The sequence below is a fragment of the Panicum virgatum genome, chromosome 5N, assembly GCF_016808335.1.
Source record: "Panicum virgatum strain AP13 chromosome 5N, P.virgatum_v5, whole genome shotgun sequence".
Lineage (NCBI taxonomy): Eukaryota > Viridiplantae > Streptophyta > Magnoliopsida > Poales > Poaceae > Panicum > Panicum virgatum.
This window is the reverse complement of record NC_053149.1, coordinates 40,456,980-40,528,041: the sequence shown is the minus strand read 5'-3', so window position 1 is coordinate 40,528,041 and position 71,062 is coordinate 40,456,980. Positions and strand designations below refer to the sequence as shown.

The window sequence follows — 71,062 nt, the reverse complement described above, 5'->3', positions numbered from 1 at the left end:
AAGATTAAGGATTGGTAAGATAAAGTAAATGTTATTATAACATAATATTATAAAATATTTATTATTTTAGTATTAATTTTGGCACTTTTGTATTTGTTACGTGTACTCGTACAGGTAAACAAACATCATCTCAACTCATCCAGGCTACGCACATCCAAGTAACCAAACATGGACCCCTTGCATGCGCCCAGCCTGACTTGGCTAGTTGGTGCGAGCCCGGCTCGCCTGGGAAGAGAACCAAACAGCCCCCTAATGTACCACTTGCTCGATCTTCCATTAGATATGATAGATTCGATTGGTGGAGACTCGGCGTTGACAATCCAGACTTCTAATCTGCAATGGGCCCGGAACCAAGCAAACAAATGGGGTGGGCCTGATTGGGCCAGCCTTGATGCATACATCTGGTTATCGATCGCGATCATCAGACTCCAACGCGCACTGCAGTACTACCAGCTAGCAAAAGCATCGTCGCTGTTCATCTATTCATCCGATCCTCATACAATTGAAGACGGAACTTTAGCGCAATTAATAAAGGCACGATTTTGATTAGGAGCATGTAAATAAAGCTATAGCAGCAGCAGCACTGTACGTCGATCTGTACCTGCTTGGCATCTCTGGTACGGTGCTGGATGGATGGATCGATCATCGATGTGATGAGATCGAGATCGGACGAGGCGAGACCACCCAATCTAGCACGTCAGGGACCAAAACAGCTTTTCTCTCTTTCCGTTTGGAAGTTGGACGCGTGCAACAGATTGAGAGCAGGTTTTATAGTCCCAGCCGGAGCCGGCTGGGAGCATGCGTCGCAGGCCCGCATTGATTGCGTTGCAGTGAGAGAGGGAGCGCTTGCAGCCGGTGCCAGCGGGCGATTCAGCGGCAGCCCGTTCCCGCTCTCTCTCCTCGGCGATTCAGCGGCAGCCCGTTCCCGCTCTCTCTCCTCTCCACGTCAGATCTCAGCCGGTTCTCAGTCCGTTATAATACCTGCTCTGATGACCACACAGTCCGGGGTGCCGCCAGCCATTCATGGCGGGGCGATCCGTACACTGTCCGCCCGGCTCCGGCCCCTGTTCGATTTTCGATCTGATGCATGTGGATTTCAGCATCATACCCCAGCAGGCTGCTGTAACTTCAGCGTCTGATGAACATGCTGGAGCCCATGCACTTGCCAGTTGGACTCGCTCCGTCTCTGTATGCTCAGCTCAGCTCGACGATGCGTTGCTCTCGAGCCTTGGGTTCCATTGCCGTCGCCATCGGCTAATCCATGTCAGATGCTCGAGTGCTCCACCAGATCGATGATTTGTCTTTGAATTGCCGTCGCCGTCGATCGCTTACCCCGACGCAGTAAGCAGAAGGGTTGTTTTCGGTTATATATTTTTTTTTAAAAAAAGATAAAAACAGTTGAGGTTTAATTGCGCTGTCCATTCCATCTTATTGTAGCTTCTTTCACAGCCCAGACAGAGCCAGCAGTGCTTGATCATCAGACTGTCTGCACTGGATTCGGGATGCCGCCCGCTAAAGAGTCCTGCAGTTGATTTTACCGTTCCGATTTGCTGCAGCGGGGACGGTAAATGCATACGGTGAGAAAGCGTATGGTCGCGCGTCCGCCAAATTAAGGGGCTTTCCAGGAGCCCGCTAAATGCGAACGTGGCGCGGGGCCTGCCTGGTCGTTGCTGCCTCGCGCTTCGCCTCGAGCTCCACCGTCGGCCACCCGTGCCGGCGCTCGAGAGGAGGCGCCCCCACGACCGCCGCAGGGGCCAGGGGAGGGCCGCTCGCCCACGGCCGCCGCCCGGGGAGGAGGCGCTCCGCGCTCGCCCACCGCCGCGGAGAGGGACGGATGGGGCAGAGTGCCGGCGGCGCCAGGATCCGGCGTGGGTGGCCGCCGGAGCCCCCGCCCGTGCCGGCCGTCCGCCGCCGCCGGTGACGCTCTGGCCGGTGAGGATGGAGAGAAGGGGGCCAAGGAGGAGAGGGAGGCCCGTTGCTGCCGCTGCTCCGCCGCGCACGTCGACCTTCCACGTAGGAGAGAGAATCAAGGGTCGCTAGCTAGGCCCGGCGAGAGTCGATAGCACGCGTCCAGATGCTGAGCAGCTCCCACGATGATGCAGGCGAGGCGGACGGGCCGGGCACGGTGGCCAGGCGCCGTGACTGAGGCGATCGAGAGCTCGGTCCGGCTGCGGATCGGACGGCGCGCGCTTGAGGCCGGCGACCAACACCTGCGCGCGCGAGGTCGGCTTGACCACCGGTGCCGGCGGCGCGTGAGGACGTTGGCACGGCGGGTTGAAAACGGTCGGAAACGGTAATTATTCGGTAATCAGTTTTTTGGTCGTTTTTCTTTGATTGCGAATAAATAGGATATAGAATTTTGTATACAAATTTGTATTCTTGTTTTGAGCATTGAGCTTGTAAAGATTCATAAAAGGTAAACCTCAAATTCATCCTATATTTTCTCAAATGATAGATATAAAATTCGGTATGGATTCGGAAACAAATTCGGTATTTTTTTCACTTTTTTTTGTTATAGGGAGCAAATAATGCATAAAATAATTTATGCAAAATTTTATTCTTATTTGTAATAATGTGCTTGATAATATAAGAAATGATCACCATCCAATTTTATACATATCTATTTTAAAATATTAAATTTGTTCTAACAGTTCAGATTACCACTTTCATCCCTAGGCACGGGTTGCCTCGCGCAGGTGCCCACCGCTCTCTGTTACTACGATCCGGTGGATGAGCTAGCTGCCAGTAGTACCGCGCCCGACCCCGGCCCGCCGGCCGGCTAGCCGTCTTCCATTAATTATTCCCAGAGCAGAGTCACCCCACCTGATCTATCTTGCATTGCTTGGCGGCCGCCCTTTCGTTCTTAATTTGCTCCGATATATATGCATGTATGATCCGCCGGTAGATATATTGGAAAGGAATTAAGGCCGCCGCCGATAGGTGGTACGCCGGGCCGACGACATGGCTGTACGTTCCGGCAGGGCTGATAAATGGAATAATGCGACACGACACGCAAGTTTGCTAGCTGATCGATAGAGCATCGAGTCTGCAGCGGCTGGGCATGCACTACAGCTGGACCGGAAGAGTAGAACTGTAAGCCTACGATGATCGAGATCAGTCTGCTGCTTATTAGTACAATTAGTTCGCTGCTCTCTCGCCCAACCCAACCAAACACACGGATGGAACAGGGGTTTTTTTTTTTGCATTGGAACGGCCGGCGGTCTCATCCCCAGCGCGGTTGGTTTGGTTGACGCGTCTCAATCTACTATCCACCATCCAGCAGGGTCAAAAACAAGATAAGATTCGCAATAGTATTAACTAGACACACAGCGCGGCGTTGCCGCGCCTTACATTGGATCGGGCCAGTGTAGAATTTGGTGTTTGCCTCTCGGCGGAAGTGCAACACATGGAAGGTTGCAGCATTGACGGTGAGAAAATATCAGTGCACAAGCATTGGAATTGCTAATATGAATAAACAGGAAATCACAATTAATAATATCTGTAATTTGTTTAAAACTTTTGTATCAAAATATTATTGAGCCCACTGATCTTGTTCATAAACATGCGCATTTACACCGTATTGCATTTGGTAAGACAATAATAAAAATTTCTAGTGGACCAATTTGGATTATGTTAGGCATATAAGATTGTGGCCTATGTATGAGTGGCAAATATAGTAAAAGGTTGTATATGTTTTCAAAGAAAGAGAATGACAACTAATTTACCTCAGTGTAACTTTTACATAGTTGGATAAGTTTGAATGGTCTATCAAAAAACACATCTATTGCTTATAGGAAATACAAAGCAGGTATGAGCTGCACATCATTACTTTAGATGCCATTAATTTCGTAGAAAACAAATATAAGAACCTAAATGTTGTAAACACAACTGCTTAAAAGGACTGTCTTATGTGATCCTGCAGGAACAAAGAGGGTAGGCCACAATCTAAATTTATTTTGACTGAAGAAATAGTAATAATACAAATCAATGAAAGAAAGTGAGATAACCATGTATATGTTACAGCTCTAACGCAGATAGCTCAAATAAAATAATTAGAGGGATTAAATAAACAAGGTATATTGGAACAGATAAGAACAAAGTGGAAGATAAAGAAATAAAGAAAAGAAATGGCAACAAGCTGATTACAGAAGAGGTTCAGCCATCAACATTATGGTGTCCCCTTGCACAGAAAGTACATCAGCTTGATTGCTACCATTATCTTAAATTGAATGTAATCATATATCATCAATGGGAGATGGTGTGCAGAGGCGAACAGTCCTAAGCTTTATAATACGTCACAAATGCATATGGTTAGCTTAATCACAGAGTATAAAAAAAATATTGCCCAGTATGTGGTTTGCTATGAACTTTAGTGTTGTTTGACTATGTTCAAGTACCATCTGCTTGAAAAATTCGAAACTTAAATTCATATCTAAGCACTGCTACCTTAGGCAATGATAGTAGTCTGAATTTCCCTGCTTCATATTTGTTTCTTTCATCAGGAAGAACTCAGTAGCAATTGAAAGCGCTGCAGAGGCAAATCATCGAGCACATGGTGTGCATCGCCCATGAGTGAGGCCTTGATGAAAAGCAGAAGATTGAATTGCAGCGGGAGCAACCACCATTGTCTCCACGGGACTGCACGCCGAGCCCAAGCTTGAACAGCTCCAAATCAACACTTCCCTTGGTGGTGCGCCGCAGACTCCACTGGCATGGTGGCAGTTTTGGACAATAATGCTATCAGCATGGCTAAAGACACCGAATTGGGATCCGATGGCAGAGGATGGCGTGGGCGCCGTCGTTGTGGAGGCAGTGACGGGCTGATGGAGGGGGATGGGGGAACCAGGCTTGGCAACTCTGGGTGGGGAAAAGCTCAAGCTATGTGAATGGGGAATTTTATTTGGTCTAGGAAAAAGTTGTGGTGAGACTGCGGCCGACAAATCTGTTTCTGGTGGGAAGAGAGAGCGACGGGGAGGGAAGGGAAGGGTAGAGGTAGTGACGGAGGTCCGTCGGGCGAGCGGTGGTTGGTGGTGGCGACCTATCCGAAGAGATCGATTTGAGTGCCGAGCCAGCACACCGGACGGCACAGGTGATGTAAGAGCTCTGCTCAAGCTCTAGCGGCCAAAGCTGGCAGGTTCGAGCAAATATGGCTTCTGCCTAGGATGGGCAACCAGATCGTCGGCGAGCGCGGGTAACGTCGAAGTAGAGGGAGATGAGAGGGACTGAGAGGCAGGGAGAAGCCGGAGGTGGCGAGCAGCTACGGCCATGGCGGCAGCAACCGGCGAATTGGAGACCGCGTGAGGCAAGGTGCGGAACCAGGCAAGCAGTGGTTGCGGCAAGGATATGGGAGCCGATGCCGAGCAGACGAAATCGGTGGCCGGCGGTCGGGCTGCAGGCGGAGGGAGGAAGGAGCAGGTGGTGCGGTGCCGGGGCAGAGAGACGGATGGATAAGCGGGTTCACGAGGATTCGCTAGCCGCCCAGGTTCGTGGCTTAACAGGCGAGAGGCCCGCACCGACCCGTATTGGACGGACCAGATCGCATGACGACCGGATCCAACGGCAAGAGGGTTAACGGGCGACGTGGCCCTATCAGGCGCCCGCGGTTTGGTCCAGGATTTGTATATAGAGATTCTTCCCTCGTCGACTGTTGCCAAAGAAGATGGGAGGGGGGAAAGAAGCATGCGTACTCCGAGCTTACCCTAGCGTACGAGCTGATTACGACTGAAATCGTTTTGGTCCTTTAGGTTACTTTCTTGTTGCTACAAATTGAATCTCGTTTCCGTTGGAGTAGCCAGGCCATCCTGGAAACGTGTACTGCTAATTAATCACTGACCGACGTAGCTAGCTGGCTTGTAGCTATCGTCAGGACCCTTGCAGGCTGCAGACGCGCGCGCATACGAGTGGACGACGACGGAGATAGATGCCACGCGTGCGATTCCCACAGAACAGCAACAACGAACCTAGTTAGTACTACTCCTTCCGTTCTAAAATATAGGGCATTTTAGAATTTTTAGAACATATTATGATTGTGTAGAAAAGACTCTCCTACTCCTAATTATTATGCATTGGGACTCTATTTATGTCAATAAATATGTGCTAATTAAAGTAGAATGCACTTTCCCCATGCACCTTTTCCACATGCATGCATGCACGTCTTTTTATTGAAAAAAACCTAAAAACAATGCACAATTAAAATAGTTGGATCCACTTTCAATCTAGAATGTTTTATATTTGAAGACAAATTTTAAATTCTAAAATGTCTTATATTTCAGGACGGAGGGAGTAGAGAGCAAGCAGACCGAGCATGTAAAGATCCAAACGTAATTATCATATCAAACATTGTATCATGAATATTTTTTTTAGTATTTACAAAAATGTTATAAGTATAGCCACACCTTCCAAGTTTAGCCATATATATTTCCATTCCGTGCAAACACTCTATTCATTTAATATCCAGATCACATGAGGCTGACAGGAGAGCAACAACATTGCACATATTCTATTTTTTTATATATATTGTAGTCTAGTAGCTTGGAATTGTATACATATAATTTGCTAATATCTTAACCATTGATCCAAACAAGCAGACAACAGAGTCTATGACATGCTATCTCAGCAGCACATGAAGAAACTTCACCATTAGATTGAAAGTAATCGGGTACTCTAGCCTAAGAAGGTGAGGGGTGAATTAGACAACTTAAAACCTTAACCTACGGCTCCAATTAGTTTGCACAAAACTTAAACTAAAACGTGCTATCTCAATGTGCAACTACGATTCTTCTAGTGTGAAACTCTCATCCCAAAAGAGTTTAGCAACTTATAGCCAATCATATCAAGAAACTACTCTATGAAAGTAAAGGCACACAAAGATTGCAATACGTAAATGCGGAAGTTTAAAGGAGGGATGAGAGGAAGCAAACTCTTTGACACAAGGATTTATCCCGTGGTTCGGTTAGCCACAAAGACACACCTACATCCACGTTATTGAAGCACTCACAAAGAGTATTGCTTCTCGACAATCAAGTCTCTCCCGGAGACACCGAGTCACCACAGTCACCTTGATCCCGATTTCCACTAAGGATCTTCACCAAGAAGGTTGGGGGTCTCCACGTCCCCCGCACAAGGGTGTCGACGCCGCTCCACACCAAGTCGGAGGGTCGTTGACGTGACGGCGAGCCACCAATGCTCGAAGGGGCCGGCACACTGAGATACAATATTGGTTCACTCTAGAACCACAACACAAGGCACAACACCTTTCTCTCTCACTCACTTAAGAGCTAACCTAGCACTAACACTCACAAAATTGTGCTAAGGACTAAAGATTTGATCACTATGCTCTTGGATGGCTTGGAGGTGTTATTGGGTGTGAATGTGACTTCTAGTAACTCCAGCAACTCCAAAATGGCCGGGGGAAGCCATATATATAGCCCACAAACTTAAAGTAACTGTTTGTAGCTGTTGAGGGCATTTCTGCGCAAGCACTGGTTAGACCGGTGCCTTGTCACCGGTCTAACCGGTCACTAATAGCTTGAACTAGTCATTGGCCCTTTCTGACAAATTCTGCAGCTGGAATATGGTACCACCGGTGTATCCTGTGATAGCGTCGGTCTATCCGGTGCTAAAGGAACTTTCTGGACCCAAAAACATGCTCTCTGATCAATACTACAGTGATTGCACCGGTGCTTTTTTTGTTAGCACCGGTCTATCCGGTGCTAAAGGAATCAGCTTCACAGTGCTTCATATTTTGGCCATATATAACTCTTTACTCCGAACTCCGTTTTCGACGATCTTATACTCTATGGAAAGCTTGTGAAATTCTCTACAAGATTTTGTTGAAGATCATCTCATTTGACCAAAGTTTGAGCACCGGTGTAACCGGTGATCACTGGATGAACCGGTGCTTCCAGAAATCAGCTTTCATAGTAATTCGTATTTTGGTCATAACTCTTTACTCCAAACTCCGATTTTGTTGATCTTGTACTCAATGGAAAGCTTGTGAAATTCTCTACAAGATTCTGCTGAAGATCAACTCATTTGACCAAAGTTTGAGCACCGGAGTAACCGGTGCCACACAGAAATCAGTTTTCTCATGTTTTGGTCATAACGTTTTGCTCCGAACTCCAATTTTGATGATCTTGGACTCTATGGAAAGCTTATGAAAATATCTACAAGGATATCCAGAAGTCCATGTCATTAGATCCATTTTTGGGCACCAATTTAATGTATCAGTTTAACCAGTGCTACTATTTCATGTAAAACTTCAACCAATTCAGCATTTCTTTGATTCTTGTTTTGCTAGGACTTTGTATTCATCCTTGGGACCTAATAATGTTTACTTTACAAACTCATTAGTCTCATTGATTGCGTTGTTATTCAATCAACAAAATCACAAAACAATGGCCTAATTGGGCCATTTTCCTTACACAGATGACTTCGACATGCCCTCGTTTTCTCGCTCGTGTCTTTCAATAAATTAACTCCCGCCCGACTGAACCTAGCTAGCAAACTCATCCATCCGCCAGCAGCAATGCCGTCCTTGGGCAATCATTGAAACCCCGAGGTTATCGGCTCTACAACCACCCTAGCATCTGCAACTACCTGTTTATGCATATTAGTGTCTTTGCATATTATATGACGGGGCAAAGGGAATAACTATTCTTTATAGATAGCTATGTGCTGCCAGACGGACATATATACCAACATTAGTTGCCAAAATGTTAATATTCTTTGTGGATTGCGAACTTTAGCAAAAAGCACATACCTACATTAGTTGGAAAAATGATAATATTCATGCGACTTTTACTTGCAGCCAGTGGCGGAGCTTGGGGGGAGAGGGGCGGGGGGCATAGACCACCCCCCAAAAAAAACTTTTTTGTACCCCTTATCTTTTGATCACTAGGGAAAAAAGAAATAGCCCATGTGCTATGTGTGCAAGCCGATAGGGAGAAAAGAAGCCAAGAAGGCCTATCCGACCAGCCCAAAGGGCAAAGGCCCATGCGTTCACTAGCATCCTTGCGGGCGACACTTCATTTCATTTATATCGCTTCTTGTCGTGATGTTTCTATTCCGCTCACCTTGACGCCTCCTCACCTGCCCTTTGGTACGCCATTGAACCTAATTGCTATAGTATGCCACCTCGTATGCAACCAAATGTTTTTGTATGCCTCAAATTTTTCTGTAGTGTTAGCACCGCCATGCTTACTAGTGAGTTGATAGTGACAAGACTTGCTGAGGCGCCGGCTGGGCTGCGCACATGCCCATGAATCAAATATCCTATAGAGTCCTTCACCTCGGAATCAATATCTTCTAGTCCTATAGAGTCCTACACCTCGGAATCAAAATCTTCTAGGTACCAATTCCGGTCAGAGCCTCCTGTATAAATTCTGGTCAGAGCCCGCAGCTCGTAGCAGAGCCCGCAGCCCTCAGCCAAAGCAGACAGGAGCCGCTCGCCATGACGAACCCGGAGGTAATTGGTTACATTTGCAGCATCTCTTTTGCCGTGTCTGCCCTGGTCGTCCTCGTCCCTCTTCGAATCTTCCTCCATGGAAAACAATCCAACCCGGCGATCTAGATATGTGGGTTCCTGCTAAAGGAATCAGCTTCACAGTGCTTCATATTTTGGCCATATAAAGCTCTTTACTCCGAACTCCGTTTTTGACAATCTTGTACTCTATGGAAAGCTTGTGAAATTCCCTACAATATTTTGTTGAAGATCATCTCATTTGACCAAAGTTTGAGCACCGGTGTAACCTGTGATCACCGGTGCTTACAGAAATCAGCTTTCATAGTACTTCGTATTTTGGTCATAACTCTTTACTCCGAACTCCGATTTTGATGATCTTGTACTCAATGGAAAGCTTGTGAAATGCTCTACAAGATTCTACTGAAGATCTACTCATTTGACCAAAGTTTGAGCACCGGTGTAACCGGTGCCACACAGAAATCAGTTTTCTCATGTTTTGGTCATAACGTTTTGCTCCGAACTCCAATTTTGATGATCTTGGACTCTATGGAAAGCTTATGAAAATCTCTACAAGGATATCCAGAAGTCCATGTCATTAGATCCATTTTTGGGCACCAATTTAATGTATCAGTTTAACCGGTGCTACTATTTCATGTAGAACTTCAACCAATTCAGCATTTCTTTGAGTTCTTTCTTTGATTCTTATTTTGCTAGGGCTTTGTATTCATCCTTGGGACCTAATAATGTTTACTTGACAAACTCATTAGTCCCATTGATTGCGTTGTTATTCAATCACCAAAATCACAAAACAATGGCCTAATTGGGCCATTTTCCTTACACAGATGACTTCGACATGCCCTCGTTTTCTCGATCGTGTCTTTCAATAGATTAACTCCCGCCCGACTGAACCTAGCTAACAAACTCATCCATCAGCCAGCAGCAATGCCGTCCTTGGGAAATCATTGAAACCCCGAGGTTATCGGCTCTACAACCACCCTAGCATTTGCAACTACCTGTTTATGCATATTAGTGTCTTTGCATATTATATGACGGGGCAAAGGGAATTACTGTTCTTTGTAGATAGCTATGTGCTGCCAGACGGACATATATACCAGCATTAGTTGCCAAAATGATAATGTTCTTTGTGGATTGCGAACTTTAGCAGAAAGCACATACCTACATTAGTTGGAAAAATGATAATGTTCATGCGACTTTTACTTGCAGCCAGTGGCGGAGCTTGGGTGGAGGGGGGCTGGGGGCATAGACCCCCCCCCCCAAAAAAAAACTTTTTTGTACCCCTTATCTTTTGATCACTAGGGAAAAAAGAAATAGCCCACGTGCTATGTGTGCAAGCCGATAGGGAGAAAAGAAGCCAAGAAGGCCTATCCGACCAGCCCAAAGGACAAAGGCCCATGTGTTCACTAGCATCCTTGCGGGCGACACTTCATTTCATTCTATAGTATATCGCTTCTTGTCGTAATGTTTCTTTTCCGCTCGCCTTGACGCCTCCTCACCTGCCCTTTGGTACGCCATTGAACCTAATTGCTATAGTACGCCACCTCGTATGCAACCAAATGTTTTTGTATGCCTCAAATTTTTCTGTAGTGTTAGCACCGCCATGCTTACTAGTGAGTTGATAGTGACAAGACTTGCTGAGGCGCTGGCTGGGCTGTGCACATGCCCATGAATCAAATATCCTATAGAGTCCTACACCTCGGAATCAATATCTTCTAGTCCTATAGAGTCCTACACCTCGGAATCAAAATCTTCTAGGTACCAATTCCGGTCAGAGCCTCCTGTATAAATTCTGGTCAAAGCCCGCAGCCCTCAGCCAAAGCAGACAGCAGCCGCTCGCCATGACGAACCCGGAGGTAATTGGTTACATTTGCAGCATCTCTTTTGCCGTGTCTTCCCTGGTCGTCCTCGTCCCTCTGCGAATCTTCCTCCATGGAAAACAATCCAACCCGGCGATCTGGATCTGTGGGTTCGTGCTAAAAGGATCAGCTTCACAGTGCTTCATGTTTTGGCCATATAAAGCTCTTTACTCCGAACTCCGTTTTCGACGATCTTGTACTCTATGGAAATCTTGTGAAATTCTCTACAATATTTTGTTGAAGATCATCTCATTTGACCAAAGTTTGAGCACCGGTGTAACCGGTGATCACCGGATGAACCGGTGCTTCCAGAAATCAGCTTTCATAGTACTTCGTATTTTGGTCATAACTCTTTACTCCGAACTCCAATTTTGATGATCTTGTACTCAATGGAAACCTTGTGAAATGCTCTACAAGATTCTACTGAAGATCAACTCATTTGACCAAAGTTTGAGCACCGGTGTAACCGGTGCCACACAGAAATCAGTTTTCTCATGTTTTGGTCATAACGTTTTGCTCCGAACTCCAATTTTGATGATCTTGGACTCTATGGAAAGCTTATGAAAATCTATACAAGGATATCCAGAAGTCCATGTCATTAGATCCATTTTTGGGCACCAATTTAATGTATCAGTTTAACCGGTGCTACTATTTCATGTAAAACTTCAACAAATTCAGCATTTCTTTGAGTTCTTTCTTTAATTCTTGTTTTGCTAGGGATTTGTATTCATCCTTGGGACCTAATAATGTTTACTTGACAAACTCATTAGTCCCATTGATTGCGTTGTTATTCAATCACCAAAATCACAAAACAATGGCCTAATTGGGCCATTTTCCTTACACAGATGACTTCGACAGGCCCTCATTTTCTCGCTCGTGTCTTTCAATAAATTAACTCCCGCCCGACTGAACCTAGCTAGCAAACTCATCCATCAGCCAGCAGCAATGCCATCCTTGGGCAATCATTGAAACCCCGAGGTTATCGGATCTACAACCACCCTAGCATTTGCAACTACCTGTTTATGCATATTAGTGTCTTTGCATATTATATGACGGGGCAAAGGGGATTATTGTTCTTTGTAGATAGCTATGTGCTGCCAGACGGACATATATACCAACATTAGTTGCCAAAATGATAATGTTCTTTGTGGATTGCGAACTTTAGCAGGAAGCACATACCTACATTAGTTGGAAAAATGATAATGTTCATGTGACTTTTACTTGCAGCCAGTGGCGGAGCTTGGGGGAGGGGGCGGGGGGCATAGACCCCCCCCCCCCCAAAAAAAAAAACTTTTTTGTACCCCTTATCTTTTGATCACTAGGGAAAAAAGAAATAGCCCATGTGCTATGTGTGCAAGCCGATAGGGAGAAAAGAAGCCAAGAAGGCCTATCCGACCAGCCCAAAGGCCAAAGGCCCATGTGTTCACTAGCATCCTTGCGGGCGACACTTCATTTCATTCTACAGTATATCGCTTCTTGTCGTGATGTTTCTTTTCTGCTCGCCTTGACGCCTCCTCTCCTGCCCTTTGGTACGCCATTGAACCTAATTGTTATAGTACGCCACCTCGTATGCAACCAAATGTTTTTGACAATGCAACCAAATGTTTTTGTATGTCTCAAATTTTTCTGTAGTGTTAGCACCGCCATGCTTACTAGTGAGTTGATAGTGACAAGACTTGCTGAGGCGCCGGCTGGACTGCGCACATGCCCATGAATCAAATATCCTATAGAGTCCTACACCTCGGAATCAATATCTTCTAGGTACCAATTCCGGTCAGAGCCTCCTATATAAATTCTGGTCAGAGCCCGCAGCTCGCAGCAGAGCCCGCAGCCCTCAGCCAAAGCAGACAGGAGCCGCCCGCCATGACGAACCCGGAGGTAATTGGTTACATTTGCAGCATCTCTTTTGCCGTGTCTGCCCTGGTCGTCCTCGTCCCTCTTCGAATCTTCCTCCATGGAAAACAATCCAACCCGGCGATCTGGATCTGTGGGTTCGTGCTAAAGGAATCAGCTTCACAGTGCTTCATATTTTGGCCATATATAACTCTTTACTCCGAACTCCATTTTCGACGATCATGTACTCTATGGAAAGCTTGTGAAATTCTCTACAAGATTTTTTTGAAGATCATCTCATTTGACCAAAGTTTGAGCACCGGTGTAACCGGTGATCACCGGATGAACCGTTGCTTCCAGAAATCAGCTTTCATAGTACTTCGTATTTTGGTCATAACTCTTTACTCCAAAATGATAATGTTCTTTGTGGATTGCGAACTTTAGCAGAAAGCACATACCTACATTAGTTGGAAAAATGATAATGGTCATGCGACTTTTACTTGCAGCCAGTGGCGGAGCTTGGGGGGAGGGGGGCTGGGGGCATAGACCCCCCCCCCCCAAAAAAACTTTTTTGTACCCCTTATCTTTTGATCACTAGGGAAAAAAGAAATAGCCCATGTGCTATGTGTGCAAGCCGATAGGGAGAAAAGAAGCCAAGAAGGCCTATCCGACCAGCCCAAAGGGCAAAGGCCCATGCGTTCACTAGCATCCTTGCGGGCGACACTTCATTTCATTCTACAGTATATCGCTTCTTGTCGTGATGTTTCTTTTCTTCTCGCCTTGACGCCTCCTCACCTGCCTGCCCCGACGCCGCCTTGCCTGCCTGCCACGATGGAAGCCGATAGCAAGCAGGCCACAGACTGCACGGCGATGGCGGCCGCTGACGCTGGTGAGGTACTTGAGCATGTTCGTGTTCCTCCAACTCAATCCAATGTAAGCAAGTCTGCATTCTGCAAGTTCTATTTTCTTGAGACATATCCCCTGAACTATTTTTTGTCTTATATTAGCATAGGATTTTTAATGAAATTAAAGTAAATTCCTGTAGGCAAAACCTAAAAGAAACCTTCACTCCTTTCTTTCTACAAGAGGGCATCTGTGGAAGTGGAAGGCCAAAATGATAATGACAAAGTTGATCAAAATCCTCAATTAGAATAAAATGAATTAGAAGAAGATCTAGCTTCTGCTCCACTCAAAGTTCAGAGATTAAATTCAAATGCTAGTGTTCTGATTGTAGAATGTGATCCTGGTTTACGCTGTCAAATTTGGAACTATCCTAGTGATGAACAAGATCAAGCTCGCAGAATATACATCATGCATGGCCCATTCCAATTTATGATGGATAAATATCCATATTCCTACCCCTTGGTTTGGGTGAGGCGAACTCTTCCTTCCGGGGGTCGAGCGAGGCGAGCTTAACGTCCTAATCACCATCCTGATTAGAACATATGGCACCTTTTCCCGTCTACTCCTGGGTTCCCTAATGTTGATACCCGATAAATGGTTCTACGCCAACCGAATCGTTGTAGTCACCTGGGCCAACTGTTTCAATGTGTTTCTCATCAAATTGTTCCTTATGAGTAAAACGAATGCTTCTTGTGGAAGGATATCAAGTTTCCACAGGCGACAAATGAATTAAATATGTTGTCCACGATGAACTTGTCCATTTTATCTTAGTTTTTATGGGGCATTTGCTTGTTCCTTATTTTGTGCTGTCGAGAGGTGGAGAGGTACGTGGAGAACGACTTACTGATTCCTTGTTTAACTTCTCATCCAAAGCTTTTCAATTTTTTGCAAAGTAAATAAATTTCCTCAAATGGCACTCTCAAATTGCACAATATGTATGACAAGGCATATTTGTCAGACCCAGGTCCACAGAGTACCTGATGTGGCACGGATTTATAGAATGGAGCATACCTTCCACTCGTGTGTCATGTAACTAGTCGTGTAGGCCTAGAACTAGTGGGAGTGGTTGGAAACCACCCAAGTAGCTCCGTACCATATCACCCTTCACCGAGCAGATTCGGCGCGGTTTGTGATGGGATGTAGTTGACGGTTCCGTTGCACCTGTCCATCACGGACGTTCGTCTCAGCGTTGGAGATGGATGCGAACGTTGACACGTGAATCATTGCTTACGGACAGACGGATAGTATGGCTTGTGGTCTCGTGTCATGTGGAAAAATTTGTACACCCCTGCAGGGCATTAACCTATTGCAATAGCCACGCTCTAGGTCATTGAGCACGCTCTTTGAGGTTCGCTCCAATGTAGAGTCTCATGACGGAGTTCATGAAAGATTGAGCTCATGATTACATGATCACTTTACTTATGCAATTGTATTGGTGCTTGACATAGAAATATAGATGTCATATATTTTGCTTATTCACTTGATGATCTATGCTGACACTTTTATATATCATTGTTAAAACTTGACTAGTCTCATGCATCCACCAAATGTATTTTATTATGGATAAGTCCTGTAAGTTCAAAATTTATTTACGGTGTTGCCTTTAAGTTGTTTTGTAGGTTTTCTTCTAGGGAGTGATGGACATGGTCAACCCGCCGAAACCGGCAATGCGATGTATGGTGGAAGTCACTCAAACTTTATGCAAATGGTGTCTTGGGCAAGGACATCGTTATTACTTCTTAATACTCTCTAACTTTCCGCTGCCTTTTAGCTCTGAACCTAAGAAAAACATTATAGATATCCACCTAGACCGACAATACATCTTAGCTATAAAGAACCATTTTAATTGCAGAAAACCCGAATGATTAGTTGCTAATGTTATAGTTTGAATTCATGAGTTTTTGTAAGATGTTTAAGACTTTACTTGTAATCAAAAGTTTAAAATTTTTCACTCATATGTATTCTTGTGATGGTTGCTATGGTATGTACAAACGGTATGCGAGTTGATCATGGACGATGCTTAAGGCGTATACCGGGAGTACTGGAATTATTTCACTTAAACTAGGTTGATCGATGAATGATAATTCAGTTTAGTCGAAATAATTTATACGATTTCTCACACAGCAGCTAGTCTCTCTTCGCAAAATTAAGCTTGTGGCGGCCTTGTGGGCAGCCATGTATACACACGCCGTGAAGTGGACCCGACACGACCCAACCCACCAAAAGGCAGAACGCACGCACTAGCAGAGTGTACTGGCGACCAACAAGCGGTAATCACTTCCAGGAAATTGCTAGAATGCCGTGTGCCTCTCTGTTTGTCGTGTGCTTTTTGTCGGACACACGGCAAAGAGTCAATTTGCCGTGTGCCACGGTGAAAACACACGGTAAAGACTTTGCCATGTGCTTTTTTTTGCACACGGCAAAGTAAATAGTTTGCTGTGTGTTATTTTCGGCACATGGCAAAGTTATAATTTTTTTTCTCTTCTCACCTCGAAACTTTCTCTACCCACCACATACAACATGTAGTATCCCAAGTTAAAATTGGGTACATTTTTAAATTTTTTTTGCTATATATAACTAATTAATTGCATTTCGAGCAATTTTTTGAATCAAGTCATATTTGAACTGCAAGTTATTCAAATAATAGAATAAAATGAGTGAAAAAATAATATTCATGTTATTTAGCTCAGTTTGAGGCCTTACACGTGAAATGAAAAAAAATTATCAACATCTTGTCTAGAAAACACGGTCACGAAAATTATGTTATTTGTCAATACCTCGTTATATCATATGTGGAGGCAGTGGTAAAAAATTGAGTAGGTTTTGTAATTTTTTCACGTACGATACTTACAAATGGAAACATCTCTGGAGAAGACTCGGAGATTTGAGAAGGATGCAGTTAAGTTTGGAGTAAAAGTGACGGTCGAATTTGAGTTCGACTTCGAAAGTTTTTCTACTCTTCACATACAACATGTGGTACTCCATATTAAAATTTGGAATTTTTTGTATTTATTTGCTATATTTAATTAAATAAATACATTTCAAACAATTTTAGAAAAATAAAACTTTGCCGTGGGCTGGAATTGGGCACACGGCAAAGATGCCATGTCATCAATCCATCCCTTCAAATGGGGCTCTACTATTGGTCCCCTCCTCCACCACCGGATCAGCCCCCTCTCATTTCTCTCCCACCCCTCACATTTCTCTCCCATCCATCTCTGCCGACAGTTGCAGCGGCGCAGCCCCGAGTGGTGGCCGGCGCGGCCCCGGACGGCGTGGCCCCGAACGGCGGCGCGGCCCCGGACGGCGCGGCCCCGAACGGCGACGTGGCCATGGGCGGCGGGGACGCCCACGGGAGGTGGCGGCCCGGCCACGGCCGGCGGGGGCGCCCGCGGGCGGCGGCGGCACAGCCCCAAACGGCGGCCGGCGGAGGCGCCCGCGGGGCGGCGGCAGCGCGGCCATGGGCGGCGGACCGGCCACGGCCAGCTGGGGCGCTCGCGGGAGGCGACGGCCCGGCCCCGAATGCCGACTGGCGGGGGTGCCCGTGGGCGTCGGCGGCCCAGCCACGGCCGGCTGGGGCGCCCGTGGGAGGCGGCGGCCGGCAGGGGCAGCGGCGGCGGGGGCGCGGCCACGAGCGGTGGCGCCTCCTCTCCTGGCTGGCCGGCGGGGGCATCCGCGGGCGGCGGCGGCGGCGAGACCACGAGCGGCGGCGCCTCCTCTCCTGGCGGGCCGGCGTGGTGGTGGTGACGGTGGCCGGCGGCGTGGTTGTGGTGGCCGGCACTGCCACTGCAGCGGCTGCCGATGTTTTTTTTATTTTTTTGGAAAATTGTTTGCCGAGTGTCAGTTTTGGCACACGGCAAAGGCTTTGCCGTTTGCCCGATAAATGGCACACGGCAAACGATGCCTTTGCCGACGTCTGAATGTCGTGTGCTCTTTGTCGTGTGCGGCACACGGCAAAGCCTTTTGCCGTGTGCATATAGGGCTTTGCCGTGTGCTTTGAAGTCTCCCGTAGTGAATACGACGGTAGAAGGCGGACGTCCGATCCATTATTATATTATAAATTCTGTTGCCAACGATACAATGTTGAAAACTAAGGTTAGTCTCAATTAAAAAATTTATGTAGAATTTTATAGTATTAAATATCGACAATTTTGCTGACATGATAAAGCGAAAAAAAAATAAGGTTTTATGAGATGTGAGGAGAGTTTCATCACTATATAACTTATCTGACATAATTACCATGAAACTTTACATTAAAACTGCCATAATAAGTCGTCCTCAACCCTCACGCATTCGATTCCTCGCTGCCACCCACAACCTGGGATACCATACCATCCATCACGTGTTAGTTGCTGCTACCGTAACATTATTAACACCTTAATTACCTAATCAGTTGACGGCGGCTATCTATCTGATGCCAGCACTAAGCTGATCGAGTGGCACCCGCAGACGCAAAAATAAAATATACTATTAGCAGCAATATATATTAAACTGAAGGAACTACTTGCCGACTGCTAGCCACCAGCAGCAGCTGACAGGAGTAAAAAAAAAATCGCTTTTTTTACTCCATATTGGTGGAACACAATCAGGCTGTCGTGGTCGCCCCTGACCTGGTCAACGAGGGCGTCCATGTTACTCCAATGGTGGTAGACCTGCATGTCCTCTGTTGGACTTGGGATTTGGGAAACGATGGATGCAGGAGGAAGGCCGCGAGGACTCTTGTCTGGCCCCGCCACGCTGTCCCTGTCTCTGTCTACCCGCCCAGCCGAAATGATTATGCGCGCTAATCTAACGGGGCGAGCATTATCGGCTTATCGCCTCGCCTCATCTCAGCTCGTCTCGCCTGCCGCCAGTCCCATTAACGGCGCCGCCGTGAGATCCTCTGCGCCCAAGCCTGCAGAATGCCTGCATACGGAAAGGACGTTGTCTTTTTAAGCGGCCGGCAGCGAACATTGCCCTGCGTACGTGTATCGGTGTATGGATGTACAAGGGAGGAAGAACGATTTGTGCGATGAGGGCTTAGGATGCAAGTGGTGGGAAGCACTCTATTTTTTTCACACACATTGCTAGGATGGAACTGAGACCGTTGATTTCACTAAGGCTAGCAAGTTTATGGTCAAGGTCCTAGCCACGAATTTATTTTTTTTATTATTAGGTAGGGCTAATCGTGCTAATTTATTTAAAAATTTGATCAAATTTTCAATACAAATTTCGGAACCATAGGGGGGCCAGGCCCCTGGGTGCTCCCTATGGCTACACCCCTGCTTATGGTGATCCTTACTTTAAGGAAATGGAAACAGTTTCGGCTTATGTATAATTGCCACGTACTAGTTAATAAGCCTTCATTTATTATGATAACATCACAAAACTTGCTTGGCAGATTCAAACTAGATATGGAGGGCCGTGATGTAGATAATAATCAAAGGTCGATTGATATCAAGTTGATAAATCTGTACACGTTTTTGCAAAGAAATTCACCCCCGGCCGCCACTGTGTAATGCTTGGCTTGCCATGCCTATGTCCTAATTAATGTGTTGGGTTGTCATGGATATATTTAACAAAAAGAAGTAACATCGTGTAATTGTTCAATATGAACCGGTCAACCCAACTAGATCTTTTTTTTCTTTATGTTTAGATCCCCTTATGACATTAAGGCAGCCACATTGTATGAGCTGATGTGTATTTAGTTTTTCATTATGCCTAAAGAAAGTTACCACCTCGATGACCTTGCAAAATCACATCAGACTACATTGTAATTCTAGTTAAAAAAGCTGCATCTGATTGAGGCTTATGCTCCAGTTACATTTGTTTATGCGAGTCAAACAGTGGCGGATCCAAGAATTGAACATTGGAGGGCTTATTTCTCTTTCTTCTTCCTCCATCTCTTTTTCTTCTTTTTCTTCCTCATATTCTTCTTCCTCTACCTCATCCCGGGGGGGCTCCATGTGATGCATGGGGGAGGGGGGCTCGAGCCCCCCCCCCCCCCCTGCCCCCACGCTGGATCCGCCCCTGGAGTCAAAAGAAGATCACGTACTATAGTGAAATGCTCCCCTTATCCTTCTTTTCACGTCCTGACGGGAGAGCACCTTTGCTTTTACCGTTGGGGGGAGGGGGGGCGTCGTTATAGCTTTCGTCATTGCCTATCTTGAAGCACATCATTTGATTAGGTATGTCCCTTTCTCTGTGTGTCCCTTTTGTTTACTTATTATATATTATAAATAACTGTAGCTCATTTTCCGGGGGGAGATGTAACGGCTGATGAAGAAGACTCTGAAGACGGAGTGTGAGTCTACACGTTCTGTTAGAGATTAAGAAGTTTGATTTTGGTATCATTGTAATGAATAATTCCAGGAATGCAAGTCAGGGTTGTGAACTCATATGATGTAGCTTCAGAGTGTGTCCCGGTCAACATAGTTAAAAGAGTTGACTTTCCAATACTGCAAAATATATCCCGCTGGTCAAAACACGCAAGACATATTGACATTATAATATGAGAGGTTGACTGAATTGACCATTTTATGCTTTGCATCACCAAAAATAATTAAACTTCAGCTTATGTTAGTAAGACTTACATGAAAGAAAGGGACACAGTAGTATTAAGCAAAGGAACGTCCGGCATAAAATACGAATCGGATCAGTTCATCATTATTCACATTTCTAATTTATAGATATACAAGGCAATAGTTATGAGAGTTAGTTTCACAAACATAAATGCATCGAAAGTACAAGGCTCACAGACATAAATGCCTCGAAAGTACAAGGCAGCAGATGATGTATGTCAAATACACTGTACTACAATTAAACACAACAGAGTACATATGTCACAGATCCAATTGTAGAAACTGAGGATTGAAACACAACATTCTACAGTACTCAAGTCACAGGCAAAAGGTGGTAGACCTGGGAAATCCAATCAGTGCAACACGACCAGGACCAAACTTTGTGACTTCAAAACCATCTCCTCCTCCACTGGAACCCTGTATGCCCAAAATAAGAAAAGTCAGGTGTGACGAAGCAAATGCAAGGAACTCCCATGTAAATACGACTTAGCCTTTTTGTTTTTGTACTATATTACCACTTAGAAAGTTTTGAAGGAATGAAGAAATATCAACCTAACAGCTTTACTTGATGATCTAATGAGTTACTCAAATTACAATGCAAAAATATTATAAACGAAAATTCAAGATGCTGATGTAGTTTCTCGATCCATCGATTACCTTCGGAGGCTCCAATAGTTGTGTCCCCAGCTTTTGCTAACTTTGCCTTCATTTGTCCAAGATGATATTCTGTATGAAAACAAAGAAAAAAATTAATAGATACAAAACGCAAGACAAACTCCACACAAGATTACCAACTATATTATAATGCTGCAGAATCTGGGGGGAATGAAACAAACATTAAGCTGCGCTTACTCGAGCCTCGAGGGCTCGAGGCGACGGCCCAGGCACACAGCAGGCCTCGGAGTCACGCGGCAGGGACGACCGGACGACGGCCGATCGAGCTCACGCGTGTCTTCATCAGACAACGAAAAAACCCACTCGCCTATCCGTTGAGTTGAGACTCGGACACTCCAAAACTCCCCACCAGTCCGGCCGGCCGCCACCTCGTGTTGCGCCGCCGCCGCGGCATGGCATACGATCCCGGGCTCCCCGCGCCGCCCCATCGCCGCCGTCCGCCGCGCGCGCCCGCGCCGGCGCACATGCGCGGGGGCGCTGGGGGCCCCCGTCTCCATGTGCGGGCGCCGCGCGCGGCACCCCCACCGGCTACTCGACCGCGCCCCGTATAAACCAGCTGGCTCCCCGTACACGTACGCATACCTACTACCTGCTGTGCGGTGGGCCCGGCCGGCCCGGAAATCATGCGGCGCGCGCGTATTCATGAGCCGGGCCCGGGCGCGCATACGTACAAAAGACGGCGGCAGTACACGGCCTCCGGTTTTCGATCCGGACTCGCGAATGCTTGTACGCGACCGATGGGTGCGAGCCTGGAGCTTTGGACGGACCTATACGCGCGTACAGCTAGGGTAGTGGTGGTGGTACTGGTACTGCGCGCCGTCTAGATACGGCTGGAGTACTGTACGCCTGCTTGTACCGGGGGGCTTTGGTTTAATGGCCTGACACTCTCTAATGGCGATGCTAAATCATCATTGCTAAAGCTAATGAACAGTATGGTACTCCATGGCGCGCCTGGGCTCGACACGTAGCTATAATTAGTTAGCAACCGAAGCCTTTCGGGTAAGTTTCATACTTTCATGAGGTAAATAATGGTGGAGTCATGAGCCTGGCTCCAAGAAGTGCCGGTTTTCAGATGATGCGGAATGGTATTTAAATGTTTCAGATGTGTACAAGCAATTCGATGGACGTAGGATTTCTTCCCCTTTTCATCTTGAACAAGGTTTGTGCGGGGGTGGATGGAGATCTTGCTTTTATTCCGTTAGTAGAAAAGGTTCAAATCATCTCGCACAATATATTATTAATGTAACTAAAAAAGAACATGTCATATTCCGTCCTCTTCTCCACTAAAATGGTTTTATATTTTCATGTTACTTTCAGTCACCACCCACATCATGACCCCACTTGTTTACCATCATCGTGGTGATTACGAACCTAAATCGAGCATCTCCAGCAGACTACCATCTCTCTCCCCAATACCAAAAGCCTATCCTTTAGATAATGGAAGGTGCTCTAGCAGACTAACAATTCCATCGCTAATACTAAAAAAATTTGGTAATCGCCAAAACACACCTCCCTCTCCCTTAAATATAGGGGGTTTCTCTCTCCACCCTATCCTTTGAGTAATCTGCTACAGCAGTTGCTATAAAAAATATAAAAAGTGTTATTGATAATGGAGAGAGAGAAAATATAGGATATGAGGAATAAGTAGTGTACTGGAGATGCTCTAATCTTTGCATCTTAATGTATCATTTTATCTTGAAGTAAGAGGACAATCCCATCAGCGTCACTAAAGAAAGCTTAGCCTTAGCAATATTGCTACGAGGACAATTGCTTCCAACAGAAAACATCAAGTTTCTAATCTACTAGAAGACAATAAATAAACATAAAAGACTCGCAAAATTTTTGTTAAAGGGTCGCTAAAGATCCATCTTCTGGAAATGCGTAGTACATAATGGTGTGTTTCACTTTGCTATATTCAGGGGTAGAGATAGAATAAAAGTTCGCAGGGGTCATGTATATCAAATGATGGGGTTATCAAGCATTATTAACAACTACTATCAGTGATTATCATTGCTTTTTCCAAAATTCAACGTGGTCGGTTGACCCCACTGGAAAGCTGGCTATATGGCATTTGTAGGTTAGCTATGCCGGCACGGTTTTGCTATCTCTTATGTCATCATCACATCCGTAATATGTAACGTCTTTGTTATTATTAGACAGACATAAGTCACATAGTCTTTATATCTCCTTTTCGCATCTGTTATCCTTAAATAGAAGCTACAACTTCAATGCAAAGCATCCACAGAGTATGTCTTAATTTAATAATTTTATTATTTTGTCGCTTTAGTAATACTGTTTGCAAGCATATTTGACATTATATTGTTAAATACAATATGGCCTACAAATATTATCGGTACGTACCCATCTCTATGACACGGTCAAAAAACAACATAAATCTCATGATATGCATGTTTATAGAGTTTTGTTAGGAATTCTAATCATGATATGCTCCTCGATTTACCACACTAAACCCAGACAAGATCAAGCATTCCAGCATATCTTGAGACGGAGAAAAGAAAAAAAAGTCCCTCCATGATCTCTTAATAAGAACCCAAAATCACATTTTACATTTTTGTGTTAAACAAAAGTAAATCACACAACCCTTATATCCATAATAAATAAAAGGTAGGTCAACATCTTCAGCATAAAAGTATCCACAAAGTACTTCTTACTTTACTTATTTTGTCTATCATTACTTATTTTGTGGCCGTACCATCACTCTTTGCAAAACTTATGGTATCAATATTAAATACGACGGCGCGCTATAAAATTACCACTCTACTTATCATTGTGGTATGATCAAAAACATCAACATAAACCTTATATATTTATAAAAATATGTGAGAACTATGAGAAATCTAATTTTAGCATAATTAATTAATAGCATCTACTCCTTGATTGTTATATCACTAAATCTAAACAAGTTTAAGCATACGAGTATTTCTCACCACTTGCTCGAGACAAAAAGATAACCGGGAAACCAATAAAGAAAGACCAGAAAAACCGTCCCTTCCTCGCTCATCTACAAGGAGGCCGGGTGACCCGTAGCAGCAGCAGGGGATGAGTGAAAGAAAAGAAAAAGAAGGGAAAAGAAGGAAGCACACAAAAATATATACAGTGTATATATAAATGGCCACAGTCCTAGCTAGCAGCTCCTTTACTCCTCACCCCTTTCTGGACTTGTGCTCCATCTCCATCCCTTCCCCCCAGCAGCAGCGGCAGCCAAGAAGCGAGGCCGCCGCGAGGGCCGGAGGCTGAAGCAATGGGCGACCGCGCGTACGCGCCGGCCTCGAAGCCGGTCCCCGTGCGCGCCACCAACGGCACGGCGAACGGCGGCGCCGGGGGGCCGCCCCGGCCAGCGCCGCCGTCCGTGCTGCCCGGCGGCCGCGTTCCTCCCCCGCCGATGTACCGGCCGAAGCCCGCGCAGTCGCGGCCCCCTCCCCGGCGCCCCCGGCGGAGCGCGCGCGGGTGGTGCTGCGCGTGCTGCCTGTGGCTGACGCTGGTGCTGGTGGGCCTGGTGCTCCTGGGCGCCATCGCCGCGGGGGTGTTCTACGTGGTGTACCGCCCGCAGCCGCCCAGCTTCGCGGTGACCTCGCTGCGGCTGGCGGCACTGAACGTGTCCGACTCCGACGCGCTCACCTCCCGCATCGACTTCACGGTGACGGCGCGCAACCCGAACGAGAAGATCGCGTTCGCGTACGGCGACATGGCGGCGTCCTTCGCCGCGGACGGCGCGCCCCTGGGCGACGGCGTGGTCCCGGGGTTCCTGCACGCGGCGGGCAACACGACCGTCATCCGCGGCGCCGCCTCCGCCACCGCGGCCACCATCGACCCCGTGCAGGCGGCCGCGCTCAGATCCAGGAAGTCCCACGCCATGTCCGCGGAGATGGACGCCAAGGTGGGGTTCCAGATCGGGCGGTTCAAGTCGAAGCGCATCAACGTCCGCGTCCTCTGCGCGGGGTTCTCCGCGGGGCTCGCCAAGCCCACCCCGCCGCCCGCGCCCGCCCCCGCGCCGGACGCCGAGCCCACCGTCGTCGTCGCCGCCTCGCCGGCGCCGGCCCGCGGGCGGGCCCCGCGGTCGGTCGTCCGGACGTCCTCCTCTTCCTCGCCGTCCTCTTCCTCCGGCGGCGGGAAGATGACGCCGACGGACGCAAAGTGTAAGGTCCGCATCAAGATCTGGATTTGGTCGTTTTGATGGATTTGGTTTGGGCGGGGGTAGAGAGAAAAAATTTCGTTTCAACTTTCTCTTTCTTTTTTCTTGCTTCTCTTCTCACTTGACAACAGTGTATGTGGATGATTTATTGGAGTATAGACTATATGGTTTCCATTTCTTCCTTCTCCACCTTCTGCATCCCATCCAATCCTGAGTAAATTCCTGCCGGTTTGGTTCCTCGTTCAAAATTTCTGCTAGTAGGCCTGGATTAGTTGCATAAAAGTGACCCTGTAAAATATTGTAATATTTTCATTTGTATTTGGTAATTATTATTTTGTCATATAATTACAAAAAAATTATGTAATTAATTATTTTATTTAGTTATATTTAATACTTCGTGTCTGCATTCAAAGATCCGATGTGGTTGGAGAATTTTGTAAAGATTTGGAATTTTGAAGAGAACTAAAGGCTGGGTGGTGTTTAGATGCGTAAATTTTTTAGTGTAAAATACAGTAGTATTTTGTTTGGATTTGGTAATTATTATTCGATCATGGGTTAACTAGACTCAAAAGATTCGTTTCGTAAATTATAAATAAACTATGTAATTAGTTATTTTGTTTAGCTACATTTAGTATTTCATGCGTGCATTCAAAGATTCGATGTGACTCAGAATTTTATAAAATTTTGAAATTTTAAAGACAACTAAACAAGACCTAGATCCACTTCAAGCAAGTTCAATTGAGCCCCATTCTTCTGCAATTCAGAGGCTACTAGTAAGGCTGGTTCCAACGGGGGTCGGTACCGACCCCCGCCGGTCGGTATCGACCCGGCTACCGACCCGCGCCGGTCGGTAAGCGCGGAAACCGAGAGCGCGGGGCGGTAGCGCTACCGGCCGGGCGGTCGGTACCGACCGGCGTTGGAGCCGCGCGCGGTCGGTACCGACTGGTCGGTACCGACCCGGCCGGTTGGTACCGACCCCGCGTCCGGTCGGCTGCCACGCGGCGCTCTGTGATTGGCCAACGGCTGCCACGTCAGCGCCACGTCAGCTAGCCGTTGCAATTAGCCGTTTTTGACCGTTTGGACTCCAAAAAATTCGAAAAAATTCAAAAAAATCACAAATTTCGTCCCCAACTCATCTATAAATTTTTATTTCGAATTTTTATGTAATTTCTGAATTTTTAAATTTAATAAAGTGGTTTTGCTGTGTCAATTTAAATCATAGAGCAACGCGTTCTGAAATGGTTAAGTCTGGAATGGAGAAGCTGACGTGGCGCTGATGTGGCTGTGGGCTGAGGCTGCAGGTTGACTGATGGAGCGCTGGGGTCGAATGGGCTGGCGAGAGCTGACGTGGCTGTGGCTGTGGGCTGGAGCTGCAGACCCGCTGTTGGAACCAGCTAACTATCAGCCCCTGCTTACAGCAGAGGACTACTATTGTTTCAAAAACAGCAGAGGACTACTAGTCCACGCCACACTCCACAGTGACAGTAAAGCCAGCTGCAGCAGGAATCTTATCTAGTGATAATTAATCCCAGGCGCTGACACTGACAGTAATTAGTGCTGATCTGAGTGAGTAGTAGCGGGTCGTGTTGGAGGTTGGGCGTGCGATTTGGCTTTGCTTGGGTGGGCGTCCATCCGAATGCGTCCGCGCGCGTGTCGGTGGCGTCACCCCGGATCGGCTTCCAGCTAATGCTAGGCTAGATTTCTTGGTCGCCCGCCTCTCCTCTCCCTTTTAATTCCTCCTCCCTCTCTCTTGTAATGCGTGGGGGGGGGGGGGGGCGTGGTGGACGGACGGGCGGGTCGCTTTCCGTCGGCCGGAGGCGCGTCTGAGCTGGAGGAGGCTGACGCGCGGGACCGCGACGGCCGGGCCCACGTGGAGGCGGGTCGCCTCGGGTGCGAGGCCGCGTGGCGAGGGGATAGGACGTGTGTCGGGGAGCGGTGGTGGTGGAACTGTGGGAGTGAGTGGGATGGGATGGCCGCCGCAGGAGAGAGAAAGCGACGTCACTGGCTTGCTCACTCTCACTCCGTCCCTCGCTGTAGTAGACAGGAGCCCGGGGCAGCGGGGCAGAACAGTAAAAACGGGGTCACGATTAGTAGCCCCTTGTTTAGTTTCCTTTAAAATTTTAAAACTTTATAAGATTTCACGTCACATGAAATTTTTGAACCTTTAAATGCATGTATAAAATATTAAATATAGCTAAATAAAATAACTAATTACACAGTTTATTTATAATTTGCGAGAGAATTTTTTAAAACACTTAATCTTGCGAAAAGAAAGTGCTAAGATTCATTTTTATGCGTCCAAAGAAGGCCTTCCGACGCGAGGCGCGGACGGCATCATGGGAGGGATTTTAATGGCGGCAGTGGTTGGGGCTATGGTGTGGCCATGGGCGGCGCTGGAAATAGCTAGGCGCACATGGTGGTAACGGTAATGTCATATACTCCCTATGGGGAGGCGGGCTGAATTTTGGAGCAGGGGTTCTTGTGCCGCAACGATGGCTTGCGTTGTAGTACTGGTACTGCAGTAGAGTACAGCCTCCGTTTCAAATTAATTTTAGGCTGTTTCAGTAAATCTATATACATAGCTTTACTATATATCTATCTATCTAGCCGCCGCCCCTACAGGCTTCACGGAAAAGCCCTACGTCGCTCCTGCCCTCCGCCGCCACCGCCAAGGCTCGGTCCCCCCTCCTTCTCCGGTGTGTCTGCCGGAGACGAAAAGGGGAGGGGACCATGCTTTCTCTTTTCCCTTAGTTTTATAGTGTCTTAGGATTTACTAAATAATTTTCCGGTGAAATCATATGATTTTTGGCCGGGTTTGTGTGATCTGCGATGATTTCGGTGATTACCACATCGTTGTTACAAGCATCGATTTCATCGGCAGACGGCCAATTTGTGGCCATTATCTGCAAGAGGAGGGGTCCTTCTGGGAGCCCCCTACGAAGACAACGACTCCGGGTCATCGATCTCAGCGTCGATGGTCGCGGAGAGGAAATCAAGTTTTGAATGTGATAAATCTGCATCCTATGTTATACCCGATGATGCAACCGCCGATATTCTTTTAGCGATTTAGATGCGTTTTGGATTGGTTCCGAAGCATTGGATCTTGTGGCATGTCCAATGTTTTGGGGTTGGTCGTCGGATTTGGCATAAGGACTGCACTTTGGCTTCGACATTCGATGGAAGTCATTGGAGAAGAAGACGATGGAAGAATCTGAATAGAATATTATGTATTTTGTATTTCAGATTTTTTTATATGTAATTTGGGGATGTACTTTGTCAAGATTTAATATAAGTCTCCCTTCCCTTCGCAAAAAAACTTTAATATATATATATAGCAAAATTATATATATAGATTTGCTAAAATAATCTACAATTTGAATCTGAGTGTGGCTCGCCCGAGTTCTAGTTCAAATTCAGCCAGCGTCACGGTAACGGGGCTGTTGGTGACTACCGTTTATTACTAGTGTACGTATTGCTCTATCTAAATTCTCATTGTAACGTAAAGTAAATTCTCAATATTTGACCGTACGGCGCGCTCTGAATCGCTCGCTGCCCTTCCCCGAACTGTACCCGCCAGCATCAGCCCGCCTGATTCCCGCGCACTGGGTCTGGGTCTGGTTTTGGTTTGGGTAGGCGCAGCTAGTTTAGGGGTGTTTTGGAATAGAGACTTAAAAAAAATCCTAGAGACTTTTTAGTATTTAGAAGTATTAAATAAATGTTAATTATAAAACTAACTGCAGAACTCTGGGGCTAAACTACGAGACGAATCTAATGACGTTTTTTAATCCATGATTAGCGAATGGTACTGTAGCATCAATGTAGCAAATTATGAATTAATTAGGCTCATTAGATTCGTCTCGCGAAAAAGCACTCAGCTGTCAAAAAACATTTCTAAATAGATTTTATTTAATACTATAAAATAGTAAGATTTCTTTTGATGTGATAGGGATTTCTGAAAAAAGTTGGGATGCAAACAGAGCCTTATTCGCTTGTCCGCTTGCGTTTGTCGCTGCCGCCGGGGATTATAAGACTATCTCCAATAAGAGACCTATATGGTGACCTAAACCCAAAATAAGTAGCAAAATCTGAAAAACATATCTCCAACAGATGACCCAAACAGGAGACCCATTTTAGGTGTCATCCCACCCGAAACCCACAAATGGGGCGCGGAGGAGCCGGCGGCGAGCAGCGGTGGCAAGGAGGAGCCGGGACCGAGCTCGCCCTGGCCGGCAGGGTCGAGCTCCCCCTAGCCGGGCCTGCCTGGGCTGCTTGGGGCTGTGGTGGTCCCTATGGCAGCAAGGAGGCGAGACGGGCGGCAGCGTGGGCGCTCCTCGCGACGACAATGAAGAACAGGCGGAGCTCCGAAGGGGTCCTGTGGGAAGAGGGGAAAGTAGAGGATGAGGACCGGAATGGGTCGAGAAGGATAAGGGGGTGCTGTACGTGCGAGGAATTGGAGAACCGCTTGCCGGAGACGACGAATTTCGGCCGCCGGCGGTGAAGAAGAAGGTGGAGGAGGAGGCAATAATGGAGGAAGGGGAAGAAATTGAATAGGCGGAGGCTCATCTTGATGTGTGACGAGGGAGGGATGAGAGGCGCGCCGACTTGCTACGTGGGGGAGGAGGTGCACGCGACCTGATGCGTCGGCGGTGGGGAGGCGAAGGGCGCTGGCGCTGTGCTGTCGCCGGCGGTGGGGAGGCAGGCGCAAGACTCAGTTTGCTGTTGGAGAAGCTGAGTTTTTGGGCCTCGACCCATGTGCATGACCCAAAACAAAGAATGGGTATTGTTTTTAGGTTTCCACGGTTGGAGATAGTCTAAGAGCAACTCTACAAGGGTGGCTAAATTGACTTCCATCTCCATATTTGTTTGGTGGGTGTAAAAATTTGATCTCCTATAGAGAAAGCAAATGAACTGCTATTTTAATAGGTCTTCTAAATTTCTCTCCCACCCCCAAATTTGGTAGCCTTCTATTTGGACCGACAATATCCCATTTTTTTTTCTTTCCTTCTTCCCTGCCTTCTCGCCCTAGCGCTCCGTCCCGCCTCCGGTCCCCATCCTCCACCCCGGCTCCGGCTCCGGCCCGCTTCCCCCGCCCTAGCCGGCCAAGGCGCCACGCCACCCAGCCATCCGCCGCATCACGCTGTGACGCCTCGACCGCCGCCACCTCGACCGCGACGGCGAGGCGCCGGCCGCGCCGCAGCCGGCCTCCTCCTCCGGCACCGCCCTCGCCGGACACCGACTACGCGTGGGCGCCGCGGTCCGCGCCGGGCTCCCCCACGCGGGACTCGGGCCCGCCGTTCCCCAAGTCCGTCTCCACGGGGGAGGCGTGCCGCTTCTGGCGCCTCCGCGGCCTCGTGTCCGGCGGCGGCCGCCGCTGCCATAGCGACGGCAAGGAGAAGTTCGTCTTCCTCCAGCCTACCACGCCGTCCAAAACGGCCGGCAGCAGGGCGACGGTGGTGGATGGCGGCACCAGGCAGGCCACCAGGGCTTCGGCGCCCGCGCAGACGCAAGGCTGCCATGCCGCCACCGCCGAGCCGTACTTGACCTGCTGCTCGGACCTTCGCCGGCCAGAGCTTGCTTGATTCAGTCGAAATCTGAAGTCACGTTCTTGGTCCTTCGGCCAGAGCATCGCCATGAGCCACGCGCAGGTGGTCGCGGTCGCGAGGCCAGTGCGCGGGCAGGGCGGCTCCACGGCTCCGGCGTGAGGTCGAGACCGCAGGCGTGGTGGTGGAGCAGCTCCTCCGCGGCAAGGCTGCCATGCCGCCACCGCCGAGCTGTTGCGCGGCCCCGAATCGGAGGCAAGCACCGCTCGCCACGCGCAGGACCACCGCAGAACGCGCCTCGGGCCGCCGCGGTCGAGCCGCCGCTCGGCCGCACGGCCGGCAGGGGTGCACCGGCGGCGTCTCGGGCTCCGGAGGAGACGACGGGTGCCGCTCGCCGCCGTCCCGGTCCCGCGCCCGCTTCTCCGCTCCGCCGCGCCTCGCCCCGGCCTCGACCGGCGACAGCGGCGGCGAGGACGATGTGCCCCGGACGACGCCGGGCTCGGCACCTCCCGTCCGGCATTGCAAGCCCAGAGCGACGGTGGCAATGGCGAGCTGGTGCGGAACGCTGGAGCTCTCTTGGCCTGCTTGCTGCTAGCCAGCCAGGTGTAGCAGTGTTGTGGGGATCGATCGAGCTGCTAGCTCCTGCGGGGAGACGAGAGAGATGGATGAGTGAGAATGATAGGTGTGACCCAGTTGTCAGTTGGAAAAATAGAAGTCTAATTTACTCGGCTTGTTGAAGTGGAGACTCATATTTGGGTGAGTAAAATTTAGAAATGGACTTCTAAATGTACATTTGCTTACTTAAATTTAGCAACTCTACTGTTGCTCTAAGCCACCTTATTCCGCGCGCTTGTCACTGTTCGATCGGTCGTCTTCTCTGACTGAAAAGCACGGCGAGTCGACGACAACCTCAACCGTGTGGATGATGCAGATGACACCGATGCGAGCGTGCGGGATGCTCCGCTGTGATAATAATAAGAGATCGGTAGTCAAATGGCACAGCGTTTGGCCGAGGACGATGGTCTTCGACATGCATGTGCGGCGATGCAGCGGCGGAGCCAGGAATTTGCAGCTGGGTATGCCAAGTTTCAAAGCAAATATACAATATAATGGACGATAAGTTATAATGATCATAACAAATCCATAATAGTAACCAAAATTTAAGTTCTAAACATGAATAATTAAACAATATTACAGAACAGTGGTCCGAGAGGGCCACCGATCAGAGGAGGGCCTTGGACGTCGTTGTCTTGGCCGCTGGTGCCCGGTGGGCTGGTGGTCGGCACCTTCTATTCTTCGCAACTCGCGCTAGCAGGAGAGGACACAAGCCATGGCCCATGTGGGCGAGGACATGAGGTCACGAGGGCGTCAGGTCTCCGGTTGCCGATCACCAAAGTGGGGGAGCATCCGAACGGAGAGCCACCGTCCTGTCGAGCACCGAGCACCGACTGGACGCGACTCGCATAGCAGGACACGAGTGGTACTCCACAGTGTTGAGATCACATGAGGGACGTAAGTTTCTGCATTTCTAGGCTTGGTTCGTGAGCTTTGGTGTATTAAACCAATGAACCATATTTGACAGTATAAGAGCAACTTCAAGAGACTCTCTATATCTTTCCTCTCATTGCTAGGAATAGAGATTTTGATGGAAAAATACCCTACAACAGTTTCTCTAAGTGGTTATCCAAATGTAGCCATCCCATGTTCTGTATTTCTTGCTAACTAAAGATAGATAACGAAAATGACTTTCTAGAGTATACACAAGATATATAAAAGTTGTTGGAGAGTGAAAACATATAGAAAACAACTTTGATGTAGAAGGCTCCTCAAATGATAATTTAGATAGTGTGTTTTAGAAATACTCTTGGAGATGCATCTATATATCTTTACTAGTATTTCCTTCCAAATCTTGGGTATGCCAAGGAATACAGGGGCATACCCCTAGCTCCGCCCATGCGGCCATGCATTCCCGCAGAAAAGCGATTTCCATTTCATCTCTTAAATGATATGGCAGCGCTCTCAGCTGATTACTTCCAATAAAAAAATAAAAAGGAAAACAAACCAATTTCTTCGTTTGCCTACACCAGTGCCGCACGTGTTCAAAGAGTGATGTTGCGAAAAAAATAATTAAATTAAATTTTAGGGGCCACCAGCAACGAAAACTCATCTTTGGTGAAAACATATATAATTTCGTGGCAACATGGTCTCGATTATGGGCCTAATAAAAAATCGTGATTTTAATATATGGAAATAGAAACCTAATCAACAATCGTGATTTTAGAAATTATGAAGGACGGACAAATTATCTATATCAATTTGTGGATGCAATGTTTACATACTTCTTAGTTGGATGTACAACAAGTCTGTACAATATCCGAAATATGCATGCCTCAACTGCTCCGCCAAATAACATGAGAATCAACTCAAATGATGAAGGAGATTCACCACTTGTCATCAGGATTTGACGTCTATCTCCGATCCCAATAATGATTGTACGGTGTGTCCATCTCCACTATCATGGCACCATGAAAGCATGTCAAGAAAAACCAATAGCATTGATACTTCAAAGAAAACAGTATATATCAAGTGAAATACCTGTATTCAAGTATGAATAGTTCTATTTTTCAAGTATGTAAAATGTCTCTAAACAATATTTTTGGTACTTCTACCAGAGGGATCCACATCTTTGTTAGGTTTGGCCAACATCCATGTAGTTGAACGTGAAACACCTCTTGATAAGGCAATATATAGCTGTCCATGAGAGAAAACAGGCTCTAGAAGATAGATCCCAACATTCGGTATAGTTTGACCCTGAGCTTTATTTATAGTCATTGCAAAACTGAGTCTTATTGGAAATTGTTTCCTCTTGAACTTGAAAGGTAGTGAAATATCCTCTGATGGCGACAAGGAAATCCTTGGTATAAAAACTCGATTTCCAGCATGCTGTCCATTTACAATTTCACAATCAATTGCATTGTCCTCAAAAGCCTTCACTATAAGTCGAATTCCATTGCACAGTCCATTATGAGGATCCAACTTTCGAAGGAGTATGACAGGATAGTTCTTCTTAATCTTAAGCTCATGCGGAGGAAGTCCATTTGGAGTAATTGAGTTAAGAAAATCAAGATGATAGTTATTAGTTGAATCATAATCTACGGAATCATGACTGTAGTAAATCTTTTCATTTCCAGGAAACTTTCCAATCATCCTAGCGTTGAGATTATCAACATGCTCATTTCCTGTTGATAGGATAGCACGCTCGCACATGTTACTGACGGAGATAGAGTTCGCAGCTAGATCAGGAAACACATGATCAATGAGAGTGTCAATTGATTGCTCATCAGTATACTCAAGCATAATGTCATCCGGCAGTTGCACATAATCATTTTTAAAGGCCTTTTCTGTTCCCTCACCAATTCTTAATAGAAATTCCAAAAACCATACATCATTCTGGGCTCTCATGTTTTGCTTCAATCGTATTATGTTGATATCATCCCATATATATATGATCGACGTAAAGTGGCGTCACAAATTTGTGCTCTAGTACCTGTAGGAACAACATGCAGAACTTGTCTAAAATCCCCACCAAACACTATTACTTTACCCCCAAACGGTAAATCACATTCTATAATATCCTGTAAAGATCTATCAAGTGTCTCTACTGCCTGTCTTCGTGTCATGGCAACCTCGTCCCATATAATCAGAGATGCCTCACGCAAGAGTGCTGCAGTACCACTTTGTTTGGTAAAGTTGCATATAGAGTTATTTTCAAATTTTATGGGAATTTTGAACCTCGAATGAGCTGTACGACCACCAGGCATGATGGATGCTGCAATTCCAGATGTAGCCGTAGCTATTGCAATGCGATCCATGGATCGAATTCTGGCCAAAAGGGCCCTATAAAGATATGTCTTTCCGGTACCACCAGGACCATCTAAAAAAACTTTCCCTTTATTGTTGATAACATGATCCAAAATTTCATCAAAACCTTCCATTTGCTCGGCATTAATCGACTCAGATAACTTTAAGTCTTCATTAGAAATGACAATTTTCTTCTCCTCGGTTAGTTCCCTATAATAGTCTCTGCTCATATCATCTGTTCGAGTAAAATTTTAAATATCAGTCAAAGTTCAGTTCAAAATGAATTTAATAGTATAAATAATGTTAATGAGAATGGAAGGCATGAAACAGAATATGTAAATTATCTTACCAGATTGATGTAGGGTTGGCAGACCATAATTTCTAATGTCTTTACCCTTTCATGAAACAATATCAACAATGTCTCAAAGCACAAACTGCTCAACATTTGAAGAATTTCCATGAACATGACGGTAGTCCTCAGCCATTGAATCAAAATGCTTTTCCCAAAGGGCACGGATGTTCGTGTACTCACAAAAAACCATAATAGTGGCGAACATTCTTTTGAGGGCATATGGCATCTGAAAAGTTACTGCTTCGTTAAGTGCGGCATCAAGTGAGCTATCTGATTCAACAAGTCCAAGTTTCTCACAGCATTCTCTAAATGTTTGACTGACCACACCACGAACTATTCTGATTGATGTGAATGATGTTGGACCTCGAACATGGTTTAGAAGCACACGAAGATAAAACCTTTCACCTTTAGATGGGTATGCATACACCAACCTTCTAATCTGGAACCTTCTCTTTCTAGGTTTCCAAATTTTTTTGGACTTGTTCCATATATAATGTTCTGGAAATTCCCTGTATAAGTATCTCCGGGCATTTGGATCTTCGATATTCATTCTAAAGAACTCTGTAAGTATTGATCTCTGGTTCTTAGCGCGCCCTAGCACATCGTCAAGGTTGTCGTGATCATTGAATGGAACCATGTGCATCCCAGGAAGATGAACTTGCATTTGAAGCACAGGGGGATTCATGGAATACAATGGGAATCTATAGAGTCGGTATACAGCTTCGATAGATGTAATACATCGTGCCTTCCTATACTGTTTAATTTCATTGATCTCTATCTCTTCATTCTGATTATGATTCCCAACTGCAAATGATACACAATTAGTGCCCTTGTATACATATTTATAGAGATACTTGCAGCACTTGATACTACTGCAAACTTCAACATTGATGTGGCAGTTATATCTCATCAGGAGCGTTGGATTATATGGTACAACCCATCTATTATTCAGCCATTTCTTACGCACAAAAACCTTGTGACCATCATTCCTTCTTCTATATATAGGGTATGCATCCTTTCCTTGTTCTGTGGTCTCACTGAACTGTTTAGGATACTTGAAACGGCATCCACCATCTTGCATGCAAGCACAATTTTAATTAAGAACTTCACAAGGACCATGCATCATGTGTTTACAGACAAGTTCATGGAGCAAATGGTTTTTTTTTCATCGGGAAGTTCTTCTGAAATATATTTATCAAAATCATCAGGCTCATTAAGCTTTCAACTGCTCTCCATCACAAGCAAGAAATGTTCATATGGCAAACCTCTTTTCTGAAACTCAGTAACATGTGCCCAGGATGCCACCTTTCCAAAGTGACCATTCTTAATGAGAAAGTCATGAAGATCAATCAGTTTGGCATGGTAAACCCTTGCCACAATATCTGGTCTATCTTGAGGTGTCTGCCCCGGCAACAAAAGTTCAGTTATCTCCGGCCAATAAGGGTTGCAAGTCATAGTTACAAAGTAATCCGGCCTTCCATATCTAGCAACTAATGACATTGCATCCATGAAGCTGCATTGCACATTTCTATCACTTCCGGGGAAATTCTTAGACAAAACAACCAATTTACCAGCCTTCAAACCCCTGTGTTCACCGGCAGCAAGGGTGTCTATTATACCCTATCAATGAAAACAAAACCCACTTAAATCCAGCAGCACATAAACAAAAAACATGTTTAATGATGCTAATATATTTAAATGTACCTGATAAATGTCTGCCCTAATAATCTTTTGGTGTTCTGGATTGGAGTACCAATCTAGTAGCATACTTTCTATTTTGACATACATATCCACTATCCATTGTTGGAAAAGCCTTCCACCATGAAAGAATATATTAAAAACACCATTGCGGACTGCATAATATAGCAGTAATACTCTCTCGCGCTGACATGCAAACGTGAACCCCCACCATCTGTTTTTTTAGAACATGAACAATAATTAATCATTAATCATTTTAGTTAACCAAAATAAAAATTCAAAAATTTATGTTAATTTATGATTTACCTCCTTCACCGTCTTCATCCATGTTGTCGTCATAGTCGCCTTCGTCTTCACAAAGATCATGACCTGCAAATTTAGGAGTTTATAATAAGAGTCATGTCGATGTTTAAACTCCATCAAATATGGTTGAAACCAATGAAAAGCAACTAAAGGTGTAGTCTTGTGGGCTTATTACAACCTGACTGTATCATCTTATTGATTGCTTGTACATGCTTTTGTTTAACACCCGATCTGTTTGTCACTTGAGAACTCGCTATATGACCATCTGTTTAGTATAGATATAAATGTCCATTATCATATACTGAAAGAAAAATATAAAATAATTTAACCAACAATTAATAGTCGAGAAGGACATGTAGATGTCATACTCTCAGTTTTTCGCTTTGTATATTTTCGTCTACTCCGCGGAAAGCGTATTGTTGGTGTTTCCTCCAGCAATATACTGTTGTCTTCCCAGCCAGTTTCACCACTAGGATACAAGATAGGATAAGCTAAGGGATCGTAACAACCATGGTACGCCCGTATAAAATGTGGACGTCCAGAATTTGGATATGCCATAATACTTCATTTAAATTTACTTTTTTCATCAGAGCCATCCTGCCAGATAGCAGCAACTTGTTACATAGCAGGTGCGTTATATCTTCTTTGATCAACCGAAATACTGGTGTTCAATTCAATTTTGAACTCGTCCAAATTCTGCATTTGTCCCACACTCCTGAAGACGCGAACATACGGATTGTTCTCAAGGATTTGTAGAAGCGCCCTAATCAAATTTGCATCAAGATGAGGTGATCTTTTGCTTCTGTGTGACAGGGTCTCATCTGTGTCATAGAAGTACAACTGCATATGACGCGGGCCATTTTTTCCCGGTCTCAGCTGGTCCAATCTTTGATAAATCTGTCCATGCACTTTAAAAGTATAGATACCGGTAACTATATACATACATAAACTAACAAGGTCAAGTATTTGTTAAAATATATAAAATAAATAGCAATATATATAAATGTCAAGAGAGATTCAGCAAGAAATAGTCACTAGCGGCAGTAGCAACCCGTTGATCCACGGTAGCTCCAAAGCTTGTAAAAGAGAAATGGGAGTTGAAGTACCGGATATTCTTTCTGAAATACAATGCATCCCTATCCGTCTGGCTTGTAAACAGGCGTCGCAGCTCATCGGGAATTGGTGTGTTCACTATATTAACCTTTTCTTGTCTGCAACAAAAACCGGGTCCCTTACCTGGAAACCTTATAGCACCACAATACTCGCATATCGGCGCTTTCCTCAACACAAGATGGCGAGCAGACAGATCTTTGTATACTCGATCGAAAGGATCACTTTCCAAGATTACCACTTCTGGATCCCTGAATGACTTGTATTCCATATCTGCATCAATAAGACAAGCATGTATTTAGTATCTCACCAATGCACATTAGAATACTAAATCATCGACTTAATAGGCAGCCATACCTTTAGCATGGTAGACTCTTGCTTCATCATCTCCGAGAACGTCACAATCAAAACCACAATCATCCGGCGCTTTGCAATCCAGATCTTCCTCTGCATCAACCCTTTTACTATTTACATACACAACTTATATATCTTAATTAATTAAATGTGATTGGTGTTTAAAAATAACTACTGAATAGTACCTTCTTGTGCGGCTAACATCTCATCATCCGGTTCCCAAATACCAGAGTCATATTCTGGTTTTCCACCATTCACAGCTGGTAGCAAAGCACGAACCAATCAAAATGTCTTAAACCAAAATATAAATAAACTTAATGTTACAAATATATATATACAATAACCTGATGTTGCACTCCTGGTATTAGGGTATTTAGAAACACTGGCCTCATCGTTTTGTGAGCAAGGGTTCTGCAACCTATTTCTGCATGCCTCCTCTATAGTTTTCATGTTAATTTCACATGCGATTTTCTGCTTACAAATTCTATCTTGTTTTTCAACAGCAGACATAGCAGCATATCGTTTCCTAGCTCTTTCTATCCTATTATCAGCTGGTGTATTTTCATCAAAGTTTCCTGAAAAGTACATATATATATTAAAGGATTACAAAGACATAAATACATTAAAAATTTCATTTATTCAACGTATTACCCATAGATTCAGGTGTGATCCCGAACAAACTGGAAGCACATGTAGCTTGATGTGTTTGTTCTTTACAGATCACTGAACAAGAAAATAACTTAAATTATTACAAAGCCATATAACCATTACCCATATAATTGTAATCACAAGAGGCATGGGTCAGGCAAATATTACAAAGCCATATAACCATTAAACATATAAAATTCTAAATTATTGAAAAGACATATAATCATATTATACATACCTTTATTTTTCAATTTGTTTCTCACAGATTCAGGTGTGATCCCAAATAAATTATTGGAAGCACATATAGCTTGAGGTGTTTGTTCTTCACATGTCACTGAACAGGAAAATAACTTAAATTATTACATAGCCATATAACCATTACACATATAAAATGGAATCAAAAGATGTTTCGATCAGTCTATTACTAAGAAGCTATGTAACCTTTACACACATAAAATCATCAATTATTGAAATGCCATATACTCATATATATGTACCTTTTTTCATTTTGTCTCCCATATTATCAGGTGTGAACGCCAAAGATTGATTGCTCGCAAAATTAGAATTATTATCATAATTGCTATTCATATCGTTATCATTTTCATGAATTACCGAAGGCTGCATCAAACCTGATGACACAAAAAACAAAACCATAAACAAGTGTCCTATAATTTTTTCTTGTCTTATACTATATGAATATATCCAGGATACTTACCTGATGATGGGTCACCATTGACAAGAATTGTATCTACCATGCAGGACACTTTCTGGACGGGCACTTTCTGGATGGGCACAGATATGAGAAATAAATCTTCATCATCTTCATGGATCGGAAAAAGCTGTGTCAATCCTGTCAGCATAGAAAAATAAATCAATACAAATCTATCATATTAATGGACACTTGTTCGTTGGACTGAATATTTATTTGGTACAAACAGCATGCACCAGATGCTGGGACTGTAGTAGCAACCTCATCATATTTGGGATCCCCCGTCGCTAATCGAGCTTGTTCACTCATTCCCGCCTTTTTGCGGGCATAATTCTCCCTTCTTTTCGCGTTTCTCTGGGCCTTTTGTTCATCTGTCAACCTTGCATATCTATCTATGTCCCTTTGTCGCCTTAGATCCACCGCTGAAATCCCTGAACACAAAAAACTCAAATGAACACTATCATTGCTTACAAACAAAATCACCAAAATTAGTCTAGCCTAAACACAACCTGCATCCGTTGAGTTTTTTGTGGTTGTCCTAGATCTCTTTGCAACAGAAGAATCAATCGTGTTTGTGACATCAGAAAGTGGACGGTGCGGCTCCATGGGACTGCAAAAACTTTTGAGGGGACACAAGAATCAATCGAGTTTGTGATATACCTCAAGTGTTATGACACATCACATTATATATAAAAGAAGAACATCACCAAGATGTATATACGTACTTAGGGATAATTGTTTCGGATGAACAATCATCACGTAGCCTTGATTGCTTACCACCGCTATAGCCCCCTCCCTCCATTGATGATGCCAGAAGATGAGTACGGTCGACGACCGCTCAATGGGCTCCAGGCCGTGGCAGATCCTCTGTGTAGCTAGGGCTTGGCGTCGTGCCCCAGTCGCCGGCCTCCTTGCTTCACCTCGCCGGGATCAGGCGGACTGTACGATGTTCTGCATGATGGTCCAGGCGGCAGCAAGACCGGAGCGAACCTGCTGACGAGGTCCGGGGTTTGGAGCCCCGGGAGGTGCAGTGCAACGGCGATGGGCCGCGCCGTCCCCTGCAGTGTCGCCGCCAAGGGGGTTCCGTGTGCTCGTTCGGCACCGTGGAAGGGACGCCGAGTAGAGGCCGTCACAGAGAGAGAAGGGGGCGGGATGGGCGAGCGTGGCCGCGTGGTCGTCGGCCGCGTGGGCGAGCGCGGCCGCGTCGTCGGTGTGATGGACCAGGCGGCCGCGCCCGGGACGCCGAGCGGAGGCCGAACGACGAGGAAATGCAGCGGGACGCGCGAGCGCGGCAGCGTTGTCGTCGCGGTGGACCAGGCGGCCGCGGCCGGGACGCCGAGCGGACGACGAACGGCGAGGGAATGCGTCGGGACGGGCAAGCGCGGCCGCGTGGTCGTCGTCCGCGTGGTCGTCGTGATGGACCTGGCGCAGTTCACGTTCGGGACCTGGCGTAGCCCACGATCAGAGGGAAAGACGCGTGATGGACCAAACGGAATTGACGTTACAAACAAGGAAACAAAAGTACCCTGCCTAGCGGAATTGACGCTACAATCAAGGAAACAAATGTAACCTGCCTAAACCTGAATAAAGTGGGTATGGGTGGGCGGGTAAGCTGGCGCCTGGTGACAAAATAATTATGTTAGGGACAGATTCATTTTGCATCTTTCAATTATTATAGGTCCACCATGGATCTTCAAGGTTGGAGGCCTGACAGGTGGGAACGCTGTAAGGGGTACAACCATATTAACCTTGGTGAAAAACACTTTCAATTGTTTTGGTTCCTTGGCTGTGTTTAGATCCCTGGAAAAGGTGGGAAAAAGTCACATCGGACACTGTAGCACACTGTATCACTTTTCGTTTGTTTGTGGTAAATATTGTCCTCCCATGACCTAACTAGGCTCAAAATATTCGTCTCGCAACGTACATCAAAACTATGCAATTAGTTTTTTATTTATCTACGTTTAGTATTCTATGTATGGGTCATTTGCTATATTTAATATTTCGATATGATTTCGATGTGATGAAAAGTTTGGAGTTTTTGTGGGATCTAAAACACACCCCTTATACTCCTAGTATAGATATCGTACCACAAGAGGTAAGCTATGCCACGTTTCACTTCTAGTAGCATATCAGGATGAGACATGGTCTCCCACTCTCCCGTATCGAGAGGAATTTTTTTTATTTTTAATATTTTTTAATAATATTTTAAGTTTAACCCGTATTGGTTTTTATTTGCAGGGCGTAGCCCGTTTGGTCGTGCCAGCCCGCATGGCGCGATAGATAACCTCTGTCGCGCCAGTGCATGTGGCGCGCCGGTGTGGCCACGCTGGCGGCCCGAGCCAGCGCTGCGCCGCGACGGCGATGACGTAACCCTCACTGTCGCGACACATGCACTGGCGCGACAAGCCTGTCGCGACACATGCACTGGCGCGACAAGCCTGTCGCGCCATGCAGGCTGGCGCGACAAGGCCAATATTCTGGCCCGCGCCGGCCTCTTCTCCCCCACCCTCCCTTTATTTCCCTCACTCCTCCCCGACCGGAGCAACAGCAGGTTGTCGCCGCCGGCCGCCCCACCCCCCAGATCTGTCACACCCGGTTTTAAGGACAAAACCGAATGCATAGCTATATGTATGCCAGGATCAAGTTTCATACATATAGAGACATCATAAGTGAATAATCAGTAACAGTATCACGAAAAGAGAACTAAAACAAATAAAAAAACTATCAGAGTTATACCGCTTATCCTGGAAACGAAGGCTTCAAACTTCACAGGCAATCGACTGGGGGTTGCGTACGCCTAGAACTCAGCAACATCTTCAGAAATCTTTATACACCTTCTCCTTCTGAGCAGCAGTAAGCAAGGGTGAGTACACTTATGGTTGGTACTCAGCAAGGCCACAAGAAATAACCAGAATGTGATTTATATCCATCTTTAAGTTTATTAATCATGTGAGGGTCCAAACCGCTCTTGACCGTGAGCACGGCTAACCGGTTAGTTTTAACTCTGCAGAGGTTGTACACTTTCACCACAATTCGCGTAAAAGTTCTAAAGAACTTTGAACCCAACCACGCAATGTGCTAGCTAGGCACAGTATCACACTTCCGAGGTGTGATTGCATAGGGACGCTACGAGGCCTTTACAAAGAATTCCTATATGTATGTGTTGGTCCCTGCCGTGCGGTCGCTCAGAAGACGCAGCTTCCTTCACCCGCTCCACAACACAAACTCATAACCACCAAGCGGAACAACCCCAACACAACATATAGTTCATCTAATTACTTAGCCAAGACCAGAGCCCATTAGTATTGTGGTTGTACTGTTTTCTTGGGTGGTTCTCCATGTTCCAATTAAATCATAGTACTCTTGTAAATAAAGCATAGATAGAAGTATGGTTAGGGTCACTTGCCTTTCTCCAACGAAAAGCTACTCTTACTGCTCTTCAGCTTTTGCTCACTTGTAATTCTTGATCTTCAATTTTCGAACAACGATCCTTCTACTCGGAACAATCATCGGGCAAACATACAAAGCAAACAACAAGATACCTCTAAGAACAATACACCAAAACGAAGAAAGGCTTTAAAAGAACGTACTAAAGGATAGGGCTCACTGCTATGGTTATGGGAGCACAAGAAACGCGGAAAACAGAACTAAAACGACGATTCTATGGGATAAACGATGCTTCAGGGATCTAGTCGTGATTAACTATAGAGTTAAGAGCTAACAGAAAAGATTTGTAAGACACAACAAAGTGTGCTAAAAAAAAGATTACAAAGCTATTGCACACGTCACAAGGATCACGTGAGCGCAAGAATCGCTGAAAACGGAGTTGAAACGTGAAAGATATGGCTAAAACAAGATTCTAGGGACTTGTTTGCAATAGATTTAAACTTTCAGGGGCTAGCTCTAAAGAAACTAGGGACTAAAACGAGATTTAACCTAAGATACAGGTCTAGCTTGCAAAACAACGCACTAAGGATGGCGGGTTCTATTTTGGAAAAGCTCAGGGTGTTTTCCGTAAAGATTTGGACTAAAACAGAAATAGTTTTGAACTGCGATGGACGGAGGGTTGATTTTGGAAAAACGGAGGGGTTTATTTGCAAAAATGACCACGGTTGAACGGTATTTGGTTTAGTTGACTCGGGTCATATTAGATCTGGGCCGCTGGATCTAAATCGGACGGTGGGAGTGGATTGGGGTGGGCTGGCGGCGGCGCAGAGCTAGAGCGGGCGGAGCGGAGCTCGCGGCGGCGCATGGCGGATGGCGGCGACGGCGAACAAGACCGAGCGGAGCAGAGCGAGAGAGAGGGAAGAAAAGACGGAGGAAGTTGCTCACCGGAGAAGAAGGAAATCGTCGGAGTCGAGGAAGAAGGCATGGGGTCGACGGCGAAAAGGCGACGACTCATGAGAAGGAAGACACCACGACGAAGAGGACAACGAGCTGAGCACTGGGGTGGCGTCGGATTTCACCGGAGATGCACGGATGCGGAGGATGGTGGGATTCTGGGGAAAAGATTATTTTAGGGATTCCCAAACAAGGAGCCTCCCTACGGGTAGTCTATATTTTTGTGTGGAGTTGTCATGAGAGGTTGGCTTAATATATAGAGAGAAAAGTCTCGTCATCCCACATCAACTAGCAATGTGGTACTAAACCTCCCTCCCATGCTAATGGGCTTTACGTGCCTTTAGCCCATTAGGGAACACATGAATGGGCCCATTGAGGTCCATTAGGGATTTATGCACTTTTGATAGACTTAGCCCATTTAAAATTTCGGAATTAATTATTTTCGAAATTAAAATAATTCTAGAAAAATCTAGAATTCATATTTAAAGTCCGAAAAATATTCCAAATGGCCCGAAAATTCTAGGAAAAATCCTAGAAATATATTGGGACCTAACGAACTCAAATAAAATATTTGGAGCTCATGAGAAGATTTGGAAGAGCCTCTAAAAATTAGAGTTTGCTCTAGGGAAAATGGGAAAAGAATCCAGAAAAATCTAGAAAATTCCCGGGAAGAACTTTTGATGATATAACATGTTTTGAAAGGTTTTCATACTCAACAATACTATGCATGTGACATGAATGCATCACCAGAAGAACAACATCATTTAATTTGAAAAACAACCAATATTTATTTTCTTTTACACTAAATTCTCTGTGAAGAAAAATAAATGTTGAGAAAATTTTAAAATTTTGAGAAAATTGTTGTTTTATTTTTAATTTTAATCACATCCTGAAATTCAAAAATTTCAGGGTGTGACAAGATCCCTCCAAATCCGGCCTTGGGGGGGAGTTGGGGGAAACGTTCCACACCCTTCCCCGAAGGTATTGCTCTCATTTTTTCCTTCTTTAACCGTGCACATTTGTAGATATTAGGGATTCTTGGTGATTAGGGTTTGGTTCTTGATTTGAAAAATAATATCGTAGTTGATAGTTTTCTCATGATTAGGGCTTTAGATGATGCATAAATGGTACTCTGCTCTCGATTTGGACGTGAGGTAGTACGTGCATGCATCAATTAATATGATTTCAGGATTGAGTAGTGGGGATGTTAATATGACTTTCACTCATGGATACTAGGCACTGTGAAGAATTGTTTTTGTAGTTCATCTAGATTGGTGTTACCAAATCCATCTATTAGCATTGCTACGTGGTCCAAATCCTAGTATGAGGACAAGTAGAGTTTTGAGAGAGAAACAATCCTAGTTCGTAAAAATCTGATCATCTTGTTTTATGATTTCAATTACTGAATAATTGCATAACAAGGACAAAGGCAAAGCGCCACAAAGACACATTCAAGCACCGTAGGAAGCCCATGACACAATATAGCTGTAAAGTCGTATATTTAAGCATTCCTATGCCATCCAGCACAGCTAGGCAAACAAAAGTCCAGATCCAAAATGGAAGATTTAGAGAGTAAATGCAAAACAAATAAAATGACTAATTTCTTAATCGAGATATATTAGAAATTGTCCTTACAGATACGAGGAGGATAAAATATGGCAACAAACTAAGAAGATACAAATGACTATATAGTCCCACAAGTAGTAAGTAAGGTGATACTGAATCACTGAACTTGCTTCCACAAACAAAACCACATATTTAGACTTCATAGCACACTGATTCAGAAGAAAGAGGGTGAAACAAACTAGTGAAATACAACAGCAGGCTTCAGTATTTAATTTCATATTTTTCAAGTGTACAGGTGCTTTACCTAATAGGATTGCTTAGAAATTCGGCTTCTACATGCAGTTCCATTTTTTTTTTTGAAAACTGTCATGCAGTTCAATTTCTTTTAAAACTGTCATGTATTTCCATTATACACAACTTCAATAATTAATTTGTGCCAGTTATTCTCCCAACTCAGTTATTTTGTTCTTGGGACTCAGTTATCCTTGTCTGACCACTCAGTTATTCTGGTATGCGGCCTCAGCTATCCCCCCTCCAGGCGCCTCCTCCAAATCCAAGATCGCGGGGAGGCCACCTCCACCACCTCCTCCACATCGGGCGAATCTGGTACCCCAGATCTGTACATGCATTTCTAATCATCGCATTCTACCTACAACAACATCAGCAAACCCAGATCCACAGGTGAAATTTGTCTGCGTTTGCTTTGGTGGAGCCATTCAAATATCAAAGTTCTCACCAAATCCTATGACATTACGAAAGAAGTTCTCCAAGATGATTAGCTGGTTAGGTGGGTGTCTGCCCTGTAGCAACTGTGCGACCCATGTCAGCTGCTTCTCCAGCACCAACCACGACAACCCTGTCGTCACCATCAACTACTATGGCAATACTCCAAGGGAAGGAGAAAGTAGTGGTCACGGTAGCCAGCTGGAAGGAGGAAGCCAAGGTCGCGGTAGACAGCAAGATGCTTTGCCGGATCTTATATCGATGTAATTGCTGGAAAGGTCTTGTGAGATGGATTTCTGTTGCCTGATCTGTATGCATGTACATCTAGAGTATCGGGTTGCATGCTACAGAGTATGTGATTTGTTATGGACTTGTTTGGTGATACTTGTGAGCTTGGTGGTGGACTTGGTTTGATTTGTGGACTTGTGATGATATCTGTGTACTATATGTGTGATATGTGGACTTGTTTGGTGATATATGTGATATTTGAGACATTGATGTGATATATGTGATATTTGAGCTGAAACTAAAAACAAAAATAAAATTGAATTTTAGACAGCTTTGCCGAGTGTTTTGGCCAAAACACTCGGCAAAGGGTTTGCCGAGTGTTTTGGCCAAAACACTCGACAAATCTGGGTGCCGAGTGCCATCACTTTGAATTTTTTTTATTTTAAACCTGGGCCCCAACCAGGACTACGCCGTGTGTCAAAATCTAGGCTCACGGCAAACATCTCCCCTTCGCCGTGTGCCCAGGGCCCGCGGCGCACAGCGAAGTTTCTAATCTTCGCCGTGTGTCACACGGCTAGCACACGGCGAAGTTGACCCCGCCGCCGTAAACTCCGGCCTACGTCGTTTGTGACCTTCATTTCGCTGTGTGCCATGAATAATACACGGCGAATGTGTTCGCCGTGTGCCCGATATTTAACACACGACGAACACTCTCTTCGCCGTGGCAGCGGCTGCCGTCGGCGCTTCGTCGTCGGCCACCCACGGCGAAGTTTTCTTCGGCGTCCAGCCCCGGTATTTGCACGCAGTCGTTGTGCAGGCACCAGTGCACGCAGTAGTTGTGCAGACAGAGTAGGCTTGTCGCACCAACACCACTGGCGCGACAGATGCCCGCTGTCGCGCCATTGTGTGCCCAAGCCCAGTAAGGACTGCATTTTTCACTTAGTGGCGTGGCAGCTCCCTTTGGTCGCGCCACTCCCAATGACGCGGCAGAGTAGTTTTGTAGCGCCACCCGGAGTGGCGCGACAAGCACAGAATTCGGCCAGCTAACTACCTTGCTGCTCTGCCTTGCTGCTCCCTCTTGTTGCATGCTATTTACAACAAGATTTCAAATTCAAAGTATTTTCGTAATTTGTTCGTATAAATGCTTATCGACATCTGTTCCACCTATGATTCGGACACCGAAACATATTTTAATTAAAAAACATTGAGCATGGACGTCACTCAAAACTTCAAAACCAACAAATTTGCAATAGAGCAGTCTTGCACAAATGTTGCTCCAAATTCTGAAATCTATAACTTTCATACACAGCTAACACAATTCAATGCTATTTTCTAATTCTCTTGCATAATTTTTCAAATTTGAACAGAAGATATACTTAAAAAAAGTACTCAATATTCAAAAGATCTAAAATATTTCCACTTTGAAATTCAACGTGCTTTGGCATTCATTTTCAAAAAAAAAATATTTATAAGATTACGGTGCGCAATTGTTAAGTTTACACGTGGGTCATGCCACAACAATTTTTGCATCTGCAGTTGCGATTGTAATCTAAAATAGTTGTTAATAATGGAGATGACCCATCATTAAATTGCACACGATACAAACTAAATAAATTCCTAATTTCATAACCATACAATGTTCGAAACTACAAATAAAGTCTCATACACATACGACAAACCACATGAATAGGTAAAGCACATAAATAGTCCAGCAATAAAAAAAGTCTGTCACACACATAGTCCAATCATATGTAGAATCCATACAATTATAAATAAAACAAGCTAATCAGAGTCGCCTTCAATCAAAAGCTCTCCCCAACCATCATCATCATCTCCATCATCTTGGACAACAGCTTTCCCCTTTCTTACCTCAATTTGGGACTTCTACTTCATCTGCATTCATTGACCACCACTCGTCATCATCTCCATCATCAGGAACGTGGTCATGCTCAGAAGCACTCTTCCCTTTGTCCTGCACTTCACTATTCCCTTGGTTATCGACTACAGGTGTGTCCACTGCTTTTCCTTTCCTGTCAGACGGATGATCCTGGGCAGGTAAGCCTCCTACAAGTGCCTTCATTGCCTCCATTTGAGTAGCTCTAACACCCAAAACCTCCGTGCTCGCGGATGACACATCCTTCTCAACGTTGGGCACCTTGTGTGGCAGATCGGCAATTAGGGCCTGCATTGCCTCCATCTGAGCCTACTGAGCTAAATTCTCCATCTTTTCCATTTATTCCATCCTCTTGTTAGCCTCCAATTTCTGAAAATATTCTTCCCATGAACCCTATGGGTATTTAGCTTCTGGATCAACAGTAAAACCTTTCTTTGCTCTTTCCTACCTTAACCTCTGCCTCTCCATCTCCTCCTCCTTCTCCTTCTTCTCATAATTTGCCAAAAGCTCCCTATCTGTGAGGGGTCGTGGGTACTTGCTTCGGTTCCTCCTCCAATAAACAATGCAATCCTCAAGAGTCGCCTTTTCTGCTGTCTTCTTTCCATACTCACGCCGTAGGTCTTGGAGTACAGGCCCTGACAGAAATGACTCAAGGGGCAAAGTAACTTGGTAATCCTTCCTTATCTTCAGTTTTCTATTTAAAGTGTCTCGAGATTTCCAAGGCTCCTTTGTTCTGCCCAATTGCAACATTAGCTCATACCGTCCTTCGAACCACTCCCAATCACATGTCCTTCCCTCCTGAAAAATTATTGAAAGCCAAACATTCAGAAATGTTAATATACCAAATACTAGCACAATGATAGAATCATTTGGAGTTTCAACTTTGTGGTTAATATACGAACCCAATACTCTCCGTAGCTATTGCCACAGTAATATCCGTAGCCAAGCTAAGAAGGAACTACACCTTTTGTGGCCAGAATACCACACTTGCATCGAAGACTAGGAGTAGTTGTACATGGCCATGGCTTCTTCCCACTCTCAAATTCTCGCACTTCCTCTTCTATCAGCCAATGAGATCTAGGACCATAAATATACTCATTGAAGTCACATGCCGGCCATCCATCCTGCATGACACATAACATTAGCGAGCATCTACTCCTGCAAAATTAAAGAATCAATGCTACACTACATGACACTTACTCTTGTTTTTAGCGAGCACCTAAAAAAGGGAGTGAACTTTGGAGGGACACCAATATTAGGCCTTTGAAGTTTGGCACGAACACCGCAATGACATTTGGGAGGATTGTTCACACGATATATAGCAGCTTCTTGCTTCTCTTCCTCTGTCATAGGTGGTGGATTTGGTGGGGGAGGGACCCATCGTCTAAACTCATTGTACGCCCACGACTCTGACCGATAATAAGGGAACAACCGAATTCTAGGATCGAACTTATCCGGACCATCGATCCACTGAAAGAAAAAGCAGTGGCAAGGATTCAATGAATCATTCCACTTGCATATGTAAAATGCTCTACCGGCCGTCTTGGGATGCCTCGATTGCTTCACCTCTGCCAGCTGATTGCCCAGTTCACAACGACAGAATGGAACTGGAAGGGCAGGAGGGACTGGGGCATCCTCATCACACTCGGATGTGTACTGTCCACCACCAAGCAGCTTGTACCGGGCATCGCTCATTGCCATGTGCACTGCAGATACATAAATTCAATTACCATGTGAAATAAAAAAAACTTATGGAAACAAAAACAAAATAATTATGGAAACAAAGTATATACTAATTAAGCACAATATACCAGTGCTCAAAATATAATATGTACATTCCTAAAACTATGGAATAAAATTACATGTAACTCATATTAACATCCCCACCACTCAATCCTAGAAATCATATTAATCGATCCATGCACGTACTATCTCACGTCCAAATCGAGAGCAGAGTACCATCTAAGTATCATCTAAAATCCTAATCATGAGAAAACTATCAACAACACCACCATTTCTCATATCAAGAACCTAACCCTAATAAAAAAACCACAAATAACTACTAATGCACACGGTTAAACGATGAGATATTAGGGGCAATACCTTCGGGGAAGGGTGGAGAACGATTCCCCGTACTTTTTCCCCTCAAAAAACCCGATTTGGGGGGGGATCTGGGGGGTGGCGGCGGCCGGCGGCGACCCTGGATGCGCTGTGGTCGGGGTGGAGCGAGGGAAGGAAAGGGAGGGTGGGGGAGAAGGGGCCGGCGGCCCAGGACATTGGCCATGTCGCGCCAGCCCGCATGACGCGACAGGCTTGTCGTAGCCTGTCGCGCCAGTGCGTGTGGCGCGACAGGGAGGGCCACGTCATCGTCGTCGCGGCGCAGCGCTAGCTCGGGCCGCCAGCGTGGCCACACTGGCGCGCCACATGCACTGGCGCGACCAAACGGGCTACGCGCTGCAAATAAAAACCAATATGGATTAAACTTAAAATATTATTAAAAAAATTTAAAAATAAAAAAATTCTATCGAGAGTGCGTCTCCTATGTTCTACTCCTATCCTATTACACTTAGAGCATCTCTAGCCTGAGACCTTAAATGAAGTCTTTAATTTTGTATTTAGGAGCTCCCTTGTATTTTTTTAAGGAATCAAATTTTACAACAACTCCAGCAGACTGAACAAATCAGAGCCCCCATCCTGCTCGCGAGCACCTATGCATCAGCTCCACCGTTCCGCACGCCGCTCCCGGAGCCCGAGGCGGCCGGCCTCCTCGCGCAACTCGCCGACGTGCTCGCGGGCTGCCACCTTCCCGGCCTCGTCCTCCGCCGCCGCGGCCGTGCTCGTCGCCAAGGTGCTCCCGCCACCGCAGCCGCCGCCTCTTCCCGGCGAGCCAGCGCTCGTCGAGCTCAACGTACTTGTGGCCGACGTTGTAGATGGCTCTCACCGCGGTGCTGAACCCGGCCGGCTTGCCGCCGCGCAGGCATGCGCGGCGCGCGGACGCGACGTCGCCGGCATTCACCTCGAGGAATCCACGCTGACGCGGAGGTCGCGCATCCACGGCCGCACCGTGCATCGGGTGGACCGTGCTGCAGAGCGCGGTTGGAGCTGGGATGATGAAGCCCTTGGCGACGACGACGAGCTCGCCGGAGCGGACGAAGCCCTCGGTGAGCCACCAGTGGAGGAGCAGCCGCTTCTCGATGACGGCGCCCTCGGGGAAGGCGGCCAGGCAGAGCGCGCAGCCAGGCGTTCCTCGAGGCCGCCCACGGCGAGCCTGAGGTGGCTCATCTGCGGGCCATGGCGGATCTCGCCCATCTTTTTGGTCATCGCCCAAGTTGTCGTGCCTCAGAGGAAAACAACTCGGAAGGTGCAATGAAAGATTCGTCCCCGCCGCACGGGATGTTGTAGGCCTCGCGGATGCTGGACTTGATGGCGCCGATGCCAGCATTGACGGCGAGGAGGCTCGCGTGGATGCGTTCCGCCTCGGGCGGCTCGTGCTGGAGCGCGTCATCGAGCTGCTTCTCGACGGGGTCGAATCTGTAGCGGATGCGCTTCTCGGCATCGTCGATTCGGCGGAGCACGCCCTCGAGCTGCAGCATCTGCCGGCGGACCTTCTCCAGCAGCGCGGTGGCCGGCGCGCCGGCGGGGCGGCGCGGATGGGAGGCTCCTACGAATTCGTAGGGAGTTGGCTGCTAATTTGAGAGTCCATCTAAAATATAAAGCTATTTAAAACGTCTGCTGGAGTTTATTTTCTCTCTAAATTCTCAAAATTTATAGTAGAGGCTCAAATGAGAGCCTGAACTGGATTTGCTCTTATACAGGGAATTATCACTAGCAGCATTTGTGCGGCCGAACTGCTTTTATTGTAATTCTTTGCAGGCGGGATCTCTCTGCATTCTTGTGTTTGGCAGTATGAACTATTGGATTCTAGGCGCTAATTATTGCAGCATCCTGGGGTGGCTGGGGTAAAAGTGTTGTGTCATTATACTGGCAGAGGGGGCTCTGATTGCTAGGCGTTCTTCCAACAACACGTACGTTGCGATGTGGAGCAGTAGCATTATCCTATTTAGATGCACTCAAAATTTCAAAACTTTACAAGATTTTTCATCACATCAAATTTTTGAACGTATACATAAAGTATTAAATGTAGTTAAATAAAATAACTAATTATATAATTTATCTATAATTTGCAAGACGAATCTTTTGAACCTAGTTAACTCATGGTAGAATAATAATTATCAAATACAAACCCTACCGTGCTTTACCGCCAAAACTTTATGAATGCTGGATTAGACGAATGGAATCGCTAACGTCACCCCAGGGTGGATTTGTCGGGCCAGTCAGTAGCTAGCTAGCGTGCAGTCGTTTGCGGCGCGGCAGTATTCATCATGTGCCGTGCCGAGTGCCGACTCGCGCGCGGAGGTGACCACCGTACCACAGTCCAGTACTACATGCACCCGGCTAGTAGCTAGCTTGCGCGGAGGACGCCTGTGGTGTGCAGCGCGTCCCCCCCGGCCCACAGTGCTGGGTGATCCGCCCGGCGTAGCCCATGCGTACCGTCGTCCTCTACGCTGCACGGCAGTGTGGTCTGTGCAGATGATATATCATTATCTTTCTTTTCTTTTGCCACGAGATGGCTCGTTTCGGTGGTGTCGAGGCTCAGTTCATGCATCCTGGCGCAAGAACAAGAACCTGCGGCGCGCATGCAGGTGTTACAAAGTGGAGGAATAAAGTGACGACGGGTCGTGTGCGCATCTTGGCAATTAAAGCTAGCGCGAAAAAACCTTTATCTCTATCTCCAGGCATGCAGCATCGTCTCTCGCCGATTTGGAGCGGAACAACACAATGTGACAATGATTTGTCTTAAGCCTCACTTCTCCCGGCTCCAAGTAAAGGCGCGCGTATGGCTCTCGACGCGCGCGCCTCATCTTGGCCCATCGTCGTCTCTCTGGTGCGCCGCAACGCCCGTGCGTCGCCGGAGCGCGTGAGATCAGCCGTGGTGGCGTCCTCCTCCCCGGGTACGTTAACGTGCTCCACCACTCCAGCGTACAAACACGAGCCCGCAACAGCGACGGGCAGGGCCGCTAGCTAGCAGACAGGCGGTGCAGCCGGCCACGTGATGGGAAATTGGGAAAGGGATCCCCCCATTCACCTACTCCTCGATCATCTACGGCCTTGTTTAGGATTCTGTTAAGTTTGTGAAAATTTTTGGATTTTGAAACTGTAACATTTTTGTTGTTATTTGGCAACTAATGTCAAATCATAGACTAATTAGGCTTAAAAGAATCGTCTCATCATTTACAGCTAAATTGTGCAATTAGTTATTTTTTAAATTACATTTAATGCTTCATGCATGTATCCAAAAATTCGATGTGACAGGGAATCTTAAAAAATTTTGGGAACTAAATATATCCTAGATGCGAAAAGTTTTGGCTGTAAAGTACTATAGTATTTTTGTTTGTATTTAGTAATTATTATCCCATTATGGGTTAACTAGGCTCAAAAAATTTGTCTCGCAAATTATAGTCAAACTATGTAATTAATTATTTTGTTTAGCTATATTTAATACTTCATGCATGCGTTCAAAAATTCGATGTGACGGAGAATCTTATAAAAATTTAGAATTTTGAGTGCATCTAAACAAGGCCTACATCCATCCTTTTTTTTCGAAAGATCCAGGACAGCTTCCTGGCTTTAATTAATAAGGAAGAGTAGCAATACAGGCACCAGAGGCGCCAAAATACCTAGGCCGAAACGACTTAGGCTGGAGCATCGGAATAGTTCCACGACAAGAGAAGAAGGAAAAATTACATCTTACTCGCTTATGTGACGATCTACTAGACAGGCCCAGTGTTTAGCACCAGCCGAAGCCCGAAATCCACCGCCTAGAGGCCTCTTTAATTTCATCGATGATTCTTGCTGTTAGACTTCGCTTCCTCATTGAAAACTCGGCGATTGCGATCGCACCAGATGGTCCAGATCGCCTACATCCATCCCTCGTTCTCGCGTCATCGCCATCATCAAATCATCGTCGTCAGTCACACGGCTGGAGATGGATCCATCCGGCCGAGCCGCCAAAAGGCTGCAGCAGGGGTGACGCAGCACAGCAGCGCGCGATGTACTGCCACGCCCCCACGCTTGGCCAGTCAGGGATGGAAGAATAATCGCCGCGGCCCAGGATAACGATGAGCCGCCGTCAGCCAGCCAGACGGGCCCGCCCGGCAAAGGGAGCAGGCCGGCTCGGCCCACCACCCGCGCATGCCCCGCGAGAGACAGGCAGGCCGCAGGCGCACGTGGTGGCTTATCCGGTTATCCCCTCCCCTCACATCCCGCACAACCCGCACCAGCACCACGGCGGAGTTCCAGGGGAAGGTGGGGTTCCTGGGGCTCGGGATCATGGGCGCGCCCATGGCGTCCAACCTCATCAGGGCGGGGTAATTAAGCAGCCCATCCCCCCTTCGCCTTCTCGAATCGCCGTAACGACTCTGTTTCCTCCAATCTCTTCTGCGTTCTGCAGCTGCGACGTTACGTTGTGGAACAGGACCAAGAGCAAGTGTGATCCCCTCCTCAGCCTCGGTGCCAAGTATGTACAATGTATTCAGCATAGAACGCAGCTTCATCCGATTGTTCCTTACTGCATTCAACTACCTAGTACTACTACTAGTCTACGACCTACTACAACGAATGCAATTTCTGAAATTGTTCAAACCTTGTTCCCTGGTAACTGAAACTGGACCTGTGCAAACGGCCGATTGGACAGCCACATTCAGAGATCGAGCTCTCTCGTTCCCATTTCTCCAATAGCGTTCAGCATTGTTCTTTATTCCCGTTTGGAAAAATAGATTCTGCTACGCAAAATTTTGCACTCAAAAGTACTACTCCCTATTCAAGGAACCAAGTAAGACCTTTACAGCTACGATGAATTTGCTGTCAGTGGTACTAGGCTACCAGGCAGCGTCATGTTGCTATCCATGTTGACCAACGACGAGAGCAGTACTCTATTTGAACGAAAGATGCGCGCAACACTTTGCTTGATTTATGAGGATGCTGTCGTGCTGCGGCCTGCAGGTACGTGCCTTCACCGGCTCAAGTCGCTTCGTCTTGCGACGTGACCTCTGCGATGCTTGCTGATCCACAAAGTGCGGTAATATGCTTCATTTCAGAATACAGACGCCACTGCTCTCTGTTCATGTAAACTCACATGACAAGCCCAATCATGTCTATGATGATATGTGCCTAGGCTGAGGTTGCATGCGGGGCCGGCGGAGCTGCAGAAGGGTTGGCCCCAGGGAAAGGGTAACTAACTAATCTTCATCTGAAAAAAAAAACATCCGAGAGCCAGACTGGAGCATATGAAGACGCAGAACTAGATAACAACTCTGATCTTTGTTGCCTGATACCTGCAGGTATGTCGATGTGTCGACGGTTGATGGTGCTACATCCAAGCTGATCGGAGAACGTATCACAAGTACCAGGGCATCTTTCCTTGAGGTAGTTCCTGGTCACTGGCTCCATGCCATTGCTTATGTCCTCTGATCATCTTGTACAATAAAACTGTTCATCTTCTTTGTCTCGTGTCACCAAAAGTTTAATTGCAATGCTTGTACTTTGCTCCAGCGCTAACTCGATGACTTTTCAGTAGGCTCCAGTTTCAGGCTCGAAAAAGCTCATCTTTCTTACTGCAGGTAAACTTCTGCGTCTATGATGATAGGTAGGTCATGGCGCAAATGCCCCTTTTCTGTTACCTGAAACTCTAAACACTGCTGCACTAAGGTGATGAATCGTTGTACAAGAGAGTGGCGCCCCTCCTTGATGTCATGGGGAAGGTTAATATCTCCTTTCCGAGAAGAAGCATTTCCCTTATCAGTTATCACATGTTTGGTCGACAAAAATGTGCTAATTTCTTTTTTTGTTACAACAAAACCAGTCAAGATTTTATCTCGGAGATGTAGGCAATGGTGCTGCTATGAAGCTCGTCGTTAACATGGTCATGGGAAGGTGGCACAAAATCATTCACATTCTTCAGCCTTGCAATAAAATGAGTAACCCCTTAATCGCAATTGTTCAAATACTGCAGTATGATCGTTTCCTTCTCAGAAGGGTTGCTCCTGAGTGAAAAAGTTGGCTTAGACCCTAATACTCTTGTTGAGGTAGTTATCGAAAATGATACAGAAACAATCTGAAGTCCACAATGCTACCGTGGTAAATAGTGAGGATCTATGGGGAAGGAATCTAATCTAAGTGTGCTTTGATCCTTTAAGGTTATTTCACAGGGAGCTATCAGTGCTCCCATGTTCTCCCTGAAGGGCCCATCCATGGTTAAAGCTGCATACCCTACTGCCTTTCCTCTGAAGCATCAACAAAGGTAGCAACTATTTGCTTGTCCATGCATTCAGCAGTGACCAACAGTTTCATTTACATCTGGTCTGGTCTGATCTGATCCTGACTGATTTCCTGATGATAATCAAACAAACAAATCATGACAGGATCTGAGGCTTGCGCTGGCCCTGGCGGAGTCAGTGTCCCAGTCCATTCCTACTGTTGCAGCAGCCAACGAGTTGTACAAGGCTGCGAAATCGCTTGGCCTCGCTGACCATGACTTCTCGGCGGCTATCGAAGCGCTCAAAGCCAAAGTGCAGAGCTCGCAGCAGCAGTAGTTTGTTGAGCTCAGCTGCCAACTGCCATTGAGGCATTATTTTTGTCCTTGTAACAGATGACGAAGTTTAAACCTGGGGAATTTCTCAAGATCGCTACACAAGATTTTTCACTGTTATACATACATTGAACGATTTTTTTATATTTGTAAAAAAGAATTTCAATTTATGGCAGTAGGCCTGCATGTGCGAGTCAGAAGCAGCACATGCACAAGATCCAGAAATTGCTTGGATATCTTTCAAAAAAAAAAGAAATTGCTTGGATCATAAGTTCATAACAAGCCTAGTATGCCACAGAAAAAAGGATTTTGTCGGCTTGATTAGACATTCAGTACAACAACGAGCATGGGGCCAGGGATGCAAGTACCTAATGGTATTTTCCGGTCAGATGATTAATAGCAATACCATTGCCGCTCTAGTTTATTTTTCCTTCAAAATTAATTATGTGAAATATATTCTAATCCATTTGATCAAATTTTTGATTGACTCGGTGACCCAAAATATATTCAACTTGCATCACTAATCAAAGGAGTTGCGAAATTGACTCGTCATTCATCAGCTACCGGATGGTAGAGCACACATGACATCCTTATTCAGAATGTGTTGCAATTTATGATCCTCTGTTAGGTACATAAGGCAGGCAGATCAAAGGCATCAATTATTGGGGTCTAAACAACAGAAATCGTTTTCGATGTGGGTACAAAACTGATTCAAGCACCAGCTAAATGTGCCTACTACAACGTGTAGAGTTTTCCTCTTTTGTTCTGCGCTCAAGGCACATAAACAGTAGCTTACACATCATCAGTATGTTCTATTGCTGCTGCAGTTTAGGATACTCCTGATGATCCTCTTGACCGTCAAGTGCAGGAACAGCTTGCTAGGTTGGTGAAATATACACAATGCAAATGGTGGGTGCTCGATGCGCTAAGATCCGATACCAGCTACCCCCTTGGCTTTGGCTGCCGCCTGCTGTGCGGCTGCAGCGGCTGCAGCAGCGGCTGCTGCGGCTGATGCAGCTGGTGATGCAGGGGAAGCTGGAGCGGCAGGGTTCTTCTGTGGTGCTTCAATGGCATGCTCCTGTTGCTGCTTGTTATTTACCTGGGCTAATATGTTCTTTATCTGGGCTCCCGTGAGAGTCTCATGCTCTAGAAGTGCGTTAGCTAGAGCATGGAGCTCCTTATTGTGTTTCGTGAGAATAGTCTTTGCATTATTGTATGCATTCTCCAAGAAATTCTTCACCTCCTGCTCAATTAAAAGTCTTGTTTCTGAACTCAAGCTCTTTCCATCATCTTCGTAGTTGTAAGAGACAAGGCCAACCTGCTTGCTCATGCCATATTTAGTAACCATTGCTCTTGCTGTCGCAGTTGCTTGCTGGAAATCAGATGACGCACCAGATGTCACTTCAATATCCCCAAATATCAGCTCCTCCGCGACACGTCCACCCATGCAGACATCCAAATTTGCCAGCATCTGTTTCCTTGACACACTAGTCTCATCTTTTTCAGGTAGCTGGGACACCATTCCTAGGGCCATCCCCCTGGGTACTATGGTAGCTTTGTGGACAGGGTGAGCACCTTCTGTGTGGATGGCAACAAGAGCATGCCCTCCCTCATGGTATGCCGTCAACTTCCTGCATTCATCAGAAATAACTGCTGACTTTCGCTCACTACCCATCATGATTCGGTCCTTTGCATACTCAAGATCAGTCATTGTGACAGCTTTTGCACCATCCATGGCAGCCTTAAGAGCAGCAACATTTACCAAGTTAGCAAGGTCAGCACCAGAGAATCCCGGCGTTCCCCTAGCAATGATCATCAAGTCCACATCATCACTCTTCAAGACCTGCAACAAACGAACAGAAGGGTAAGAGAACAACTTTTGATCTGGATGGCACCTAAATAGGAATTCTCAAGAATCACCTTTGACATATGGGACTCCAGAATTTGCCGCCGACCCTCAACATCCGGATTGGGAACAACAATATGACGGTCAAAACGCCCAGGTCTGACTAGGGCTTTATCTAGTGACTCAGGGAAGTTGGTTGCAGCGATGACAATTATCCCCTCATTCTGCTTAAAGCCATCCAACTCAACAAGCAACTGATTCAAGGTCATCTTCATATACTGTTGATCCTTTGGATTCCTGCTCCCACCAATTGCATCAATTTCATCAATGAATATTATACAAGGAGAACGCTTTTTTGCTGCAGCAAAAAGGTCGCGCACTCTTCGAGCTCCAACTCCCACAAACATCTCCTCAAACTCACTTCCACTGCAAGAAAAGAAAGGTACACCAGCTTCACCAGCAATAGCCCTCGCTAGCATGGTTTTCCCTGTGCCAGGAGGGCCAACAAGCAAGACACCTTTTGGAAGTTTTCCACCAAGACGCGTGAAGCGCTGAAAACAATTCGATTTTGTGAACATCATATAAAAACATCGAAAAAAGGACATAACTTTATGTGTTTTCATAGAAAAGATGAGCTAAATAACTTGTACAAATATACAAAATAATGGAGGTAACTCACAAACTATGAACATGGAAAAGGCATGAATTTACACATTTACAACATTACAAAAGCAGGGTAAAACACTGATAACCTAATTAATGAAAACTTCAAGTCTATTCAGTTGACAACCTATGTTACAAAAGCTAGGAAGAGCAATGTCAACAAAATGAAACAACAAGACCAAACAGCCCAAGGACTGATGTTTTAAAATTATTGTGCCAGCAAAAGATATTGATTGATGAATTTGTCCTAAGAGAACTCACGACTCAAAAAGAGGGAGCTGGATGTATCGCATGGTAGTTTCACATCATGGCATGGAGAATGCTGTTACATACCACTAAGGCAATGGAACCCTCCTCAATGTTAATGGGTATATCCGTATATAACATCTAAACACCACCAAGTGGGGTAAAGATATCTCCAAGTACCATTGTTTGACTTGAGGTAACTCTACATCCAGGCAGCTGGATACTATACCATTTTTTATGACTAACCATTAAAAAACATTTACCTTGGGATCTCGGAGGTAATGAACTATTTCCTCAAGTTCAGATTTTGCTTCATCAACACCCTTTACATCACTGAACTTTGTATTAGACTCCATGCTTGGTTGAACCTCTTCATTCAGACCAAGGCCTACATTAATTTCATAAAGAGTTAATGGGATGAAGTTAAATTCAGAATAAATACACATGTTTTGCCAAAGCAAACCTTTGCTGATTCCTCTATCCTCGATGAGAGCCCCAATGCCCGAAATAAGAAGGAAAGTTAGTGCAATGCTTCGGAAGGTACGCCAAAGCTGATCTTTAAATTGACCTGTTTCTGCTGTAACCATATGAATAGGTGCATTTGCAGTGCCAAAAACTCCATCTTTTGTCGCTTGGCCAGCACCAACTAATGCTGGAATGCTACTAAAGCTTTCTTCCCCTCTTGTAGAAGCAGCAACACCTGTATAGATAATTCATAAATAATTAAATATAATTTCAAGTTAAGTTAAACAAAGGTCAGTCAGTATCAACTTCAAGTTAAGTTAAACAAAGGTCAGTCAGTATCAACTTCAGCTACAAAGGCTTCATTAGAGGAAGTCTACTTATAGACTCATTTCAACAGAAGATCGTGAAGTTTAACCAATGGTATGTAAAAAGAGAGTATTATGACAGAGAATGTTTGTTGAATCCTAATTCAGACTTTGAAAATCAAATGTGTTTGACCACATATATATAACATATAATAAAACAATAAATAGCTAAAGCTTATCACAACTCTCATATTTCTCATTGAATAAAACTCAATGGCCAAGAATGCTTATAATACATATAGAAACTACATATTCAAGTAAACCAGAACTAAAACAGAACATAAAGCTTTCTTTGACAGAACACCTACAAGCTAACTGCCGTGATTTATTCACAAGACTAGAAACAGAACACTAGCTTGTTAAAGAGCGGGACACTGAATGTACCCATAATATAACAATGCAACCATATAAATATGTTTTTTTCAAGTGCTGGTGTTTGATTCACCTTTTGAATTAGAAAATAAAAGCAGTACCAGCATTTCACACACATCGCATCAGAAAGCAAGACATATCAATCATGAAACAAAGAAAATGTCCATGAACTTCATTACCTCTCTGCAATGTTTTAAGCAAGGTGCTCTCATCCAACCTATCAACCCTTACGAGAGCTTTTACATACTCCGAAAGTGCTGCTGGATTGGAATGCAATGAAGGTTGACTTTCAAATATTTGTATGACACGTTCTGGGTCACTTCTGTAAATTTCTTTAAGCAGAGAAGTTTCGCTTGGTGAGTCTAGGTCTCGCACACGGCGTGCAAGGCTACCAATATAGCTTGACTGATTCCTCTCTTGTAAGTTTCTAATTCTTGCACCTGTGATGGGCAACAAACAATAAAACAAATATCAAACAAGAAGCAGAAAGACATTTCAGTAATACACTAGAATGGAAATAATGACATGAATTAAAGAAAGTATTATAGATCCACGACAACCATTGCAGACAGCTTTAGTGAGTACTTCATAAACAGGAAAAATGAAGGACAGAGATATGTTTACTATGTGGAAAAAGTTGGATGGCAAATAATAAGGAAGCTCATATAATTGAGCAAGGTGACTTTAGAAAGTTGTAAATGCCACACAACAATAGTGAAATGGATGGCAGTTGATATGCAAACTCAGTATACCTGCAGTGACTTCACTTCTAAGAGTGCCCAAAGGGGAGGAAGCAACTAGCTCATTGTAGATTGCTTTTGTGGGTCGGTGCTTTGTGATCTGTAACATGACAACACACACGCACAGACAAACCTGAGTTAATTAAAGCAAGCAACATTAACACATTTACATACATCAACAAATATAGAACGCAACAATACAGCAAAGTTATTTTATTACAAGAAACAATCATTCCAGCACATCGCAATATTCAAAGAGACTAAGATGCCATAATTGTTTAGTTCTTACTATTCCATCCTCAGAATTAGCTTCACGAAACACAAGTTAACAAGTAACAACAACATTAGACTAAAATCTAGCATCTGGTGTAAACTCAAATACAGGTTACCAAACCAATCTGATGACAGGTCATATAACAGAACCTCCAGTATTTGTACTACAAAAAAAAGGGACTCTTTCCAATTTCCATTAGAAGCTGAAAATAGCATAATACAAAACTAAACTGGATCACTGTTTGGCCAAAAGCATAGCCTTATCGCCTGCATGTTTTAACAGCAGAGGCATCCACACAGGCAGTTCCTAAGATAGCTACGTATAACAATCAGATAGATGCCCACGTATTTCATATCCCAGAGACCCAGACGACGCCGCCCCCAACCCCACCCACCCCAAGATCGAAGCTTTGAACCCAAACCCGCATCCCCGTACAACAACAAAGCGCGGGAACGAAGAAAAGATCAGGATTGGCACCTGGGTAAGGACGCGCCGCCACGCCATGGGCCTGAATCCCTAGCCCCGCGCCGCCCGGACCGACGAGATCCCGAAGAAGAGCCCACGCGGGCGGAGGTGGGAGGACGGTCGGACGATCCCCGCGGGAACGAGGGCTCCGAGCCGCGCGGAGGCGAAGGCAGGATTAGGCGGCGGCGGTGGCGGCGCGGTTGAGGCGGGAGCGTGAGGTGTGGACAGGAGGGAAGCGGCGGCGGCCCAGGTCTCGCGCGAGCACAGGGGAGGTCGGAAGGAGGAAGTGAAGGAGAGGAAGAGGACACGAGGGAGAACTCCGATTTTTTTTTTCTTTTCTTGTTTTCTACCCCCCGGAGGCGGAGGCTCTAGAATGAAATTATTTAAATAACAAAGTGCTAGTATCTTGATATTTTTTGAGGTGGGATATATTGCCTTTTGTTTGAAGTTAAGCATTTTCTTTTAGACCATAGGCTGATGGGCCGGGCCGCGTCCGTTGGGCCCCGTTGGACAGCGTTTGGAATTTCAAGTCCACCTCCTTGTGTGGTGTGAAGTTTATATTTGCTCTTGCACGCTGCAGTATCTGTTGAGAAACATATATGCAGTCAGTAGGATGTGGAGATCTTGCTTAAGGTTGTGCTTAATTGTTATATTAGCCATTATGCGCTGGTTTTTCTCTGATGTTGCCTATAAATTAGTCCGACTATGATTGCAACTATACTATAGATATCGAAAACAATTGAAAGACGTTTCTTACTTATATCGAGTCGTTGTACCCTTCACGCTGGACCTATCTGTTGGGATCGAGGGAGGTAGGAGGACATGCAAATCTATAGAAATTGCATGTTAGACGATGTTTTTGCCAAAAATCGACTTCTTTTCTAACTGGTCACGGTCGTACTCAGCTACCGCACCCCACCGGCGCTCAGCCCGTGGCATGCTCGCGTTGGCCACCAGGATACCCCCGCCCAGTGGCGCGCTGCCTCGAGGCTGCTGAGCGCCCTTGGTGAGATGACTGTTGCACCATCATACTAGTACGAAAGGAGGGCCGCGGAAGGGCACACTGTCGTGTCAAGCATCCCAATCCACTATCGACGTTGGCGCTACCCGGCTGCTGCCACGGTCGCTTCCACGTTGTCGAGCTCGACCTCCATCGGGGCTCATGCCGCATGTCCTTTCTTCACCCTCCACCCTGCAGCCATGCTCCTCATCTTTGCCGCGCATCGTTGTTGCCATATGAATATGACGAGCGTACCGCAGCCATCACCGAATTCTTTCTGCTCGCGCTCGAGCTTCCCCAGCAACCTCCATTGCCACGAGCAACCACCCCGCGCCGAGTCCCCACCTCCATGCCACCACAGTCCCAATCCTCCGCGTCCGCCCTGCCTCGCTGGACCACCGTCGTGCGCTGTTTCCTCGTCAAGCGAGCTGCTGCTCTGTCGACGACTCCCTCCCGATTACCTCCAACCTCTAACTCCTGCACCAAATCACCCCTAGGTGAACCCCTCGTGTTCCCCACCACTTCCCCGCCGCCGGTGATCCCTCCCCTCGCTGGAATTTTTGCCTCGACCGCTGCAGCCACACGTAGGGGCCACATTGCAAATTGCAAAATAATTCTAGGGTCCCTATTGCCTGCAGCCACACGCCAATGGAAGGTAGTTCAGCTCCAACCCCTAATCCTTGTTGCTGAGGCAATTTTGGGCTGGTCACCACTTGGCAGAGTAGTAGTGCATACTAGATTATTACGGAACAAGTTGAGGACAAGGCCATAGTGTACAACACTGATAAACACTCTGACCAAGTCATCCAATTGCCTCGCTGCATTGGCAATAGCCTATGGAAGTGATGTATTATTGGGGAGTGACATGGTGGTGGTCTCCGGTATGCTCTTTCCGGTCGCATGCGCCATCAATGTTATCGTCGCCTCAGCACCACCGCGTCGTGCCGCCCACTGCCACATCCCCACCTCGCTACAGCCTCGCTCGCTGGCTTTACCGCCTCGTTGCTCGTGCCCTCAAAGCTGTCGTCCTCTCAGCTCGCCAATGGTTGCATAGCCACAACACCTCCATTGAAGGCGCCCGGTGGAGCACCGGCACAGCTCGCCCCCGCCGCCTATAAAAGCCAGCCCAAGCTGCCCTCCATCGCCGTCCCGAGCCTGCCAAGCCATCCCGCTCCGCCGCTTGTCTCTCTTCCAGCCCCAATGTCATCCTCCTTTGTTCCTGCACAGAGAAGGGCACCTCGTCAATCTCCAGCATCCGGCCACCATAGTCCGATTCCTCCTACAGTGAGCACCTCCCGACATGAACGTGTTAGAACTAATTAACCATAAATAAAATCTTAGCTTAGCCTAATTGTGATCACTAATTAATCTTAATGCGTAAATCATAAAACTTAGGACTAACTAGAGCCTCGAAATGCCATAGATGCCGTTGTTCTTGTAGATGTGTTGATGTAGATGAAGTAGACTTGAATCTCCACCAGATCTAGAGCTTGTAGCCCTAGTTGATGAAGAACGTGCTATAGATGTGATGAACAGCAGGGCCAAGAGCTTTTGCTCCCCTCAAGCACACTTAGCAGTCGGATTTAGGGTGGCTAATCGCGTTTAAGGTTGTGGACGTGAAAATGAGTCAGTCACCTCCTTAGATTTATAGTGTTGTGGGTGTAGGGACTTGCCCTTAGTTTGGAAACAAATCTCACCGATTACAGCGCAATAACTTTCCTTAACCATGTTTAGGTGGTAACACGTGGTACTAATTACTTTAATTCCTTAACTGTGAAGATCGCATTCTAAATTATTTCCAACATTCTCTCACTTGATCGAACAGTTAATAACTAATATTTGCCTTAGACTTATGTTCACACTTAGTACAATAGTAAGACCGGACCAATACGTCGTCAATAGTATTTAATTCACTACCAAGACTCCATTACCCATAGTTCACTTCAATACCTCGATAGAACGCTTATTACTTATTTGGAAATGATCATGTACCCAGAATCAGATCCAAGACCATTTCACAAATCTCATATTTAATTTCTCGAAAATTTAAATGGGATGAGCGACCAGTCTTTAATAAGATTTGCTAGCATTAACTTAAACTTTTTTTAACATTAATAACTTGATCCTAAGACCTTTCTTTCACAACATAATAATTAATCATCAATAGTCTAGACATCCTCAATAATTATGTTGTTACTCGAATGAATACCGCAGTTATAGGAGTATCAATTTGTTGTCCGTAAAGTTAACACCGGAATACCTAAGCTTGATAAGTTAAACATGCCTTATACAATCTCAGCTTTCATTATGCCAAGTTTGCTTAGAGCTCTCAATAAGATTGCTCTTTTCTGCAAAAGTGAAGGACATAATCTAATGTGCACTTTTACGTCCATACACTCATACAGAATTCTTAACTAAATAATTCATAATCCATAAGTATGTAATTTTTAGTGTCTTACATCTTATCCAGTGGACCTCCCTTGGATAATATTAAAGACATAATGTTTTCCGGCTCACAAATGCAAAGTCAATCACTTAGAGGCTCATGCATAAGCTTCAGATAGCTGAAGCATAAGGAACGTCTTACATTTATTTTATCTTAAGTTTATTCTTAGGATATTAGACATAATTTGCTTCACTATGCAAAATAAAACAGTGTATCTTAACATTATTCATATTTACCACTTTAGATAGCTTACGTCTCTAATGGTAATCCTAATACTTATTTGGTCCAATATTATTGTACATTAGTGCCCAAAGCACAAGAGGCTTTCACCAAGATTAATTTAAATCTAATTGAATGATAGAAACACTCTCAACCTTAGCGGCATATTCTTTTTTTTTTGAACGAACGGGCACGAATTGTGCCTATTTCATTGATATAGGAGAAAAGAGAAGGAGTACAACTAGAGTTTGTAAAAGGAAATTACGAGCGTACAATTACATCTCGCAAAGCTTTAGCTCCTGTCACTATCCAAAGATTAGCCTCCGCTTTAATTTTCTCCAGCAGCATGGTTGCCGAAGTTTCCTGTCGATTGAAGATTCTGGCGTTCCTCTCCTTCCATACTTCCCATGTGATTAACATGGCAAGGCTCCGCACTGCCTTCTTCGGCACCCCAGGCATTGTAGCGATGTTTAACCACCAGGTGCATGCACTATCGCTCGGTCTCCAAGCGTTCGGGCCTAATTCCGGGTAGGCAACCCAATCCGCAACGTGTTGCCAAATCTTTCTAGTGTATCTGCATTCCGATAGGAGGTGGTGCGCCGACTCCCTTACGCTGCGGCATAGAGGGCAAAAAGGCGAGTGTGGCCAACCCCTCCGTGCCAGTCTGTCAGAAGTCCAGACTCTGTTTTGGGTGATTAGCCAGATGAAAAGTTTGCATTTTGGCGGCGCCCATGTCTTCCAGAGTCCGCCTGCCAGCGCTGCTCTAGTGCATCCCGTAAATTGTGCTTTGTAAGCCGACGCAGTTGTATATGTTCCTGCAGGCGTGAGTTTCCAGCAGATTTTGTCCTTCTGGTTCGGCTGTAGTTGTACATCTCTAATCGCCACTTTACTTAGTAGAGCATCACCCACTTAAGTATTAGGGTCCTAACTTTTCCACCTTAATCTCATTACATACCTTTATCCATGAATATTTAGAATCATGGTAAGCTATAAGCTTAGTATTTTAATTTTCTTCAGGAATCATGCTCATGTTATAGACCCTTTTATGATCTACTAATTTGACTCGATCAGAAATTTATACAAAATCAATACTTATAGGTTTAAGCTCATAGATCCAATCTATAGCCTCCCTTATAGTGACCTTCAAAACAAACGAGTCTTTTCTTTTTATGCCAACATTAACAATCATAATACCATAGTTTGATGTTAGGTTAATCAACTTACAAGAATCCTCAACAAAATATATGGTAGTTTAAGATGGAGGTTTACTTAACTGATGGCAAGAATTAAACATTATGAAAATCTCTTACTTGAATCATCGATGTGGGAAACTAAGCCCACATCTCTTCAAATCATCTCTTCCTCCTTATGTCAGATAGTACATAGGTAGGAGGGAGCCCCCGGGCCAAGCTTCCCGAGGTGGCCTTTGGTTGCTTGGTTCTTATGCCGGAGTGTAGAGACTCCCCCCTATCTATGGATAGAACTTACAGGGACGCTTGCGGTTTTCAAGCGTTGGGTGCTCACACCCCATCCTTGTCGGCGAGCCTAAAACACGCAGGGCCGGTGTTTTTCCGTCACACGGAAGGGGTTGTTCCCACGTAGGTGGGAGTTTGTTCATTCTTTCTCATGATTGGAACCAGCGCAGTGCTAGGTCTTCGACTTGGAGGGATGCGACAGCATGTCACGCTGCGTCACTGTCATGAGGTGATGTGCAGGCTACTGAAGGTTTCCGACAGATCCTGCAGGAAGGTTTCCTACTGCCGGGACTGCAAGTCCTGTAGAGCGATGCACATGGTCCACTGAAAAGTCGGACCAGCGTTCTTGAGCCCGAAGGGCATGCATACATAGCAGTTCGTTCTCACTGGAGTGGTGAACGATGTCTTCTCCTCATCCTCCCTTGCCATGCTGATCTGGTGGTACCCGGAGTATGCGTCCAGAAAGCAAAGGAGGTCGCATCCCGTCGTGGAATCGACGACTTGGTCGATGCGGGGTAGCGGAAAAGGATCTTTTGGGCAGGACTTGTTGAGGTCGGTGTAGTTGACACACATGCGGAGTTTGTCGTTGGCCTTGGGGACGACGACCGGGTTGGCCAACCACTCGGGGTGGATGACCTCCCGGATGAAGCCGGCCTCCAGCATCTTCCGCACCTGGTCGCGGATGAAGTCTTGCCTCTTAGGGGCCTGGCGCCGGATCTTCTGTTGTACGGGCTGCGCACCGGGGTGCACGGCAAGATGGTGCTCGATCACCTCCCTAGGGATCCCAGGCATGTCTGACGGTTTCCACACAAACACGTCAACATTCGCCCAGAGGAAGGTGATGATCGCATCTTCCTATTTCTCTCCCAGCTCTGCCCCTATAATGACGGTCTTCTCGGGATCGTCCCCGAGGCGGACCGTCTTGGTGAGGGCGGAGCTGTCCGGAGAAAGGCGTTGTTTCGTCGACGGATGGGCAGATGACTCGGGGCGTTCCATGTGGTCGTAGAGCCGCTCGGGGCAGTGCATCGAACCCTTCACGTCGGCCTTGATGGAGATGACCCCGGTTGGGCCCAGGAGCTTGAGGGTGTTGTAGGCATAGTGGACCGTGGCCATGAACTTGGCAAGTGACGGAGGTAGATCTACATACCTCCCTGCCGAGTGGGGTCCCCGAACCCGGGCGACTACCCTGCTCGGTGACTCGGCTATGACTACTCGGCGTGCAGGACTCGGCTGTGCGCGGAAAGGATCTTCAGTAGATCAGGATGAGAGGCTCCAACTAGAAGTCCGGATATCTAGGGATCTTAACTGACCTCCTTCCTTGTAAAGCAACCCGAGAATACCTTCCTTGTACCCTTACGGCTCCTAGTCTATATAAAGGAGACGTGGGAAGTGTGACAGAACCGCCTAAAATAAACCGGTTTAAGTGCGCTAACTATCATCTTAAGCGTTAATCAAGTAAACACGCACTTAAAACAGTGTAATTCGGCAGCCTGTTGGGTTAAGGATCGAAAACACTGGAAGTCTCACCCGAAGGCGAGCGCAGATGATTACAAGCAGACATAAGTTTCTCAAATTTAAATTACAAAACAGAACTTCACAAAACAAGTTTAAAGTAATTGTCAGAGTTAATATACAACGGAATTTAGATAAAAGCTTAGTTTGAAAACAACGTTATCTACGAAGTCGTGAGAACATCACATCGAGCCCACCGATGTGAATTCTAGTTAGCTTCAACCAGCAGCAGCTACCTGAAAATAGGGTAACAACAAACCCTGAGTATACTAATACTCAGGAAGTCTTACCCGACTATGGTATATACTTAGCCGACTCCTAGACATGCAAAGCTATTTGGCTCTGGAGTTATTTTGCTGAAAAGCTACTAATAGTGGATCCTTACTTTCAGTATTTTAGCTCAAGTTTATTATGCATATACCGACTAGATTTGCCTGAACATCTAGAGCACGCATGGTTGATCACATTATCCTTTCATAGTATCACAGCCATAACTCATATTCTCAACTTTCCACTCCCAATTCCATTATTTACTACGATGTGACAGAGAGATCAAGGTTCTCATATCCGCGAGTCACGGCGAATCGATTCGATTTAATCTTGCAAGGTAGACCTAACCAACACGACACATGTAAACCCCGTCGGGCCACACGCATCAACTGTTTCCATCGTTACCACGACATCTGAATCGCGCCTGCTAAAACCCAGGTGTTGGGCCCCTCACGGTGAATTCCCAGAGAACCGGAAGGTGGCATCCATCCAACACCCGCCAACTCCCACGCCCAACGTAGCATGTAGGGATTCAAAGTATCGTTGTAAAGCGGTACACAGCTTACCGGTTTCGACTATCTCCTACTTTCGGCATGTGGTTAGTACTGTTCAATCCTCGATCAGTAGTGCCAACAACGGTACGATCCTCAATCGACACAGGCGGAGACTCACTTTCCATACCTTCCATATCCATAACCAAATTCATCTCTGCCCGGTCTCCATTTTTCCTTTCTTTCCCAATGATTCATTCTCTAGTAACCCTTTCATAAGTAACAAGGACCTATATCTCGCGAGTGACAGGAATCACTCGACTTCTATCGGGTTCCTACTTAGCACAGCATTTCTAATGATACTTGTATACTAGTAGAGACTCATAGGTACCTAGGGAGAGACATGCATACTAGGGTTTCATTCAGCTCCTAGAAAACTTAATGCACAATACTTAAATAATAACATTGAATACTGAAAGTAGGGGTTATGCTCCGGGGCTTGCCTGGGTTTGACACAAAGTCAGTGTTAGATAGATGATACTCGCTTGGCGAGCATCTGTCTTCGGTCATGCACATCGGGATCCATCCATCCATCGTCTGGATATGTCAACCAAACATCATCTTCGGGTTCGGCTCCGACTTTATCCTTTAGTTCCACGCGTCGTGCATCTAGCGTACCTATATGATATGCAACGATGCAAATGCATGAACGTAAAGAAAACAATACACGATGCATTTAAAAGGCATACAAGATAAACCGAGTCACACCACACAGATT

At 45.8% G+C, this 71,062-nt stretch overlaps 6 protein-coding genes and 1 pseudogene across 6 annotated transcripts in view; 2 read left to right on the top strand and 5 right to left on the bottom strand.

Moving 5' to 3' along the window:
• Nucleotides 1-24,448: 24,448 nt before the first annotated feature.
• LOC120676163 (NDR1/HIN1-like protein 13) lies at nt 24,449-25,825 on the top strand. Its single transcript, XM_039957386.1, has one exon. The coding sequence runs from the start codon at nt 24,571-24,573 to the stop codon at nt 25,501-25,503; it is 933 nt and encodes a 310-aa protein (XP_039813320.1). The 5' UTR covers nt 24,449-24,570; the 3' UTR covers nt 25,504-25,825.
• Nucleotides 25,826-33,644: 7,819 nt separating this feature from the next.
• Nucleotides 33,645-34,463, bottom strand: LOC120674806 (ATP-dependent DNA helicase PIF6-like). Its single transcript, XM_039955925.1, has one exon. The coding sequence runs from the start codon at nt 34,461-34,463 to the stop codon at nt 33,645-33,647; it is 819 nt and encodes a 272-aa protein (XP_039811859.1).
• A 15,106-nt stretch (nt 34,464-49,569) lies between these two features.
• LOC120674805 lies at nt 49,570-50,504 on the bottom strand. Its single transcript, XM_039955924.1, has 4 exons — nt 50,355-50,504; nt 49,989-50,258; nt 49,771-49,912; nt 49,570-49,586 (listed from the first exon to the last, which is right to left on the bottom strand). The coding sequence occupies exons 1-4, from the start codon at nt 50,487-50,489 to the stop codon at nt 49,570-49,572; spliced, it is 564 nt and encodes a 187-aa protein (XP_039811858.1). The 5' UTR covers nt 50,490-50,504.
• Nucleotides 50,505-51,452: 948 nt separating this feature from the next.
• Nucleotides 51,453-53,454, bottom strand: LOC120674804 (annotated as a pseudogene).
• Nucleotides 53,455-55,025: 1,571 nt separating this feature from the next.
• On the top strand, nt 55,026-57,610 carry LOC120675901 (glyoxylate/succinic semialdehyde reductase 2, chloroplastic-like). Its single transcript, XM_039957109.1, has 11 exons — nt 55,026-55,216; nt 55,300-55,365; nt 55,851-55,926; nt 56,023-56,078; nt 56,189-56,273; nt 56,425-56,467; nt 56,556-56,608; nt 56,710-56,780; nt 56,860-56,932; nt 57,044-57,146; nt 57,267-57,610. The coding sequence occupies exons 1-11, from the start codon at nt 55,041-55,043 to the stop codon at nt 57,437-57,439; spliced, it is 975 nt and encodes a 324-aa protein (XP_039813043.1). The 5' UTR covers nt 55,026-55,040; the 3' UTR covers nt 57,440-57,610.
• Nucleotides 57,611-57,993: 383 nt separating this feature from the next.
• Nucleotides 57,994-63,221, bottom strand: LOC120675900 (ATP-dependent zinc metalloprotease FTSH 5, mitochondrial-like). The gene is made up of 7 exons (XM_039957108.1): nt 62,884-63,221; nt 62,145-62,232; nt 61,572-61,832; nt 60,654-60,890; nt 60,454-60,578; nt 59,356-59,832; nt 57,994-59,278 (listed from the first exon to the last, which is right to left on the bottom strand). Exons 1-7 carry the CDS (start codon nt 62,908-62,910, stop codon nt 58,361-58,363), a joined length of 2,133 nt encoding a protein of 710 aa, XP_039813042.1. The 5' UTR covers nt 62,911-63,221; the 3' UTR covers nt 57,994-58,360.
• A 6,520-nt stretch (nt 63,222-69,741) lies between these two features.
• Nucleotides 69,742-71,062, bottom strand: part of LOC120674803 — an 8,412-nt gene continuing 7,091 nt past the window's right edge. Inside the window, exon 3 of the mRNA XM_039955923.1 lies at nt 69,742-69,759. Coding sequence (XP_039811857.1) covers nt 69,742-69,759 — 18 coding nt within the window. The remainder of the gene's footprint in view (nt 69,760-71,062) is intronic.

Coding starts and splice junctions, on each gene's coding strand:
- LOC120676163 (XM_039957386.1), top strand. CDS start 24,571: ATGGGCGACCGCGCGTACGCGCCGGCCTCGAAGCCGGTCCCCGTGCGC.
- LOC120674806 (XM_039955925.1), bottom strand. CDS start 34,463: ATGAGAGCCCAGAATGATGTATGGTTTTTGGAATTTCTATTAAGAATT.
- LOC120674805 (XM_039955924.1), bottom strand. CDS start 50,489: ATGGCAATGAGCGATGCCCGGTACAAGCTGCTTGGTGGTGGACAGTAC. Junction 50,259..50,354: donor TGGGCAATCAGCTGGCAGAG/GTGAAGCAATCG, acceptor TTTTTCTTTCAG/TGGATCGATGGTCCGGATAA. Junction 49,913..49,988: donor GGTGCTCGCTAAAAACAAGA/GTAAGTGTCATG, acceptor TGTGTCATGCAG/GATGGATGGCCGGCATGTGA.
- LOC120675901 (XM_039957109.1), top strand. CDS start 55,041: ATGCCCCGCGAGAGACAGGCAGGCCGCAGGCGCACGTGGTGGCTTATC. Junction 56,933..57,043: donor ACCCTAATACTCTTGTTGAG/GTAGTTATCGAA, acceptor TGATCCTTTAAG/GTTATTTCACAGGGAGCTAT. Junction 57,147..57,266: donor TCCTCTGAAGCATCAACAAA/GGTAGCAACTAT, acceptor ACAAATCATGAC/AGGATCTGAGGCTTGCGCTG.
- LOC120675900 (XM_039957108.1), bottom strand. CDS start 62,910: ATGGCGTGGCGGCGCGTCCTTACCCAG. Junction 60,891..61,571: donor GCTTAAAACATTGCAGAGAG/GTAATGAAGTTC, acceptor TTATCTATACAG/GTGTTGCTGCTTCTACAAGA. Junction 60,579..60,653: donor GGATAGAGGAATCAGCAAAG/GTTTGCTTTGGC, acceptor AAATTAATGTAG/GCCTTGGTCTGAATGAAGAG.